Source organism: Ascaphus truei, unplaced genomic scaffold (genome assembly GCF_040206685.1).
Source record: "Ascaphus truei isolate aAscTru1 unplaced genomic scaffold, aAscTru1.hap1 HAP1_SCAFFOLD_1531, whole genome shotgun sequence".
NCBI classification, from domain to species: Eukaryota; Metazoa; Chordata; class Amphibia; order Anura; family Ascaphidae; genus Ascaphus; species Ascaphus truei.
In genome coordinates, this window is record NW_027454419.1 from 14929 (window position 1) to 80370 (window position 65442).

Here is a 65442-nt window from a genome sequence, read left to right on the forward strand (position 1 = left end):
AGTGTCCCACGTGACACGAAACGCGTAGGCGAGCCATTGCATGCTGGGCACTAACGCGAAGACGCTACAGGCCTAACACTGCTTACACGAGTGCAGGAACTACTACAAGTGGATGCCGGTCTGGAACTTCCCCTCAGCACATACCAACTGCGATCCGGAGAGGGGGATCCTGTCTGGATTACGGAACTTCTGTTTGAGTCCCTACCTGCCTTGTGTACTTGGATCCATATGATCTTTATTTTATTGTAAGTTTTGTACTTTTTATGCTACTATAAATTGTTATATATTTTGAACGCTTAGTGATTCTTTCCCTTTCTCTGCACCCCCATTCTTTTGTTTTTATGTATGTGAGTCTTCTCTAGCCCTGTTGATCACGGGAGATGGAGAGCAGCATTGTAGAGGGATTTTAAAGAAAACTTCTGACGGCCAGCGCGCATTTAATATTGTACTGTAATATAGACTAGAGACCCCTGTACTGTTCTGGGGATACCTTGCAACCCTGTGTCCCATTGTTACCTTTCTGCTTTGTGCTGAAGCAGGACATCCTGGCGTTGAGTTGCAAGAAAGTTTTCAGGGTAGGATTTTGACCTAGCATTGTGCTTCCATGTAACCGAGAATCTGACCTAGACCCCAATACATACTGTAGCCAACATCGGAAAGAAGTTTCTCCACAAAACCTACTCTGAAACTCATAGCCCAGCAATCTCTGCTTGCTAGCACTCCTGGAAAGGTAAAAACACAAACATTCTTTATTGGCGCACATTTTACATACATTGCATAGCAGTACATGTACAACAGGCAGGTCCAAGAGCTAACACTCTTGGACCCCCAAACTCAGCTCAGGGGCAACCAAGTGGGCTTAACCTTTATTAGTGAGCCTGGTTACCCCTCAGCGTCACACTGTTAAAGTTGCATAAATAATCTTCCATATAATCTTCAAACCAATGAAAGAAATATTCCTATTTTTCCTGTAATAATTAGAATGTAGGAATTTAAAATGTTAAATGACTAGTAATTTTACATGCAAATGTAATATACTGTATGTTGTTAATTGAGGTTTGATTAAAAGCAATGTCTTTATTAAAAGTATGATGTTAACAGAACCATATGGGTGTATAATGCAGTTGATATTGGATATATGTATATATATATACAACTCAACCCCGTTATAACGCGATCCTCGGGGGCCACCCAATCCGAATGCACTATAACCGGGGTCGCACTAATTTTTTTTAAAAATGCCCGCTGTGCGCCCGATCGGGAGAAGGAAGGGGGAGGGAGGAGGAGGAAGGGGGAGGGGGGAAGTGGGACGGGTGAGGAGGAAGGGGGAGGGGGGAAGTGGGACGGATGGGGAGGGAGGAGGAGGAAGAAGGGGGAGGGAGGAGGAGGCAGGAGTGAGGCACCGACAGCCCCGCACGATCCCCCAGCAGCCCCGCACGATCCCCCAGCAGCCCCGCACGATCCCCCAGCAGACACAGCACTACGAGTTGAACTAGAAAGTTACTGCAAAAATGATTCTTGATAATGATTTTGATCTCATGGAGCACACACAGTCAAATGTAAACTTCTGTGCGTTTTTCCAAGAATAAAAGCAAACCTGCGTGTTGTTACCTATGAAACATAATCATAACCGATAAACTAACAAAAAAAATTAGACAGCACACACAGTCTGTATAAAGAGAAACAGTAGGTGCAAACGGGAACAGGGAGGACCCTGTTTCCTCACAAATAATCAATGAACCACAAATGTTCCCAGCACTCCAACGGCAAAAACAAAGAAGTAAATGGATCAGTCAAAAACGCATTTAATGGTACACGAATGATGCACACAATGGTCAAACATAGACCGAAAAACACACTACAGGTATGTACTAGGATAGGGACAAGGACAGGGAAGGGGAGAAGGGAGAGGGAGGGGGGAGAGGGGAGAGGGGAGGGAGGGAAAAAGGGGAAACACGGGGGGTTAAAAGTTCAGAGCAGGGGGGGCAACGTAACGTTTCGGGGTATAATAACCCCTTCTACAGGCCCGTTCCCAGGATGACCATAGTCACCTGGTACTTCCCTCAACCCTGCGACAACGTCTCTGAGATACACAGTACCAGACTAATACTGAATGTCCAAACTGAATAAGAATAGGCTGTGAGGCACAAGGCTCAGATAAACAAACCCTGAGAGAGATGTGTATGTGACAGGAGAACTGGCTGGTAACACTCTCTGCAGTTCAAACTAATTAGTAAGACTGACTTCATATAAGTGGGGCTGTCTAATGGGGGAAGAGTCTCTGAGCGACTGCAACATAAGAGAGACTACACTGTGTAGGTTAGTCTGTCTATTGAGTGAGACTACCCCCACTCGAGTGACACATGCTATTGAGTGACACCCCAATAAGTGACACATGCCATTGAGACACCCCAATAAGTGACACATGCTATTGACTGAGACACCCAAATAAGTGACATGCTATTGAGTGAGACACCCCAATTAGTGACATGCTATTGAGTGAGACACCCCAATTAGTGAATGTGGCTCACTACGTTTGAGTTCCAGCCTTCAAATTAGACTGCCCCTATGTGAGTGAGACCCTGAAGGTGCGAGTCTGCTTACAAAATGTGATTCCAGGAGTAACATCACTCCAACGTGTGACTGTCACCACAGAAGTGCGAGTGTGCCTGTGTGAGTACGAATCACACCATGTGAGTGCACTCACTTGCAGAGGGACATCCTTTCAGTGAGTGAAACTGTGCGAGTGTCACTGCGCAGTGCGACTGTCACGGTGGAACAGAACTTATCTACACATTAATACCGGGATTCTTTTGGCCTTCAACAGTGGACTGCAGCCAGCACCCACAAGGATGGCCACTACTTAGACCTGGTTTTCACTAAAAATTTCTCTCTCTCTGATTTCTCCATTTCCCCTTTTCCTCTCTCTGACCATCACCTCATCTCATTCTCTCTATCTCGCTTCTCAACTTCTCCACCTCCATCTACACCCCGGTTCTGCAGAAACCTGCGCTCTATTCACTTACCTGACTTTGAGTCCACGTTACACTCCTCCCTCTCCTCTCTCAGATCTGCTACAGACCCTGACAAACTGGTCAGGAACTACAACTCTGCCTTGTCCTCCTCTCTTGATCTACATGCCCCGCTTTCTCTCTGCCGCACTCGCCCTTTTAACCCTAGACCCTGGTTAAATTCCCACACGCGCATGCTGCGTTCCTCCACTCGTTCCTCTGAACGCCTCTGGAGGAAATCTCATACTCTCGCAGACTTCCTTCACTACAAATTTATGCTATCCTGTTTCAACTCTGCCCTCTCGCAAGCTAAACAAGCCTACTTTTCTTCACTAATCAACATGCACAAGTCTAACCCACGCCGACTGTTCTCTGTCTTTGATACTCTACTCAAACCACCCTCCGCTGCCTCTCCTTCCTCCATCTCCGCTCAGGACTTTGCTGACTATTTTAAGGAAAAGGTGGAATCCATACGTCAGAACATCCCCTCTGTTTCTTCCTCCCATCCTACACCTCTTCCTAACTCTCCTCCTGCCTTCCTTGACTCTTTTTCCACTGTCTCAGAGGAGGATGTGTCGCTGTTGATCGCCTCTTCTCCCTCTACCACTTGCCCTCTTGACCCCATTCCCTCCCATCTCCTAAAACCTCTTGCTCCTACTATAATCCCTACGCTCACGCACATTTTTAACTCCTCCCTCTGCTCTGGAACCTTTCCATCCTCCTTCAAACATGCAACAGTCATACCATTACTCAAAAACAGCAAGCTTGACCCTACCTGTCTTTCTAACTATCGGCCTGTCTCCCTCCTGCCTTTTGCCTCTAAACTCCTTGAACGTCTTGTATTCGCTCGCTTGCTCCATTTTCTCAACACCTATTCTCTCCTAGACCCTCTACAATCTGGCTTCCGTACTGCTCACTCCACGGAAACAGCCCTCACTAAAATAACTGACGACCTCCATGCTGCCAAAGACAGAGGTCATTACACTCTGCTCATATTACTCGACCTCTCTGCAGCATTTGACACCGTGGACCACCCTCTTCTCCTTCACATTCTCCATACTCTTGGCATTCGGAACAAAGCTCTATCCTGGATCTCATCCTACCTCTCCCATCGTACTTTCAGTGTCTCTTCTGCTAATACCTCCTCCTCCTCTATTGATCTCTCTGTGGGGGTACCCCAGGGCTCTGTCCTGGGACCTCTTCTCTTTTCTCTGTATACACTCTCTCTAGGTGACCTAATAACATCTTTTGGGTTTAATTATCACCTCTATGCTGACGACACACAAATATATTTCTCAACACCCGACCTTACACCTACTGTACAAACCAAAGTTTCTGAATGTCTCTCTGCTATATCATCCTGGATGGCCCTCCGCCGCCTTAAACTCAACATGGCTAAAACAGAGCTCCTCATACTTCCTCCCAAACCTGGCCCTACTACCTCCTTCCACATTACTGTAGGAACTACGATCATTCACCCAGTAGCCCAAGCACGCTGCCTTGGGGTCACACTCGACTCCTCTCTCACATTTGCCCCTCACATTCAAAACATTTCTAAAACCTGTCGCTTTTTCCTCCGCAATATAACAAAGATACGCCCTTTCCTCTGTTGCTCGACTGCTAAAACTCTGACTCAGGCCCTCATTCTCTCCCGTCTTGATTACTGTAACCTCCTGCTGTCCGGCTTTCCTGCCTCTCACCTGTCTCCCCTACAATCTATCCTTAACGCTGCTGCCAGAATCACTCTACTCTTTCCTAGATCTGTCTCAGCATCTCCCCTCATGAAATCCCTCTCCTGGCTTCCGATCAAATCCCGCATCTCACACTCCATTCTTCTCCTCACTTTTAAAGCTTTACACTCTTCTGCCCCTCCTTACATCTCAGCCCTAATTTCTCGTTATGCACCATCCAGACTCTTGCGTTCTTCTCAAGGATGTCTTCTTTCTACCCCCTTTGTATCTAAAGCCCTCTCCCGCCTTAAACCTTTTTCATTGACTGCCCCTCACCTCTGGAATGCCCTTCCCCTCAGTACCCGACTAGCACCCTCTCTATCCAACTTTAAGACCCACCTTAAGACACACTTGCTTAAAGAAGCATATGAATAGGACTGTGGCTATTCTGAACACATGGCACATAAAGCTTGGCCCCCTGCAGATGCACTTACCAGAACTCCCTCCTACTGTCTCTGTACGTTCTCCCTACCTACCAATTAGACTGTAAGCTCCTCGGAGCAGGGACTCCTCTTCCTTAATGTCTAAAGCACTTATTCCCATGATCTGTTATTTATATTATCTGTTATTTATTGGATTACCACATGTATTACTGCTGTGAAGCGCTATGTACATTAATGGCGCTATATAAATAAAGACATACAATACAATACACACAATATGAGTAAAATAAATTGTAATTTATTTCCTTTTAAGACAAACACACAATACTTGCACAATTACACTTAATAAAACACTTACTGGGTACAGGGAACGAAATCAAATGTCCCTGGAATGAAACAAAGTCTCTGGACACCCCTGCATGCATGCCAATGGGTGCGCAAATGGATCCATGTAACAGTTCCTGGCTAGGGGCACAAGTTGCCACCCCTATATCTTTGCCAAATGGAAAAAGTTTGTTCAGTCCTTACAGAGTTCATTCAGGAACCCTTAGTACAAACGAATTCTGGAAGAGGGGGATGATCCTTTGTTACGGTGTAATTAACCCCTCACAATCCGGAACCGCGGCTGCTGTTACTTGGACGTCTAAAATCTTAGATGAAACTGCCAGGGATTGGGCAGCAGGCATCTTTATAGGGTTAAGTGTCCTGTACCTAACATGCACAACCAATCCCTCCCGTGGGAAAATTTAACCCACCAATCCCTGTTCTGCCATGCTAGGAACTACTGGCAAAAGTGGCTTCATGGTTTGCACAGAGCATGTGCAAGGTGACACCTGAGCCTTTTAGCATACCAGGCCAAACCTCCTACCTGGGGACAGTAAGTCTGGGATTTGGCCACAAGGTGTGAACAGTCCACATGTTGGACCGGTTCCTGGTACTTCACAATTTCCTGGCTGTCTGAACACCTAGGGTCTCTGAGGCTTCTCAACTTCGAATTTCTCATAGACATTCACTTCGCAGGGGGCCCTTTGAAGTGCGGAGATGAAAGACCCTCAGCTCATTTACTCTTAACATATATGCATGCTTAACACATTCATTGCTGGGCTGGCAGGAAAAGCTTCCTACCTGTACAGTTTAAAACATAACTCAAATACAGTTTATATATACACTTTCTGTATGTGTGGGGGACACCAAACAATATGTATGGGCTTAGTACATCCTTAGCTAGCTGCACTCCGAAAATTAGAGTGCTAGCTTGCTCCTTGTGTCTGAAATACAATTGGCCCAATCTGTATACATTACTGTTACTGCAGCTAGGGCTAATCACTGCAAAACAGGGACAATACGGTGTTGTAGGGGCAAATATGACATTTGTGGTGTACATAGAATTAACCCCTTCTGTCCCAACACAATTTAGGGTTAATACGCCGGGCATACTGCCTTTCTTATTGGCCTGATTAACCCCGATCGTCACAGTGACCTGCCTGCACCATGCACTGCGGGGTGAGACTGTCTCCCTCACACACATTATGTATATATTATATATCTGTATATACACCGAGCTCACACTCACCGAAGCACCATCCCGGGTACACTGTCAGCCCAGAGCTACCTGCCGGGAATGCCGGAAACCAGAAGTAATGAACACTTCCGGTGAGGAGGAGGAAGAGGTGTGTGTGTGTGTATAATTATAATTTTTTTTAAATATTCAGGGTCCACGCTCAAACCGCGTTGTAAGCAGATCCGTGTTATAGCGGATCACGCTATAATGTGGTTGAGGTGTGTGTGTGTGTCCCTTGTTCTCTTCATTGGCACTATTACAGTAAATAACCCCATTAAAGTACAACGCATGCCAACGTGTTGCTGTAAAAAACTGCATATCAAGGCGAGCATTTGGCACTTGTCATTTCCCTAATATATTTTATTCTATTTATTTTGTGTTTTTTAATCTTATTTTGTATATTTTCCATTAATAGTTAGAGGAAGCCTTCACTAAGTGAATTATCTTGTGTTTGAAAATATTTGATTTTGACTAAAGGTTATCTCATACTCAGAATAGTTACATGGTCACCCCTGTGTGGATGTTGTGGTGTGTAACAAGACTTGATTTATGACAGAAGCTTTTGCCAAATTTAGAGCAGTTATAGGGTGCAACCCGTGTGTGGATTATTTGATGTTTAACAAGATTACATTTGTGACTGAAGCTTTTCCCACATTCAGAACATTTATAGGGTCTCTCCCCTGTGTGGGTTCTTTGGTGTATAACAAGATCTGTTTTATGCCAGAAGCTTTTCTCACATTGAGAGCAGTTATAAGGCCTCACCCCTGTGTGGGTTATTTGGTGTCTAACAAGTGTAGATTTATTGCAGAAGCTTTTCTCACATTCAGAGCAATTATAGGGTCTCACCCTTGTGTGGATTCTTTGATGACTAATAAGATTAGATTTGTGACTGAAGCTTCTCTCACAACCAGAGCAGTTATAGGGTCTCTCCCCTGTGTGGATTCTTCGGTGTGTAACAAGATCTGATTTCTGTCTGAAGCTTTTCTCACATTCAGAGCAGTTATAGGGTGTAACCCGTGTGTGGGTTATTTGGTGTGTAACAAGTCGAGATTTATGAAAGAAGCTTTTCTCACATTCAGAGCAGTTATAGGGTCTCACCCCTGTGTGGATTATTTGATGACTAACAAGATTAGATTTGTGATTGAAGCTTTTCCCACATTCAGAACAGTTATAGGGTCTCTCCCCTGTGTGGATTCTTTGGTGTGTAACAAGACATGATTTCTGTCTGAAGCTTTTCTCACATTGAGAGCAGTTATAAGGCTTCACCCCTGTGTGGGTTAATTGGTGTCCATCAAGTGTAGATTTATTGCGGAAGCTTTTCTCACATTCAGAGCAGTTATAGGGTTTCACCCTTGTGTGGATTCTTTGATGACTAATAAGATTAGATTTGTGACTGAAGCTTCTCTCACAACCAGAGCAGTTATAGGGTCTCTCCCCTGTGTGGATTCTTTGGTGTGCAACAAGACATGATTTCTGTATGAAGCTTTTCTCACATTGAGAGCAGTTATAAGGCTTCACCCCTGTGTGGGTTATTTGGTGTCTAACAAGTGTAGCTTTACAACTGAAGCTTTTCTCACATTCAGAACAGCTATAGGGTCTCACCCCCGTGTGGATTCTTTGGTGTGTAACAAGATTTGATTTCTGAATGAAGCTTTTCCCACATTCAGAGCAGATATAGGATTTCTTCTCTGTATGGATTATTTGCTGTATACCATAACCTGCCGTGGAAAATATGGTCTTCATGTCCCTGCTCTTTAAACTCTCTCTTTGTCTTGTCTGGTATTGTGGTGTCTGTAAATTTAGTAAAATGCTGTTGATGTATGGGAATGCTCTGCCGAGTTTCTTGTACTCTTCTTCCAGTTCTCATACAGACTTATGCAATGTTGAAGTCCTCAAAACATATTTCATTTAACACCTGTAATTTATGATGTTTGGGACATTCCTTATATTGCTTCTTGTTCACAGATCAGTCATGTGCTGCAGATAATCTGTGGTGAGAAAATGTATTAATGTAACATTGCAATGCAACAAAGTACATTTGGATGAGAAAGACAAATATTCACTGAGTTTGACCCTTATAAAATTCTACTTGTGCCAGATACAGAATCATTTTATTAAAGTTACATTGTTATATTATAGTTATATTGACAATCACCCAGAGGAAGGCAAAGAAACACCCAAATGAATCATTTTACAATTATGTCTCATAAGTGGAAATAAATATTTCCTCCTCACTCCAGTAATGATAATCACATTTCGCCCTGTGTCAATGTTATTCATATATTGTTCTGTTCTGTAGATATGACTTATTACAAAATGTGCACATACAATAGTAGATCAGAACTTTCTCATCAAATAATTGTTGTTCTACTTTGTGATTAACCCTTTAGTGATTCAAAGGATCAGCTAGAAATTGGCATCTCATGACTATCTGACCACTAACGTCTACAAAGGGGTAAATATACAGCCTACACTAGAATACCTGGGCTGATTAACTAAAATAGGAACAGAAGTCCCTGCCGTAATGTCACATACATTTTCCCTGATTTGTGCAACAGTGCAATTAAAACTGATTACCAAAAAGTGCCCTAAATAAAACTGCAAAAAATCTTTAAAAGAAAATGTAATAAAAAATATACTTCCCAAGCTTATTGCTGCAGCAAAAGATTATTCTCACCTTTCTCCTAGGGGAAGAAATCCCTTTATGACTACTGCTATTACATGTGTGTGCTTAAACCTTTGCCACAGCCATAAGCATGGGAAATATTATCATCATTTATTTTAAAGCGCCAATAAATAAATAAAAGTCCTTCTGAAGGTGCCAGCATTTGTAGGGACCATCAACCGGAAGATCTGCCCACTGTGCTCACCCAAAAACCGCCCCCCCATGGTGCAAAACCAACAAGGGTAAGGGATGAGAGAGTGTGAGGTGACAGATCCCTCACACTCTCTAATGCTTTACCCTTGTTGCTTTTGCACCATGGGGGACCGTTTTTGGATGAGCACGGTGGGCGGTTCTTCCGGTTTATGGCGCCTATAAATGCCGGCACCTTGAGAAGAACTTTTCCTCTTTAACAAAGTGCATGCATGCACGAAACGCATCAGAGGTTCTTCTCAAGATCCCCGTTTGTCTATATGTTGCAGCAGTTTTTCCAATAAATTAATTTTTCAGCGATCCAGGATCCGTCAGTTGTTTTTCATTTCTAATACAGGTTGTAGAGGGAGAAAGGGGGTGGCCCGGGATTAAAGGGGTTACACCCCATTTGGCCATCCCCTGACCTCACCAGGGAGACAAGGGGTTAACTGGGCTGAGACCCAGAACTGTGATTCAACCCCTTTTATAACCTGTAAGTGTGTATTCCCCTGTTTCCCGTTTTATTGTAACATCTGGTCTGCAGCACACACACACTGGGATCCATCCGGGAGCACAAGGGTTAATAGTTGTATAGTGATTATAGCCCTTTGTGTAATTTTCCCGCCTTTTCAGGCACCATTTTGCAGGTTCCCATAGGCCGCCATTAGGGCTCAATGCTTTCTAATGGTGAATCTTGCTGTGGAGTCCTGTTCCTGAGAAGACCAGCAGATGGCGTCCGAGAGGGAGAGCGGCGGTTTCCCATTGAAAGTCAATGGGCTCATTGACTTCAAGGGAGAAATCCTCGAGAGAGCTTTCCAGGAACGAGTTGGCTGCCGTCCAAACCGCTTAACCGCAAAGCGGATACATTTTCAATAGGAGAGCTTTGATCACTTACAAGTCAAGTTCAACGACAAGTGGCATGGGAATAAACAGTTCTAGGGCCCCTAGGAATAAAATTCTTTCTGTCCCTAGTTCCTAGACCTCCCCCCACTCGACCACAACCGAGTCCCCGTATCCTGGACCCCCGATAAGTGTCGAACCGAGAAGAGCGGGCCGCGCCATAGGTTCGAATGGCGGCGGCAGAAACAGCTCAGGAAAACGGCTAAGTGTCAAATGCTGAATTTTGGTATTCCATAGCTCCGGTTCCGGAGGGCCCAGAGAGTCGGGGTTTGTGGTATCTGTAGCCACTGCTCCGGCATCGCTGCAGAACCATCCTTGACCCTCTTGGACGAACCCGACGGAGTATGGACCCCCTTGAAGGTTCGGGATTTTTCCCATAGACTCCAATGGCGGCCAAACCCCATTGACTGGCTACGGCAGAAAACTCCCATTGACTTCAACGGTGGCTTTGCCCCGTTGAAAGTCTATGGCGGGGATTCCCATAGCTGCCAACGGCGGCGGTTTGCCATTGAAAGTCTATGGCGGCGAAGCCCGTTGTTTTCAATGGGGATTTAGTGAAAAACCGTGATTTAATTTACAGCGGAGATTTACAGTGGCGACCAACTTTATTCTTACTTGGCTAGCTCCGCAAATTTCAGAAGATCCCGGTGATGTGCGGTTTGTGTCGTTTTCTCCCGGGGTGTATAGCGTTATTTTCGCGGCTGTGATTTAAGCATTTTATTCCCGCTGGCTGCAATACTGCAATGCCGTGTAAAAACGCATGGGGGCGTTTGCGAGCTGTTGTCTCTGAAGTCTAATACCTTCGCGGTTCAACCTACAGTACACAGTCTGTGCGTGCACGCGCAGTAATAGTAAAATTGCATATTTAATTTATTTTAAAGTACAGTACTGTACATGCTCGAACCCTGTTGGGGTGAAGTGAGGGGGTTCCTAACATCTGGGGGAAAATGAATTTTAATTCTATGGTGAGTACTGTCTTGTTGCCGTATTATTTTGGTGGGGCTGGCTGGGTACTTCTTTAGGGGGCTGACCATTACTGTACATTAAAACTTTTCTTTTTTTTTCCTCAGAAAAGAAAACGGCTAATGGGGGGATTTCGATGGATAATATTGTACTGTATATTATATTGTATGTTGATGTTTTCCGGCCGTACAGTATACTGTACTGTACTGTGTAATAAACCCGAATAAATAAAACTATGCATTTATTCTACATGTTCAGTATCGTTTCATTATGTGTCTTCCACAGTATACTGTACAGTGGTATACAGTGCCTAACATCTATGGGCAAAAATAATTTTATTCCTAGGTGCCCTAGAACAGAAGTTCCCACGCCAATTGCCCGTGAACTTGACCGCGGCCCTAAGTAGTTCCCACGCCAATTGCGTGAATATAATGTAAAATAACCCGTTCTGTGGGTCTGAGCGGGTTGAAATTTACCTGATCCTCATGCGGGAGGACCCTTGCCATAGTGGCAAAATATCAGCCTTGCACGACCCCCGGAACCGGTGGTACCAAAAGACAGTTTAAAAGCACATTACCAAAGTGGCTTTTTTTCTGCCATGAAAGTCAATGGCAGAAACCTGAACTTTAACATCACCCTGACTCCGTTCTGTTGCCACGAGAGGGTCGCAATTTGCCATGCAATCCTGCCGCAACTAGGACTACATGGTCACCGAATCTGAGCCCTCTAGGTCGAACAGAACCGGAGTTGTGGGTTCCAGGGTTCTGCTCATTCTGACTTAGCCGGTTCAAAGCTTTCTCCGCCATTGCGCTCAATGGTAGGACCCTCCTCGCCGGCGTGACCCTTTCTCGCCGCCATTACTGCTCGGACCCTGTTGGGGTCAAGTGAGGGGGTTCCTAACATCTAGGGGCAAAATGAATTTTATTTCTAGGTGCCCTAGAACAGAAGTTCCCACGCCAATTGACCTCGTTCCCACGCCAATTGCCGTAGTTCCCACGCCAATTGCACGACCAGGCAGTTAAAAAACAGTGCAGCAAGCCTCTACATTTGTTACACTGGCAAAGGAGCAAATGGAAACAATGTGAGGCAATTCAACATGTTCTTTTATTGGTGGAGTCAGCACAAAAATTTTTATTTACAATGTTGAAACATTTAAAGTGCACAGCAATTCTAACCATCAACACACAATAATACATTCTGCAGCCTTTATTAAATTCTTCTGCCACAAAACATTTTTGGTGCATGGGGCACAGGGAGTTACAGTGACTTGCTTTTTATGTACTGTATTTGGGGGTTGTCTTTGGGGGTTTATTCATCAAATTATTATGATGAACTGCCTTTTGAAATTACAGTGCTGTTAACTATTTCAGCCACACACCTCCAGAGTTTTAAATCCCTCCCTAGCCAAGCGTCAATCGGCTGAGTCACCATAGCCTACCATCCTCCTCTCTCCACTGGGTCGTTGATCTTCTGCATATTGCCATTGTGTTCTTAATCCGCCCATAGCCGAGCTACAAACACTCAGCACGCCTGCGTCTAATCACACCATCCCTTTCCCAACCCTTACAGGCCTGTTGTTTGAACGGTAATGCTTTCGAAAATCCCCTCTCGAATTTGAAATGTAAATCTGATGTGCACAGCACTGTGAGAATTGAGAGTACACTGATACAGTATTTCATCAGGGTGTGAAAATATTTGTCAGTCACTATGGTTTACAGTCACATGTTTTTAATACAATACAGTACATTCTTTAATATCTTTAAAATAAAAATATATAAATCCTGGTAAAATATTTCATAAATAAATAAAATAATTCATTGGTGCACTGTAGGGGTGGCTGTCAATGATTATGATTCGCAGGAAAGTGAATAAATATTTATTTTATTTTATCAGGAACCAAAAATTACAAATATAAAAATAATCAGGAATAATACATACAGTAATGCAGTCTTTATTAAGTTATTTTGGCAGCTTGAAATTGGATAACCATTTGGAAAACCTTTGTAAAACATGGGGAAACATGAGTAATGCACATTTATAAGAATATTATTTAATACTACAGTATACAGTATACAGTACTGTAATGTACTGTATAATATACTGTATATACTATACTGTATAGTAAAATTATTTTTTCTTTAGTCTTTATCTTTTCCTCATTCTGTCTGCAGTACAGTAGTTCATTGAGAGAGGAGAGGTTTTGTGTACATCATTGCTGCTGTTTATATACTGTACATTTGACTGTACAAGCAGATTTGACTGGACACAACGCCCCCATCCCCCTAGGCCACCGTTTTTCCTGGAACGACAAGAAAACCAAAAATTAGTGCAGTTACTGTACTGTATTAGGGCAGAACTACTGTAGGTGGCTGGTGCAGCTTTCTCTGGAAAGAAAAAAAATGGGGCAGTTAGTAGGCAGTTACTGTAGTACTGTCAAACTAGTGTACTGTATACTGTACTGGAACTACTGTATACTCTGACTACTGTTAAATTCTATGTACTGTAACCTGATGGCTGGTGCTGCTCTCTCTGTAAAGAAAAAACTAACTACTGTATACTCTTACTATCTGGAAAGAAAAAATCTGTGCCATACTTACCTGTAACATACTGTACTTACAATACTACAGCACAGTACTACTTTCCTGATGCTTGCCCATTACGCACGATGACAATGGGCAACACAGTGGCAATATGAAAATGAAAGGAGGATACCTGGCGCTTAAAGAGTCACTGTGTCCTTATGAAACAGTCTGATCTTTAAAGAGTGTCTCAAAGTCCAAAACTTGAAGTGGATGGCTGTAGTTTTTCTTCACTGCTGCTGCTCTTCAATACACCTGAAATTGATAGAAGGGTACACCATTGCGCAGTACTACTGATGTTAGATGTTAACCCCTTAATACCAACTTCCCCAGTGTGGACTGAATACACTTACAGGAGTGTTTCTTTCAGGGTACAGTGGAGACAATCTGTGCTTTATTCCCTTTCCGTTCTTCTACACCACGAATCACCTGGGTGCTTCCTTTGTCTCTTGGGATTTCGTGATTCCCAGAATCACCCGAACTCCACGAGCCCCCAGACAAGGAATTGAAATGTACTCACATGAATACATGCGTATCAAAACTTCATAAGGATGCCGTCCGCAGCTTGTGCCTCCTGTGTTTGCTCCGGTCCTATATGCAAATTGAAATATTTGCTTTGTGGGAAACCTATGGCAGCTTTGACCTCTTGTTAATCACATTTGGTATTTGTTTTTCACGTGTATGTCACACATATCTAGGTTTAGCGCTTGAGTTAGGGTTTCACACTTTTTAAATTCACAGTGGCAATATGGTCTATATATTTATTGCAGCGTTCCACGGTGAGTACATCGTTCCAAAAACTCAGTATGCCTTTCAACAACTCGTCCTTTTTGGAGGGTTTCACCACTTTCCGGATATGGTCATTCAGCTGATGCCAGACCATTTCGATCGGATTGAAGTCTGGCGACCTGTCATTGGAAAGAAAGGACAATTGGTTTAAGAGCTAAAAACAGTGGGGAACAAAAATGGGACACGGTCTACTGCACTTACTCCGCTGGCGTCTTCACCCAGTTGATGCCGCGCTCAAGTATATGCGCCGTTTACGCAGTGTGCTTGGGATCGTTGTCCTGGTATAAGCGGTGACCATTGGGGAAGTCGCGTGTGATGTATTGCACTATCTCGGGCACAATGTTGTCTTGGAAGAAAGCTTTATTCATGATTCCTATAGCAAGAAAATTGCTCCAAAAACTGCACAATAGTACAGTACAGTGCATACGGTAAGGCAACACTAGTCAAGTACAGTGCATTAGGCGACATTATATGTGATAAATTTTACCTTCAAAGATGACAATGCATCCCGGTCCATGCCTAGAGATGGCACCCCACACATGCAGCTTCACAGGGTGTTTTGTCCGCGGCTTCAAAGATAAGCGGCCTTTTTTGTGGAACGCAAATCGTGCAAATCTCTCCAGCGACACAGTAGACTCATCAGTGAAGATGCAATCCTGGAAAGTCTCCCCGCTGTCGATCCATGCCTGGGCCTGGAGCACTCTTTTGATTTTGTTTGCGTCCCGTATCATGGGGTACACTCTGTAATGACAAGGAATAAAAAAAATTTGCGGCACAGTGCAGTACAGTTTGCGAAACAACACTTTTACCTCCTGTACTGTCCAGTACTAACCTCACACGTCCATATTTCCATCCAATGCTGCGTCTCATCTTCTTTATGCTGCTCTCGGATACAGTCAGATTGTGCTTTTCCTGCAGAGTGTTTTTAACCCTTAATGCACTCCTCTCATCATTCTCCTCACTTATTTTGTCCACCAGAACAGTTGTCTCCCTACAATGTAAAGAAATTATATTGTTTTATTAATATGCAGCAATATAAAATGTATATAAATGTAATGTTGTAATATACATTAAATATAAATAGACAAAATATATATACTGTTGTACAATAAATATAAATAGACAAAATAAATATACTGTTGTAATATAAATATAAATATACAGTACATCCTATTCAGTATATCCCGTTGTAAGATTAATTGAAATATACAAAAAATGTATACTGCTGTACTATAAATATAAATAGACAAAATATATATACTGTTGTACAATAAATATAAATAGATAAAATAAATATACTGTTGTAATATAAATATAAATATACAGTACATCCTATTCAGTATATACCGTTGTAAGATTAATTGAAATATACAAAAAATGTATACTGCTGTACTATAAATATAAATAGACAAACTACTGTACAGTATGTTGTAATATAAATCAACAGAAATAACAACAGTATTACAGTAGATACAGAACTGTACTGTAGATGTACAGTACAGTTTTCTATATTTTTTTTTTGTTAAGTTTTATAAATATACTTACGCGTTAGTTACCCTTTGTGCCTTTTTCCGGTCTCTGTTTTTTCCTTGTGCATGATAGCTCACGGTGGTTAATGGCACAACGAGGTCAGAAGTAGCTAACCAGCGTTGGATAGCAGCAATTTGGTGTCCGCTACTGTACATCTCCTTAATTCGCATGCTGAGATCCTTTGAAATCTTTTTAACAGGCATAGCTGCGAGTAGAAAGAAATACAAACACAAGAATGTATATTCGATGTTTAGTCGATGTGTATTCTATGTGCAGTCAATACACAAAATGGATGGTGTATTTATACGGTAATGACTGACATTAGAGTACGCCCACTTTCAACACCTGTACCTGGCCGCCATGCATAAAAGGTCACACACTTTGCATAGGCCACCACTCCAGGATCTTTATCTGAACTTGCCCTTGTCCAGATACTGTACTGCATTGTGCCACCTGCTTCCATGGAGCATCCCCGGTTCTATGGACGCAAAAATCCACTCACCTCTGCCGTGCCTGTCATGCTGAAAAAGCGAAAGGCGGTTGCCGTTTCCATGCCAAGGCAAAAGCAACAGGCTAAGGCCAATAAAGAAAACCTTCTGCTGACCCCAAAGGTTAAGGGTTTTCTTAGACGTACAGTAAGCCTCATTATGTGAAGAAGATATACGGTGATGTACTCTCGACGCAGAACGAATGTCAGCCAACCCATCGAATCTGCAGACCACTTCCTCCCATATGCTTTGACGACTCTGCTTTAGCTGTCCCGGAAATCTTCATCCCGTCTTCTCCACCCCCATCTTCTCCGGTTCCATCTGACGACGCTGCCGCCTCTGAAATCCACGGGTCACTTTCTCCTTTGCTCTTAGACGATTCTGCTTCTCGCCCGGAAATCCAAAGGTCACCTTCTCCATCCCTCTTCGACGCTACCGCTTCTCCTCTACCGGGTATCCACAGGTCACCTCCTCCACTCTCCATCGATGCCGCTTCTCTCCATGGAACCCCCATCTCATCCTCCGTTGCACCCATCCCCCCAGATGTCCAGACGCCATGCACAAGAAGCAGCTCGTTGGACCGGATGCTGAATGGGATAAGTGTGGATCTCCCCGGGAATTCTATTGTGCTGGCAAAGATAGATCTGCTTCTGGAGACAATGCTAAATGTGGAGCAACGGACGCTACAAATGGAGCAACGGATGGATCAACGGATGGAGAAGATAGAGGCTGATATTGCGGGCATACATTATTTGCTCGGTGCTAATGCCCCTGTTTCCCCGACGCCGGAGCAGGAGGGTGACATGGATGTGATGAATGGGACCTTCGACCCCCTTCCATCACCAAGCGCCCCCCCTCCACCACAAGATGTAGTGTACATGTATGCCGTTGAGGAGGACATGACAACCCCGTCAAGACCACGCCAGGATACAACACGGCGACCACGACCGGAGGAAAGCTTCCTCCCAGACATCCTACCATCGCCCGTCGCCACAAGCATACCCGCTCCCAAAAGACCTACACCCGCTCGCATCGAAACAGTGCCCGACATCACCCTGCGCGATCTGACAGCGGCGCTTAGGGAGAAGTATAGGGTGATGAGTGCTGGTGTACCCCACAAGTATGCCTTGATCATTTTTAAGCACCATGTTCCCTACACGTTGTACTGCGAGTGGGTGTTCAAAGTGAACTACGATGGGTATCGCGTAAAAAAGGCCCTTCCTGCCAATTTAAGGAAAAACATTGTGGAAGAATTGCGGCGCTTTTATACAGTTACAGATCCTGTAATGAAAGGCGTAAGAGACTGCATTAATGGCGTTTTGCGCCATGCAAGGAATCGGCCATGGATGGACAATGTGGAGGACTGTCAGTGAGACCATACTGTTGTGCTGAACTGTATTGTACTGTACATGTTTTGCCCTACAGTACCTGCTGTACTTAAACAAAGGAGATGTTGTTGTGTTTTTTTTCACAGGACATGCACAACTCCAGTCCCTGAGGGCCGCAAACAGGCACGGTTTTCAATGTTGCCCTGAAAACCTGCCCTGTTTGCTGCCCTCTAGGACTGAACTGGTGCAGGTCTGACTGACAGTGTTGTGCACCATCCCACTGTACTGTACTGTATACAGTACTGGGTTTCCTTAATAAAGGAGATGTTACTTAAAATGCTTCAACATTGTACAGTATTTGTAAATAAATGTTTTGTACTGACTCCACCAATAAAACATGTTGAATTGCCTCACATTGTTTCCATTTGCTCCTTTGCCAGTGTAACAAATGTAGAGGCTTGCTGCACTGTTTTTTAACTGCCTGGTCGCGCAATTGGCGTAGGAACTACGGCAATTGGCGTGGGAACTAGGTCAATTGGCGTGGGAACTTCTGTTCTAGGGCACCTAGAAATAAAATTCATTTTGCCCCTAGATGTTAGGAACCCCCTCACTTGACCCCAACAGGGTCCGAGCAGTAATGGCGGCAAGAAAGGGTCACGCCGGCGAGGAGGGTCCTACCATTGAGCGCAATGGCGGAGAAAGCTTTGAACCAGCTAAGTCAGAATGTTCGACCTAGAGGGCTCAGATTCGGTGACCATGTAGGTCTAGTTGCGGCAGGATTGCATGGCAAATTGCGACCCTCTCGTGGCAACAGAACGGAGTCAGGGTAATGTTAAAGTTCAGGTTTCTGCCATTGACTTGCATGGCAGAAAAAAAGCCACTTTGGTAATGTGCTTTTATACTGTACGGCCAGAAAACATCAGCATACAGTACAATATTATCCATCGAAATCCCCCCATTAGCCGTTTTCTTTTCTGAGGAAAAAAAAAGAAAAGTTTTAATGTACAGTAATGGTCAGCCCCCTAAAGAAGTACCCAGCCAGCCCCACCAAAATAATACGGCAACAAGACAGTACTCACCATTGAATTTCCCATTCAGCTTGCGCCGGCGCCGGTCCACTGCCAGTCCAGCTTTCTTCATCATCCACGTCGATAGTTGGCAGCGGGACTAGTCCACCTGTAGTCAGCAGGTGAGGCTGGAAATCACTTAGGTACATGCAAGCTTCATCAAAACTGCACGCCAAATCCAGCTCAGCCTCAGGCTCAGGTTCAGGCTTGTCACTGACAGTGGGACCGTCATTGGAAGCCGGTGCTGGTGCTGGTGCTGGTGCATTGCTTGGCAGCGACTGTCGCTTCTTAGTTGGTTTTAACACGACCCTTTGCCTTTTGCCGCCTCCATGATCATAGATACGGGAAAAACCCAGTGATACACACCAATACCCTCCAACAAATTGGGGCTCAATACGGTGAAAACAGGGGTCACTACATAACCTTTTCCTTACTGCATGCTTCCACGTATAAGGAGTTGGCGAAAATTTGTAAAAGTCATAGTTTTCGATAAAATACTGATAAATTTGAGTAACTGTTGCCATCTTATCCTCTGTTGCATTAATCGCGGCCCATATCAAATACGCATAACTTCTGTCAGGTTTTTGGAAAGCAGGCTGCACTTGAACACTCATGGCGGGTGGGTCTCTGGAGAATAGTGTAACACAAACTGAAACTGGTCTTTGTCTTTCTTTAATATGAAAAGCCTAAATTGATACATTTTGGCAACTCTTCCTTCAGTCTCAAGGCCAAGTTACAATGACACACTGTGGTACAGTATCTTTTTTAAACGAAACACCTGCAAGCCGACACATTACTGATTCGGCGCATTACAATTCATGAATTTCTGCCATCTGGCGGATACGCGAAGCATTGCAGCCTATTTAAATCCGAACCATTATCAATAAACCCATCAACCGCGCGTCAGCCGGGCATGACCCTGGCTGGGACGGCAAAAGGAGCACGGCATGCTCCAGGTGAACAGCGTGGCATTCCAGGAACAAGCCAGGTAAAAGCCGGTGATTTGTAAGAATAAAAGCTGCCGCAACAGTATGTATTAAAATGTGAAACGGTTTTAAGTGTATTTGTGTATCTCCGGTTTCCTAGGTCATAGCAGGTCGCAAATTGGACCATAGGGTGTCCCAGTTCCGGCATTGAGAACTGGGAAGTTTGGACCTGCTGGACCCAAAGGAACCGGATATTTTAATATGTTCATGTTTTATCCGACATACTGTATTCCGAGATATGGGTAAAACTCAGAGGAAATGCCTTTGCATACCAGGGTAGCATATGGCCAGAAAGGCGACCCAATGTCTAGGACCTGAGTATGTTTCAAAGGATTTTGTCACCTCCACTGTTTGCATGAGGGTGGAGATTACTCAAACCAGAGCAGTCTTCAAGTGTTCCATTTCACACCTCACAACAAAGGATTTCCTGCCAGGTACTCCATTTGGTAGACTAACTGGCATTCCTGATATAGAGGAGGGTTTATAGAAATGGGACCCCAGAGCTCTACTGCGCATACACCAACTAGCCGGGGGCATGGGTCAAAAAGTGTTCCCACGTTAACCACTAGCTAGAGTTAATTGAAAACCAATCCACGGTACTCAATGTTAAGGATAGGGCACAAAAGGTTTATAAACTGATGTCCACCCTGTATCCTTTGTCTTCAATTTATCATCTGAATGCTACCTGATTGCGAGAGAATTGCTATGCTATATACTTCTCATTCCCCAACCCCAAAGTAAGTGTACTTCTTGTCTGTTACTGTATTATTCGTGTGTTCACCTATCCAAAGGAATAAATATACTTTATTATATCTAAGACTCGTCCCAGTTCAGACCCAGTGATAAATATATATAATCTGTTATATATATATATTTATGTGTGACCTTATACAGCCTGCCATAATCTCACCGTGACACAGGGCACCGCCTTACTCCTCCCCCTTAGCACACCATTTCCTGCATCTACCTTGGGCTGAAGGCTCACTACATTTGGGTATTCTGATCCAGGAGGTTGTGAGTACTTTAGATTTTCTGCTACCTTAAATGGACTTTTCAGTTGTATTATATACTACTAGCTGATATACCCAGCGTTGCCCGTGATGTACCCCCTTTCACAGTTGGCTGGCCCTCACGTTCACAAGTCCATTCCCCTTCCCAGCTCCGTCCCCCCCCTCTTCACAGCTCCGCCCCCCCCCTCCTTCACAGCTGCGGTCTCCCCTCCCTGCCCCCACATCACTCTCTCCCCCCCTTGGCCCCCAGATCACTATCCCCCGCCTTTCACATCACCTAACTCTCCCCCCCTTGCACCTAACATCACTCCCCTCCCTTTCACCTCACATCACTCTCCCCCCCTTGCATGTCACATAAGTCTCCCCCCCTTGCACGTCACCTGACCCCCCGTTGCACGTCACATCACTCACCCCCCCTCGCACGTCACATAACTCTCCCCCCTTGCACCTCATATCACTCACCCTCCCTTGCATGTCACATCACTCTCCCCCCCTTGCACGTCACATCACTCTCCCCCCTTGCACGTCACCTGACTCCCCCCCTTGCACGTCACATCACTCACCCCCTCGCACGTCACATCACTCACCCTCCTTGCACGTCACATCACTCACCCTCCTTGCACGTCACATCACTCACCCCCCCTTGCACGTCACATCACTCTCCCCCCCTTGCACGTCACATAACTCTCCCCCCTTGCACGTCACCTGACTCCCCCCCATTGCACGTCACCTGACTCCCCCCCCTTGCACGTCACCTGACTCCCCCCCCTTGCACGTCACATCACTCACCCCCCCTCGCACGTCACATAACTCTCCCCCCTTGCACCTCATATCACTCACCCTCCCTTGCACGTCACATAACTCTACCTGCCCTTGCATGTCACCTGACTCTCCCCCCCTTGCACCTCATATCACTCACCCTCCCTTGCACGTCACATAACTCTACCCGCCCTTGCATGTCACCTGGCTCTCCCCCCCTTGCACCTCACTGCACCGACACACTTTATTCGAGCAAATACCCGGTATGTACCTGGCAGATACCTGGAATACGCCGCTCCTCACCTCTGACAAGCCCCGTTGCATTTGCCTTCCCAGCCTGGGTTCATGCCTGGCTGATGGGCGGCTGATCTGTTAAATGATAATGATTAGGATTTAATAGGCTGCAATGCTTCGCGTGTCTACCAGATGGCATAAATTCATGAATTGTAATGCAGTATATATATATGTACTGTTCAGTATTGCAGCCAGCGGGAATAAAATGCTTCAATCCCTGCTGGAAAATAACTCAATGCACTCGGGCAGAAAACAGTCACAAACCTCAATACACCCGGGTATACCCAAATTCGTGGGACTAGCCGAGCTCGAAAAAAGTGTGTCGCCAGTGTCACGTGTGTCCCCCTTGCACATGACATCAATATACCGTCCCTTGCACCTCACATTAGTGCCCCCCCCCCTGCATGTCTAGTAGTAGTAGTAGTATAGTAGTATAGATTTATACGGTGTTTAAAACTGTCGAGGGAGAAGGGATTTGGCCCGGGATTAAAGGGGTTACACCCCATTTGGCCACCCCCTACTCTCACCTGGGAAGCAAGGGGTTAACTGGACTGGGGTCCAGTGATGTGTTTTTTTTTACCTTGCTTCAGTATCCAACTGTTTATTCCCCTGTATAAATGTATGGTCTCATCCTGGTGTTTGCACTCACACATACACTGGGGTTGATGCGGGAGGGAAGGGGTTAATGTTAATTTAGTGATTATAGCCCTTTGTTCCCTTTTCCCGCCCTTTCAGGCTCCATTTTGCAGCCTTCCATAGGTCGCCATTGAGACTCCATGCATTCTAATGGCAGAAATAGCGGTCTTAGACCTGTTTTCCAGCGACGACCAGCAGGTGGCGTCCGAGAGGAGGAGCGGCGGTTTCCCATTGTAAGTCAATGGGCTCATTGACTTCAATGGAGATTCCTCGACGCTGGCCTCGAGGAACAGGTTGGAAGCCATCCAAACCGCAGACCGCAAAAGCAGATACAATGTCTTTGAAAAGAGTTTAATCACTTCGGTCAAGTTCAATGACAATTGGCGTGGGAATCTTAGGTTCTAGGGCCCCTGGTAATAAAATTATTTTTGCCCCTAGCCCCTAGGAACCCCCCCACACGACCCACACCGGGTCCAGGAATGAGAGACCCCCATAAGGGGTCGAGCGGAGGAGGAGGGTCGCGCCATTGACTTCAATGACGGAGCGGAGGTCCCATTGAATCCAATGGCGGCGTGCGCCATGCATTGTCTATGGTGGCGCCGGCCATTGATTCCAATGGGGAAAAGCCGCGTGGCGTAAAAACGGCTAAGTGTGAAATGATGAAAAATGTAAGTCCATATCTCCAGTTCTGAAATGACCAGAGGGATGGGATTTGGGTGGCATGTAGCCAAGGTTCCGGCTTTAATGGATGACCATTCCCAGCCCTCTCCGACCAACCAGACGGAGTGTGGACGAATGTAAAGATTTGTGGTTTCTCCCATTGACTGCAATGGCGGCGGTTTCCCCATTGAAAGTCTATGGCGGGAAACCCCATTGACGGCAACGGCGGAGCCTGCCATTCAACGCTATGGCGGCGGACCCCGTTGATTTCAATGGGGAAAGAGTGAAAAGCAGAGATTCATTTTTAAAGGGACAAATCCTGTATTTAAAAAATGTTATAAAGTGCATTTATGTATCTCCGGTTCTGGAGGTCGCAGAGAGTTGAAATTTGGCCACTATGTAGAGTCACTGTAGGCATGGATAACTGGCAATTTTCGACCCAGTGAGCCCACCAGAACGGAACTTATTAATATGTGAAGATATTAAACTGTATATGGTATTTTGGATCTGCTCTGAAAATGCAGACCCCATCTGCTATGCTAATAGGTCAGGAAGGGCAGCCGGATGATTTAGCATAAGCCCTCTGATCAAAAGTTAACTGCCCTGATTGTTTACACTAGGGCCAGGAACAAAGAAATTGAGTGTTTTGCAAGTGTCAAAGTTCACACCTGCAGGGGAAGAAGAATCTACTTCAAATAGATTTTGCTAGCCAGCTCGGCGCCTAGGTTTAAAGAGATGGGTTTGAGATGGTATAAAAATGAGGCTCAGCCTATACTCTATGTTGTTCTTTGTGTCTTCTGTGATTTTCAAGATTGTTGTATGAACTGCCAGTCCAGATTTCTGACTGTTTCATCATTCCATTTTAAGTAAGTGTCTATATTTTGTCTGTTATTTGTATAATCTCGTGTGTTCACCTTTTTCAAGGAATAAATTATATTTTATCATATCTCAGCCGTGTTCAGTTCAACCCAGGTATATTTTTGGTGTATTATTATAGCCTGTCAAAGTTACCGTCACAAAAACTCTTACCTGTTCTGTAGGGGAAAGTGTTGACAGCTGTTACCTGTTTTGTAGATAGCCCCCTGTAGACGGACATTCACAGAGGTACACGATTGGAGACTTTATAAGGTGAAATTATAACGAGGCTTTATTGTGCCTTTTCCTTAACATTAAGAAACCATCCAAACAAGGGGGAAACAAAGCTTCTACTGTATTCACTTGGGAGTGGTTCTAGTGAAATTCTATGCAAGTCACAACTCCCTTAGTTAAGCATGTCTCGCAGCCCCAAAACATATAGCATGAAATAAGCAGATATAAGAAGTCTCTTAAGAATGAAAGTCTTATCTGTTTCTTGGAGGGAAAATCTTCTCAGTTCCTGGTTCAGCTCCCTTCCCTCAGGGTGTGTCAGCATTCAGGTTAAGAAGTTTTCCCTGTGTCTTGAAATCAGCTATGTTGTGTCTTCTGGCAGAGCTCAAGACAGGTCAGCTCCAGAGATCTGTGTTCTCTTGGTCAGTCTCTCCTGGGAGACTCAAGAACCTCTGCTCTGTCTCCAAAGTTCAGCTCACACGTGAGCTAAGGAGTCACTTCCTGTCTCAACAGACAGGCTTTTGTAAGCAATCTAAATCAGGCAGGTGGTGTTTATTAATTGACTACCAGCAGTTAACCACCACACTGCTAGATTAAAGGCACATTACTTGAACAGGGATTACTCCCTTGTTACATACCTCCCCTGTTTGTGGGAAGCTCGGGCTTGCCACGGCCAAAGCCCATCTTCCACTCTCATTCTAGATATCTCTGTGACTTGAATGAGAGTGTATGGAGGAAGAGAACCCTCAGTCCTGCTGGGATTGGAGCCCTTTCTCCAGTTTATTCGTGTCTCCTCCTGAAGGTGCTTGAGATCAGCACCCCTCAGTCGTTCGAGGAGGACTTTTTCCAAGTATAGTCTTTTTTCTATGTGTGCGGTCATGAGATTTCCCTCGCGTCGGGTGCTCGTCTTATTGTAGGCATACTGTATGGCAGCAGTTGCAGAGCGTTTAAAAACAGCCCTTTGAGTTTTCCGCTCTTGAAGCTGTCTCTCTGCCCTTTTCCCACTCAATGGGGTTGCTAGTTCAGCCTCTTTGAGGTTAAGTTGCAATTCCACATCCACTTCCATGTCCCATCTTTTCAGCTTCATCAGCTAAGGATTCTTCTGGTTTTAATTCAGCACGTGTACCTTCTTTTGTTGCCTGCTGAGTGGCTGAAGGTTTTGCTAGTGCTTGTTTAGGTGGTTCAAATTTTGCAACCTTGTCTTTCAGATGAGCGGTATTCCCAGCTCTCACTGTACCCTTGTCTTCATGGGTTTTTTAGGCTGTGGGATACTGACGCTTAGTCAGGGTCAATACTTGTCCTTGTAGGACTGTAATCTCATCCGCGAGAGAACCCTGTTTTTTGAGTGCGTCTTGCAAGTCTCTTCTCAGGGAATTTATCTGCATGCTTTGCTTTCTCTGAGCTTGCTTCCACATTTTTATTGCATTGTGAAGCACTATGAACTTCTTTGCTTGGGCCACAGTTACTTGTTTCAGTTTCTGGACCTTCTTGTGCTCCCTTTTGTGCCGCGTCACCTGGGTTCTAAGCTTGGCTTTTAGCGTTGCTTTGGTGATGCTCAGGGTAGCCTTCAGTTTCTCATGCTGCTTTGCGGGGACATACTGGGTCATCAGACGTTCCTGCAGCACTTGAATTTCTTTAACAGCCTGCAGATTGTCATCCTGCAGAGTTCGCTGCTTCTCCTCGGCCTTCTTGAGGTGCGTACACAGACCTTGCAGTTGGTTCTGCAGTCGGTGCTCTGCTTCAAACTTCTCACCTTCCAAAAGTCTATTTATTTCTTTAAGCTCGCGCCGCTTTTCATTTTTTTCCTTGACGTCGTTTGTCAAATTAAAATTTTCTTCTTGAGTTTTACGTTTTTTCTTTGTAATCTTAAATGTTCTCCTTTTCAGTCTCTGTATTATTCAGGGCCTCTCTGCAGTCCTCCTTCTATTTACGCACATCTGCTTTGAGACTGACAGTCTCCTGGCGTGAGACGTCCTTCTCTAGGTTGAGGGTCTGAAGCTCCTTCTGGGAGACTTGGAGATTTGTATTAAGATTGGCAATAGTTTCTTTAGCAATGTCCAGCTCCTCAGTGAGACTGTGTAGTTCCTTTCTGGAAACTTCCAGGTCTGTGCGGCAGCTGTTGGTCTCATGATGTGAGGCATCCAGTGCTCTGCGGAGTGTCTGAACCTCTTTCTGAGATACGTCCATGTCACGGTAGCTTATGACAAGATATAATGAACACCAAATATCTGGGTTGAACTGAACGAGGCTTAGATATAATAAAATATAATTTATTCCTTAAATAAGGTGAACACAGCAATATAGTACAATTAACAGGCAAGCAGATAACACTTACTTAGGGTTGGGGAATGGAGAAGTATCCAATAGCAATTCTCCAGCAGTCCAGTGACATTCAAGATGGAATCAGAAGCACAACTCCAGCACAACTAAAAACTGTAGGGTTGACACAGTTTATATGCCTGTGCAACCCTATTCTTAACATTGAACACAGCCTATTGGTGAACAATTATCTGTATCCACTCTCTAATGTGGAGACACAGACTAACAGACTAACCCATGCCCTCAGGCAACAATTAGACTGGCAGAGTTTGTTGATTGACTAATACTTAATCCCTAGACATTGGGTAACAATCAAGGCAGTTACTTTTTGATCACAGTGCTTAGGCTACTCAGCCGTCTGCCCTTCATGACTTATTAGCCTAGCAAATGGCGTCTGCATTTTCAGAACAGATCCAAAATAAAATACATATAAACTTTAATATCTACACATATTAATAAGTTCCATTCTGGTGGGCTCAGTGGGTCGACCTTTGCCAGTTTTTAATGCCTACAGTGACTCCACATATTGGCCAAATATGAACTCTCTGCGACCTCCAGAACTGGAGATACAGAAATGCACTTTAAAACATTAATATACATGCTTATAATGAAACATGGGAACAGGGGAACATACATTTTCAAGGTACAACAAGGTGCAAACCTCATCCCTGGACTGCAGTCCAGTTAACCCCTTGTCTCTGGTGAGGTCAGGGGATGGCCATATGGGGTGCAACCCCTTTAATACCGGGCCACCCCCTTTCTCCCTCTACAGTCCACCTCTATCCGGACACTGTTGACCTCCTGTCATGAGGCATTCAGCTCTATGCGAAGAGTGTGAACCTCTTGCTGAAAGACTGTCATCTGCTTCAGTGCCTCCTCATACTTCCGCTTCAGCGTAGCCACCATTTTATCCGATTGGCTCTGCTTTTCATTCATGGCGGAAATAGTAGCATTTGTAGTATCTAGCTCAGTCTTGAGATCGTCCAATCAAGTCCTGGCTAAAGAGTACATTGCAAGCACATATTCCTGTAGCTTCACGTTATTTTTCTGTAGCTCTGTGTAACCCTCTTCCTTTTGTTTCAATTGTTCACGGAGCATATCACAGTCATGCCTGGCATTTTTCAGGGCATCTTCAGGGTTGGTCAAGGGATCGTCACTCACTGGTTCCGGCTCCACTTCCCTGGGAAGTTGGTTGAGGGTTCCTCACTGTTGGCACCGGACAGATACTTCTTTGGGGTACACGACTTCTGCCTTGGGCCCTCTGGATATTCGGTAAACCGCGGGACGAATTCTCCATTTTCTCTAGGCTGCAGGGCAACTTGGTCTCCCTTTTCCTCCACAGGATCTGCAGACGTGTCTGTTCCTTCCACGGTAAGTGAAGAACCGCTTTTCTTTTTCTTTTTCCGCTTTTTTGTTTTGGATGACTCCGTCCCATTAGGAATACTGGGGTCTCCTTTATTTGAAATTTTAGCAGCGTCACTGGATCCACCCGGCTTTTCTTGCAACTGTAATAGCTGACGGAAATATTCGGTGATCCACTGCTCCCGCTCTGTCTCCTGCTGATCATATTCGTCAAAGGGAGCGGTCTTTTCTGTTCGTGCCGAGTTCAGGCACCCCCACCATTCTTGGGGTGTTTTGTGGGTGTGACTCGGTTCGGGTTCCCCGTAAGAGATGTCTTCCTCTTTATTGGACTGGAAGGGCCACTCTTCCGTGGGGTAGGGTTCATTACAGGAACGCTGCATCTTGTCCTCCATTTTTAGGCTATCAGGTGTAATTTTCTTCCTGACCTCAAGAGGCGCTATTGCAGCTGTTGCCACTGTATTTGCTAGAACCCCCAATTGTGGTAGTCCTACAGATGGGCATATTTTGCTTGTAGAGGTCGTAGCTCTCACAGGCATCTCTGTAGACTTTTCTTTCTTGGGTAATTTTTTTTTTTTTTTCAATATCAGCAGTGCTGTACATGCATTTTCTCTTATCAGGTATACAAGATGTGCAGTTGATAGTTAAAAACGTCTATTTGCTTTACACCATTTACTTGCTAGGTGCAATCCCTCCGCTTCAGCAACAGAATTTGGTTTTCTGCCTGAGTTCAGTAATTTTCAGTCTCATCTTTGGGTATTATGGCATTCACACTCCACACTTTGGGTGTCTGTTTTTCTCCCAAGATATATATAGGCAGACTTTTTTACTTGCAGAAAAAAAAACATTCTTTGCAGTGGACTATTTCTTTAATTCCCGGCAGGGTGACTCAACACTCAGCAATTGGCTTTGAAATACATTTTACACAGTTCAGCAATCCCTTTTTCCCCATTTAGGGCAATTTTACACTCAGCATTTGTTTGCTAAAAATTCCCCTGCTTCAGTACAGTCTTGTATCAATTTTCACACTTTTCTGCATATACTCCATTCACAGCTGGTAGCCCTATGCGGTGTGGCAACCTTTATTTTGCAAAATCAGTACCACTCGTGGGTCACCATCTGTATTCACTGCTTCAGCGAAACTTTTGAAAACAACAAACACCTATCAATTTTTAAGGGCTGACTCACTTCTTGAACCCCGACTATGGCTGGAAAGCAAAACTACTATTTCAATGACCATATTACACTTTGTGATAGGCAAATAAGGATTAGCTGCTTCAGCAGTCTCTCTCCTCTTGGGATTGGGGAAAAGAGTCCATCTGTGGTTTTGTAAGTTTCAGTGGTGTGTATCCCTTTAACTCTGGTCTCTGCTGCATGAGAGTTTTTTTTTTTTTTATTAAGTTGCTCAGACTGTTTGCAGGCAAAAAGCATTAAAAAAAATTCACAGAAAAAATCTCCGGTCCTTTCTAACTTCAAAGACGACCTCTCGTCCCACTTCGGACACCATATGTAGACGGACGTTCACAGAGGTACACAATTGGAGACTTTATAAGGTGAAATTATAACGAGGCTTTATTGTGCCTTTTCCTTAACATTAAGAAACCATCCAAACAAGGGTGAAACAAAGCTTCTATTCACTTGGGAGTGGTTCTAGTGAAATTCTATGCAAGTCACAACTTCCTTAGTTAAGCATGTCTCGCAGCCCCAAAACATATAGCACGAAATAAGCAGATATAAGAAGTCTCTTAAGAATGAAAGTCTTATCTGTTTCTTGGAGGGGAAATCTTCTCAGTTCCTGGTTCAGCTCCCTTCCCTCAGGGTGTGTCAGCATTCAGGTTAAGAAGTTTTCCCTGTGTCTTGAAATCAGCTATGTTGTGTCTTCTGGCAGAGCTCAAGACAGGTCAGCTCCAGAGATCTGTGTTCTCTTGGTCAGTCTCTCCTGGGAGACTCAAGAACCTCTGCTTTGTCTCCAAAGTTCAGCTCACACGTGAGCTAAGGAGTCACTTCCTGTCTCAACAGACAGGCTTTTGTAAGCAATCTAAATCAGGCAGGTGGTGTTTATTAATTGACTGCCAGCAGTTAACCACCACACTGCTAGATTAAAGGCACATTACTTGAACAGGGATTACTCCCCTGTTACACCCCCCCTGCATGTCCCCCCGTCCCCACCATGCAGACTGTCACACACACGCACGAGTGAGAGACGCAAGTTTGGAGGTGAGTGCCGGTGAGAGGGGTTGGGGGGAGGAAAGGTAGCGCCAGTGTCCCCCCACTGGCCACCCCAGGGGACCGTCAGCCGCGCTGCGACCGCCACTGCCCTGCTCCCCCTCCTCCCTGCATGTCCCGCAGCACGCGGCCAGGCAGGATTAAGGGCGCGGCGAGGGGGAAGTGCGCGCCGAGGGGTAACGGATCGCCCGCCCCAGGGGACAGTCAGCCGCGATGCGGCCGCCACTGGCCTGTCCACCCCCCATCCCGTGGTGCCAGTGGAGCAGCGCGGCACCACAACGCGCGGGGAGTGTGTGAGGCGGCGGGTTGAGGTGGAGGGCGGCGGTGGTGGGGGTGGATGCTACCTGGAGGCTCAGTCACAGAGGTGCACGCGGTGTGAGGGTGGTGTGACTGTCACGCCCTGCGTAGGTGGGGCCATGACATCACGCCACCCTGCAGGCCAATGAGGTAAGGGTGCCCCGCAGGCCAATGAGGGGAGGGTGCAGACAGACAAACATTTTTTCACATACATACATACATATATAGATGGGGCCATGATAGATAGCTTTATCCCCTGAGGAAGTCGAATGTTGCGATGAAACGCGTAGGGAAGCCTAAGTATTGGACATTTATCATATACTATCCATTTTTGAGTAGTTTTGTCACTGCTCGTATTGGAGCCGATCCGTTATTTACTACGTTTGGTGCCTGGAGCAGGAAATCTGACTGCCGTGTCAGCTCCTTGAACTCCGGTGGACACATACTCTCGCGGGATTCAACACCAGGGGGTGGGTGCGCGCGCACCCCCCTGACGCCCACAACAGGAGTGTGTTGGACTCTGCACACAGCTATTATCCACGGAGGCTCCATCGAGTGAATACAAGAATTTACTCATTGCCTTATTTTATCTTGCTTATTGTAAGTGTTCGTAATTCACATGCGTGTTTACTTTTAATAGTAAAATACAGTATTAAGCTATGGGAGCCGCGCTGTCTTCTTTTCGTTCTACACATATATATATATATCTACTCCAGGAGTTAAATACTGTTAGCGGTTTAAGGGGGTCTTTGTCTCCATCAACATGTGTATTCCTGATATCCCCAGCGCATCAATTCTATAGCATACCCTGTATATGGGAGCAACAATGACCCTGCTTTAAATTGAACTTATATAAATGAACCCGGATTCCCCTTCAATAATTTTTTTAATTCGTTTTAATTTAATTTTTTTACATCCTCATATATTATTAAACTTTCATGGATGTTTTTGCACACCCTAGAGCCCTGAATTAGGCAGCCACTGTTGCAGTTTTTTCTTGGAATGAGGGACAATGTTCAAACAAGAGGTCTCTGGCTGAAACTGAAACCTGAGGTCTGGGTCTAAGCCACAACTGACTCAGGTCTCTGTGACATCCATGCTGTGATTGGTTGGTAGCCCTCCTCCATAGTTTCATGTGGAGGCTGAGATCTGTGAAAAGAGTTACCGATCTCACTTCCAGAGCTCAGTCTGATCCTGACGTGGAGGTGAACTAAGCTGTGTGCTCCGAGGCTGTGCCGGAGACACCTGAAAATGAGGCTGGGAGCCTAACCAAGCTGGAGATTTCAAAGTGCTCTCGCGGATTGTACCATAGAGGTGTCGGCAGTCTCAATCCCTACAGGAGTGGAAACAAAACCTGGGTAAGCCTTGGAAGTGGCACCTGGCACCAAGGATTCCCCCATATTCCCTGTTTTGGTGAGTAAAAGATCTGTTTGTGATTTTATGCAGTGCTTGCTGGCTAAGGCTGGAATAAATACTCATTATTGAACTGCTTTGATCAGAGCTAGGGTTTTACATTTAATTCTATATATTGAAAGCAAGGAGGAAAGGGAGGAGGGGGACGACGACTTCCATTTTAGTAGTTTCTCCAGTTGTATATATCCCCTCAAATCTTCCTACAAATAAATTAGGGAGAAATCCCTGTGCTGAAAAAGGAGCACACCTGAGGTAGCCTGGGAGACATGCCAATAGATATGTAAAGTATATTTAAATAAGTCCCATCCCACAATACCTAAAATTATTTCCATACCAACTATATAGAGTTGATAAGCCTAAGACACCCAAGAACTAGAACCTACAACCACTACTTTTCTAGGCAGCAGCTCTAGCAGTGTGAGCTAAACCAGCTGATGGGTAGCACCACTGTCACAGCATAATTAGAAGTAGAGCTCAAAACTAAGTGAGTGCTCACTCATATCTGTATAAAGCACCTTTCTCCTCTATCCCAGAGGGATACAAATGTGTGTGCATATATATGTGTTTGTGTGTATAAGAAAAGAAAAGAAAGGGCATGGCCCCATAGCGTAAAATAGTACAACCCTTTAATAAAAAGAAGGGGGAGGGAAACAAGTGCACTCACAAGGGAAGGAATTTAAAAGGAGTTTGTGATATAATAACCAGCCAGCAATCCCATCGGTATAGAACCTCAGTCCTGGCAGTCCTCTCATGAGGGATAGTAGAGCAGGTCCGCTGAGGACTCAATCCAGCAAAGTCTCAAATTAAAGGAAAGTCCTTGATTAGAGGGGATTCAAAATCTCGCAGCCAAAAACACACGGAGCACCTTCATAGAAAATGGTTAAATAATGTCCCTCTCGGCCAATTTCACAGCATCAGGAGAAATTGTTCTCGTGAGAGGAACTTTCTTTCACAATCTAAAGCTTTTAAGTAAGAAGTTTACAGATAAGGGTTATGATGGACAATTGGTCCTGGACTCCCTGAGTAAGGGCCAAGCTATGGACCGATCTGCCTTATTGGACGATTCCAGGGCCAAAATAATTAGGAAGCAAAATTCTGATTATAACCAGAGTCAAGGGAGTAAAAGATTCAGGGATCCAGAGTTAATTACTACATTTAATCAATCATACAGGATAAGTCCTGTGACGGGCAAGGGTAACCGACTATACAATAAAGGTTAAGCTCTCTGGTTGCCCTTGGGTCCCTAGCAGCTACCTAGCACTATAAGTCAGGGACCAGGTATCTTTGTATGAAAAGTTAAAGTGACCCCGGCTTCTCCACTTTCCTTGTTCCCTTTATCCCAGACTCATGAAACTTGCTGTGTGTAAGTTTTAGGTGGGATATTTGGGTAAGAATGCAATTATTTTGTTTGCAGGAGTTTGGGGACCAGATCTATCGGTAGTACTTAAATTCTACCCAGCGAGCAGGCATGATTTGCCGGTTCATGAGTGGAATTACACCGGGGCTGCCCCGTGTCCCCTAGACTCCTGGTTTTCGAGCCCCGATATCTCAGTACTATATCCCTTACAGTCATGAGTCTCCCCAAGGTCCCCCTTATATTAAAATATGTTTTGTGTACTTCATACATTTATTATAAGGCTCTATGCAGTCAGCCAGGGCATCTGCTTAAGGTGCCAGCAAGTCTGCATAGAGTCCGTAGTTCAAACAGGAGACGGGATGTTGAGAAGTGTTGGGGTGCTAAGTGGACGGGGCAGGGCATCGTACTGAGTCCGGAGAACAGAGACCCCCTGCGGGGAGCACCCTCTGGTCTGCCAGACTTCGTGGAACCTGCCCAGTAGGTGGCAATGGGTTGACCATGGGAAGCAGCAGAATGTCGGCGCATTTCCCATTGGTCGATTCATATGTCCTGCCCATTGGGCATCCCGAGCTGGCTTGATACGCCCCTCCTCTGATGTCAGCCAAGAGATGGGCCCCTGTTTCTATTGGCTAGTGCAGGGGTCTCCAAACTCAGTCCTCAAGAGCCGCACACAGGCCAGCTTTTATGGATATCCCTGTTTCAGCGTAGGTGGCTCAATCAGTGGCTCAATCAGTGGCTCAATGCTTGACTGGGCCACTGATTGAGCCACCTGTGCTGAAACAGGGATATTCATAAAAGCTGGCCTGTGTGCGGCTCTGGAGGACCGAGTTTGGAGACCCCTGGACTAGTGGTATAGGGTTCCCACGCTGATTGGTCACTCATCCTACCTCCATGCAAAGGATAGCTTAGCGGAGTGTATGTAAGGAGATGGTCGAGGCAGAGAACCAGACCATCTAGTGACTTGTGTCGATGAAGCTACTGTAAGGCGGGCTTCTCAAAGTTGCTTTGTTGCGAATGACAGAGCAACGGCCTTCGTTTTGAAGCTAGGAAAGTGCCTCGCAATGACTAAAGCCTCGGACATAGTGCACTGAGCGTCGCTGAGCAGTGCTCTCGCTTGCTGACGCTCGCGCTACCAGGAGCTTTTTGCTGTCCTGACAGAGGAGACAGCAAGCGCGCTTGGGAGGCGGGTAGCACTGTGTGTGTGTGTGTGACTTGGTAGCTGTCAGTGTGTGTGTGTGTGTGTCACTTTGAAGTGTTCTGTGTGTTTGTGTGTCACTGGGGAATGTGTGTGTGTGTGTGTGTGTGTGTATATTATATAATATTTAAAAAATTTAATGTCCAAATCAGGTTGGGATAGTTTGCATTATAGATGCTTTTTGCATCTTTGGTGATGTGGATCCCTAGGTATTTTATAGATTTCTTTTGCCAATTAAATTTAAAATTCAGTTTCAGTAGTTTCTCCGTATGTCTAGGGAGATTGATATTCAAAGCTTCGGATTTGGATTGGTTTATTTTGAACCCAGAGACCTTAGAAAATTTGTCTAGTAGGTCAAATAGGTTAGGTAGTGAAGTGAGGGGTTTTGAAATGATTAGTAGGATATCGTCTGCGTACAGGGCCGCTTTATGTGATAGGGAATAAGCGTTTAACCCTGAGATGTCCGAATTATCTCTAATACGTGCCGCCAGGGGTTCTATACATAGGGCAAACAGGAGGGGAGATAATGGGCATCCCTGTCTTGTGCCACTTTGAATTTGGAATGAGAGTGAGGGGAAGCCCTGATGTATAACCCTGGCGGTTGGGCCCGAGTACAGCGACATAATCGCTCCACTCAACCGATCCCCAAAGCCAAATGCTGCTAGCGTCTCTTGAAGATATGGCCAGTCTATCCTATCAAAAGCTTTTTCTGCGTCCAGACTTACAAAACAAGACCTTATCAGATGGTCTTCCAAGAAGATTTCTTGGATAGGTAGGATACATAGCGTTAAAATGAATCTACTTCCCCGTATCCTATACCTCTTCCAGACATTGCCTGTGCCACTCAAACTGAAGGATATACTCTCACTTCAGTCTGCAATATCTAACTTTATCTAGGGAGGAAAAAAACCGAGAGTTAATAAACTAAATATGAAAAGACCTACCTTAGCAGGTGGCTTAGCGGTACCCTGCCTGTTATCATATTACAAAGCGGCTCAATTAAGTCAAATTATACAATGGCATTCTGACCCTAAATTGAAAAGATGGGTGGAATTGGAAAGTTCTGCTTGCTCTCCATTAGAGCTTAGCAACCTGATTTGGCTACCTAAAAAAGCGAGGAAAACCGCTGCCCTACCGCTCACCTCAATGACCAACTCCCTATCGGTTTGGGAAGTAACGAACATAAAAAACTCACTCACATCAGGATGTTCTCTGATGTCCCCCATTTGGAACAACCCAAGTTTTGCACCTGGCCTAATTGGTACAAATAGTTCAATCTGGAAACTAAAAGGATATAATAGAATCAAGGATATGGAAGGATATAATCTGAAAATTAAAACATTCGACCATATCAGATTAGAAAAAGACTTGCCGCACTCAGAATTCTATAAATACCTCCAGATTAGAGCATTCTATAACAAATTCGCCCCGTACCCTCCCCTGACGAAATTCGAAAAGCTCTGCCGGGCAGAAACCGACACTAAGGGACTTATATCTACAATCTATGGAGAGGTAGTCGAATCTGCTACATCTAAACAGCAAACACCTTCATTCCAGAACCAATGGGAGATAGATTTAGGGGAATCCCTAGAAGATGAGGATTGGGACTCCATATTTTTAGCCACTGCCAAAAGTTCCATATGCACCACACTGAAGGAGAACGCATATAAAGTTCTTATGAGATGGTACCTCACCCCACTAAAATTATCGAAATTCGTACCAGGGTCCTCCCCATTGTGCCCCAAACAATGTGGAGGAACAGCTGATCTGTTACATATGTTGTGGTCTTGCCCGTTGATAACCCAAATTTGGGAAAAAATCAGAAATTGGATCCAGAGGATTTTTGACCTCTCTATTCCCCCTGACACTTGGCTGTTTCTCTTAAACAGACCTTTAAAGGATTTATCAAAGTCACATAACAAATTAATTGCTCATTTTGCAATAGCCACACGGTGTGAGATTGCAGCACTATGGAAACGCCCCGATATTCCAATTATCCCAAAGATTCGGAATCGTATTTGGTTTATTTGCCAGATGGAAAAATTAACAAGTTTAGTTAATGATACTGGCGATAACTTTCTAAAAGTCTGGACCCCTTGGTTAGCACAGACAGACATCCCCGGGGTAGAGCGTGACACAATTTGGCTTTGATAGTAAGAGGTTCGTTCTCCTACGGGAAAGTAAAATAATTACCCCCACACACACAATGGGATCAAATACTTAAAGCTGAATAGAGCCCTAGTTATAGCTTTGCAACCCATATGCCATATATGCTTCAAGAAAAGTTAGCTTCGTTATATCCTTCCCTACCAACCACCCTTACCTCCTCCCCTTTCCCTTCTACCCCCCCAACCCTCTTTTTTTTATTATTATTTGTTCACCTGCACTCACACGACCGAGTAGGGCTCGAAAAGTTGTGCGAACCTAATATACGTGATTCAAGGCCCACATTACATGTGCTATTTTATATTTTGTATGCATATAATGTTCATTCTGTATACCACATGTGGTGAGAATAAATTATTTATTAACATTGTGCAACTTTGATAAATATATTCAAGCACGCAAACACACACACACACACTATATATATATATATATATATATATATATATATATATATATATATATATATATATATATATATATATATATATATATATACATACATACACACACACACACACACACACACACACACACGCACAAATAAACACACACACATTATATATACACACACATTATATATACACACAAATACACATTATATATACACACACACAAATACACATTATATATACACACACATATACACACACACACATGCACACATACACACACATGCATACACATGCATACACACACACACACACACACGCACACATACACACATGCATACACATGCATACACACACAATGCAAACACACACACATATGCACACAGACACACACACATGCACACACACACACATGCACACAAATGCATACACATACACACACACAATGCAAACACACATACACACGCACACACAGACACACACACAACACACACACAGGAGACAGGGACCGGAGCAGAAGGGGGGCAGGGACCGGAGCAGAAGGGGGGCAGGGACCGGAGCAGAAGGAGGGCAGGGACCGGAGCAGAAGGGGGGCAAGGACCGGAGCAGAAGGGGGGCAGGGACCGGAGCAGAAGGGAAACAGCGATCGGGGCAGGAGGGGGTCAGGGACCGGAGCAGAAGGGAAACAGCGATCGGGGCAGGAGGGGGGCAGGGACCGGAGCAGAAGGGAGACAGCGATCGGGGCAGGAGGGGGGCAGGGACCGGAGCAGAAGGGGGGCAGGGACCGGAGCAGAAGGAGGGCAGGGACCGGAGCAGAAGGGGGGCAGGGACCGGAGCAGAAGGGAAACAGCGATCGGGGCAGGAGGGGGGCAGGGACCGGAGCAGAAAGGAGACAGTGATCGGGGCAGGAGGGGGGCAGGGACCGGAGCAGAAGGGAGACAGCGATCGGGGCATCACCCTCTCCCCTCCTACACACACACACACACACAACACACAACACACACAACACAATGCCTTCTGTCTGGTAATGGCGGCTCTGCAGGGAACCGGCTGCAGCCCCATTGGATGGGAGCGATCACATGACCGCTCCTCCGCTTCCCCGAGCACCAAATATATCAGTTTGGCGCTCGTGGAAGAGTTTCTCCTCCTCAGCGCGCATCAGCAGTGAGAAACTATAGCCGCGCTGATAACAGATGCAGGGGCGTTCTGCATCTGTTCAGCGCGGCTCAGCACGCCTCAGCACGCCTGAGTGCTCTATGGCCCGGGCCTAAATCAGATGCGATGACCAAGTTCTGAGAATTGAACGTAGTGGTTCCGGTTGGGACCTGAAGCTGAAAATAGGACCAGGAGAACAGGGTGTATATCCCGGTCAGGGTAAGCTCATCCAAGCGGGCGCCCTGCACCTGGCAAAACCTAGATTTTTCCCCTAGACCCCCAGGCAGTGTATTTTTAACTGTTTATTGTGTAGTTCTTCTTGTATGTGGGTTTACCAAAATAAACAATTTGTTTTTACTACCTTATTTTGCCTAATATATGATCATGGTAATTCATAAATGGTGTAAAAAGTACCTGGTCCCCGTGACAAGTCCATTCAGAAGATTCTGAACAAGCACTGGAATATTCTTGTGTGATCCTTATCTTGGGTCCACACTGCCAAAGAGGGCTTCTATTATTTACAAGAAAGCCGAAGTATCAAAGGAGTATTGGCTCCTAGTAAAATTAGGAAATGTGGTGCCCCTGCCTCTGCGGCCTGTGTCTTCCTTTGGGAACCATAGTTGTGGTAGAGGTCGCTGCATCACGCGCAGAAATCTGGTTATTGATTCCGGATTCTCATCTTTCAAAAAAGGAACTACATTTAAAGTAAGGGGCAATATTAATTGTCTGGGTACCTTTGTTGTGTATATGCTTTTGTGTAGTTGTGGCCCCCACCACATGTACTTTAAGCGCACGATTTCTTGAACATCGACGGAATGTCATTAATGGCAATAACAGTGTTTCCAGACACTTTTCTGCCATATACAATAAGGATCCTCTGTCATTAAAAGTTATGGGATTAGAACTTATTTCTCCTTTAACATTGGGATGTGACAGATTTAAGTCCCTATGCAGAAGGGAATCTTTTTGGATCTACCAGATCAGCACTTTGGCCCCTAGTGGCTACAGTGAGTATGACACGAGTACCCTAGTCTAGTGCTTTTCATATCCTTCCTCCTCTGCCTTTTCTGACATACGAGTCATCCACTGTTTGCCAGCTGTGATCTTTGTACCCTTTTGCATTTATTGTGGGATATTATGTGCATATTTGTTTTCAGTATGCATGTTTTGTATTATGAAATTTATATATATATACAGTGTTCGACAATCCTATACATTTACACGCCCGGGGCGGGTGGATTTAACCTCCGGGCGAGTAAATATTGGCCCAAGCAGCACACGTGTTTGTTTTTTAAATTTCCCTGCTCGCGTTGAAATTTCCCTGCTCGCGCTGAAAAAAAACAAAAAACTCCCCCTACCTGACAGCTGATTGGCGCGCGCTCCCAGGCTTTGTGGGTGCGCGGCCAAGCTCTATATGAGCCCGCCCCCAACGAGCGGCCATTCTTTTTTTTCCCATGGAGGACACAGTAAGTATCATCTGTGCCTTACCCCCTGTCCCCGGCGCTCCCCCCGTCACAGTCCCTCTGGTTCCCGCTTCCCCCTGTCACCGCCCGCGGGGCAGGAGATGGGAGCGGGGATGTCCCTCCGGTTCCCGCTGTCACCGCGTGACATTCCGCGGGGCAGGAGATGGGAGCGGGGATGTCCCTCCGGTTCCCGCTTCCCCCTGTCACCGCGTGTCAGCCCGCGGGGCAGGAGATGGGAGCGGGGATGTCCCTCCGGTTCCCGCTTCCCCCTGTCACCGCGTGTCAGCCCGCGGGGCAGGAGATGGGAGCGGGGATGTCCCTCCGGTTCCCGCTTCCCCCTGTCACCGCGTGACAGCCCACAGGGCAGGAGATGGGAGCGGGGATGTCCCTCCGGTTCCCGCTTCCCCCTGTCACCGCGTGACAGCCCGCGGGGCAGGAGATGGGAGCGGGGATGTCCCTCCGGTTCTCGCTTCCCCCTGTCACCGCGTGACAGCCCGCGGGGCAGGAGATGGGAGCGGGGATGTCCCTCAGGTCCCCGCTTCCCTCTGATCCCACCCCCCCCATGTGCCCGATGCTCCCGCTGCCTGCATGGAGGTGGTAGCGGGGGGTTTCTTCCCCCCACCGCTGTCCCCGGCGCTCCCGCTGTCTGCGCGGGAGGGGGGGGGAGCGGATGGTGGTGCTGGTCGCGGCCTTTCCTCTGTTCCAACCCCCCCCTCGTCTGTGTAGAGTGAGAGTGAGAGTGTGTGTGTATTGGAGAGTGTGTGTGTGTGTGTGTGTGTATATGGGAGTGTGTGTGTGTGTATATGGGAGTGTGTGTGTGTGTGTGTGTATGGGAGTGTGTGTGTGTATATATGGGAGTGTGTGTGTACATGGGAGTGTGTGTGTGAGTGTATATGGGAGTGTGTGTGTGTGTGTATATGTGTGTGTGTATATGGGTGTGTATATGGGTGTGTGTGTATATGGGTGAGTGTGTATATGGGTGTGTGTGTGTGTGTTTATGTGTGTGTGTGTATATGTGTGTGTGTGTGTGTGTGTATATGTGTGTGGGTGTGTGGGTGTGTGTGTCGGTGTGTGTGTGTGTGTATATGGGTGTGTGTGTGTGTGTGTGTATATGGGTGTGTGTGTGTGTGTGTGTGTGTATATGGGTGTGTGTGTATATGGGTGTGTGTGTGTGTGTGTGTGTATGTGTGTGTATGTGTGTGTGTATATGGGTGTGTGTGTGTATGGGTGTGTGTTTGTCTATATGGGTGTGTGTGTGTCTATATGGGTGTGTGTGTGTCTATATGGGAGTGTGTGTGTGTGACACCAGAGGTACCCCCCAATCAGTCACCCCCCCCCCACCTAGTCAGTCAAAGTCACCCAGTCAGTCACCATCTCCTCACCCAGTTCCCCCTCATCAGTCAGTCCCCCCCATCTCCTCTCTCTCCTCCCTGTCTCTCTCCCCTACACCCTCCCTGTCTCTCTCCTCTACACCCTCCCTGTCTCTCCCCTCTACACTCTCTCTGTCTCTCTCCCCTACACTCTCTGTCTCTCTCCCCCACACTCTCTCTGTCAATCTCCCCCACACTCTCTCTGTCAATCTCCCCCACACTCTCTCTGTCTCTCTCCCCCACACTCTCTCTGTCTCTCTCCCCCACACTCTCTCTGTCTCTCTCCCCCACACTCTCTCTGTCTCTCTCCCCCACACTCTCTCTGTCTCTCTCCCCCACATTCTCTGTCTCTCTCCCCCACACTCTCTCTGTCTCTCTCCCCCACACTCTGTCTGTCTCTCATTCTTGATCTGGATATCTAATTTACCCTGTATATCTTAACTGCCCTATACTACACCGAAATAACTTATACTGCTTTCTTCCAGATCTGACTCAAGCTTCACACAGCAAACATCGGAACCCCCCCTAACCCAGAAGACAGGTAGGGAACACCTCCCCTCCAATGTATAAGATTGCTGGAATGAAGGTACCTGGACATTGAAGGGACTGCGGATCAGGTAAGATCCCAGGCGGGATTGCTGCTTTAGATATTGTGAAGCGGGGACGTCAAGACACTGGTTAAGGGGTTCAGGAAACTAGTCATTCACACCTGGCTTTTATTTCTAGATCACACACACACACACACACACACACACACACACACACACACACACACACACACACACACACACACACACACACACACACACACAATGTAATACAATAAATACATTTATGTCAAAAACGAATGTTCTGACTAGGAATTTATTAAATGTATTTTATTTATATATTTTATTTTAAAGTGGGGTTGGGGGCGGGACTAGGGGCGAGGTTGGGGGCGGGACTAGACTGGCGAGTAGATTTTTTGGTTGGGCGAGTAGATTTTTGGGTGATTTGTCGAACACTATATATATATATATATATATATATATTCTCTTCTCCAGCTAATTGTCTGTTTATCTGATTCAATGATTATTTTTAATTATTTTATTTCAAAATTATATTTTATAGGTCCTTGTTTACAAGGTTTTAATTTTTTCTTTTAATCTCGGTTTATTTATTTATTTCAATTAAATTGGCATAGTATTGTGAAGGTAATAAAGTATTATAAGAAACTATTCGTCCATTTTGTATGCATTCCGCCATATTGAATCTGCTTTAACTGCAAGGCTTGGAAATAACGCAGTATGTTTTTATATAAGCTAATAAGTCTCTCTCTCTCTCTCTCTCTGAGGTGAATCGAAACTCAACCAGGAGCCTTTTTTGCTAACTCTCGGTTTCCTGTGAATTCAGCTGGTCTACAGAGAATCGAAACTGAAACTTATGGTTTACAGAGAATCGAAACTGAAACTTATGGTTTACAGAGAATCGAAACTGAAACTTATTGTCTGCTATATATATTCTGTAATACATATACTCGGCACGGCAGTCTGAACTACGGAGCCTGAGGGAACTGATACATGACTCTGTGTCATTTATTGGGATCCGGGGTGCACCCAGGCTTGTGTTATACTAATTTGGCAATCCACATCTGAGCAGAGACCCTGACATGGGAAGGGAACCTCAACATTTGGCGTAGCCGGCAGGATCCTTGTGAAGGGACACCGGAACAATCCTGGACCCGTCTCTATCCACGGACGACCGTCCCCTGGCCGGACTGATTGAGGCCTGATCAACCTCTAAGGACAAGGTAAGATATATTCAGAATATGTTTTCACCGAACTCCTGTCAGTCTGTTCAGGTTGGCGATCTCTTGGTTGACGGTAACAGTATTTTTAATCTATACAAGACCATAGAGTCCGGTGGTTCCCGCCAAGGATTTATATAGTTGGTAAGGTCTTGTGCCTGCCAGATGTGTGGTTTATGTTCATATGTCATAAGGGTTACGGAATAACGACATTATAAGTAGTTAGGGGACGAGTGTGTAAGGATATCTATTGTTAGATAATAGGAGGATCGTCCATACAGGTGACGGTCCGGGGACGGTCTGCGCGCCTCCCCGTCTAGGTCAATTTATCGCTGAAGCTCAAGAGTCCAGGTACCGCCGGTAATTGGCGCACGTGTCCGAGGTTGTTTTTAAAATAGACAATGTTCTCGCAGTTTTTAAAGAAGGATTTGCATTCTGGTGCACGGGATTCCGTAACTCTTGTGACAGAACGGGAGGGAAAGAAGTATACCAAGAAATGTAAATTGTTGTTCAAACTGTTAGATTTACCCCTTACGGGAAGATTGCAACCGAAGTTGTTAAGAACAAATATGCAAATGTGTAAGGGGAAACTGAAAGATGAAGGCCTGTGGGAAAATGCAGAGAAATTTCTGAGTGTTGCTATAGATCTTCAGAAAGAAGGTTATGAAGAAGTAGAGTGTGGAGAGAGAAATAAGAAATCTTATTGTTATGTGAAACCAGAAAATGTGACCCCTGGTTCGGTAGTGGCAGAAAAAGACCAAATGTTACAGGGAGATCCACCCCCATACCCGCAGACGACCGGTAGACCCTCTCCCTCAGCCCCTGTACCGGCCCCTTATTGGGTATGTTCTGTTTGCCAGTGTCAAAATCCCAAAACACGGGAAAATTGTTATTATTGTGGGGCCGCCCGACCGTCCATGTCCCCCGATATTAAAACTGGTGAGGCTCTTGTGTGCCCCTTAGTCACGCCCACTGGCCAGTATTTTAATCCCAAAGCCAAACCAGCCGACCCTGTTAAAATGTATCCCAGTATACCGCAAGATTGTCTGGTTCAGATGGATAGTGGGGCCCCTGCTGAGGAAGATGCAACCTCCGCCGGGACCCCAGCTTATCAGGCACTACCATATTCTGACTCTTTTGTTACCTATGATGAACCCGAATCACTGTTTGAACGTATATTTAGCGGCCCAACCCGTCAAATTATTGTAAAAGTGATGCAGGCAGACATTACTAGCTTGTCGGTTGGCGCGATAGTTAATCCAGCAAATGGGAGGCTCCAACATAATGGGGGCCTTGCTAAATTAATTTGTGAGAAAGGGGGTGAGGCCATACAGCGTGACTCTAATATTTATATTCAGAAACATGGAGAGGTATCAGTCGGGGGTATAGCTGCCACCGGGCCCGGAGATTTACCCTGTAATTTAATCATCCATGCAGCAGGGCCAGTGTATAGGGACTATGCTCCAGAAAGAGCCAAACAACTCCTCCAAGCCGTTGTCCATACATCCCTAATCTATGCTTCCAGCCTCAATAGTGCGGCCATGCCCAGACGCACTATAGCGTTCCCTCCCATTTCTGGTGGTCTTTTCGGGTATCCCATAAAAGAATGTATCCAACATATAGTCCAAGCAGTACTCAGTACGATCAGAGAATCACCCCTCAATCTTGAAAGTATTCTGCTTGTTGCCAATGACTCTGTCAGGCCACTGCTTTTTCAAGCCGCCTGTGCTACCTCAGACACGGTCCGCTCTTTTCCTATTGTAAAAGCAGAACACGGAAATGCTCCTCCCGTCTCCCAACCGTGGAGTGAAGACGTTCCGGAAGGAGCAGTTAGGTACATCAAATTCACGCCCCAACAAAGCTCCACCCTCTTACAGCAACTCCCCGATCCGGAAGACAAGCCCATGCCCTTTTATAGAATGTTACGTCAGATTCAGCAGAACTACTCCGCAACATGGGCTGATTTAAAATCTCTCACCATGTTAAAAGCGGGAGACTCATTTTGGCCCCTTGTTGAGAAATCCCTCAATGATGCTAGGATAGTTGACACCACAGACTATAAATCTGGAGAAGACTTCCTAGAACAAATACAACTATGGGCCCAGGATAGACTCACAGAGCAGACTGAATCACTAAAGGATGTCACCCAAGAAGCTACTGAATCAGTCGAGAAATATCATACTAGACTACTCCAAATGTTTAGAGATATGGGGTTCTCCACCAGCAATAAATTACAAGCCAATCTGCTAGCAGCAGCATTTATGGATGGACTTACTCCCAAGCTACGGGCTGCGGTCCAAGAAGGGTGTCCCTGGATGACCTCATTAGGGTACACAGACGCCCTCACAATAGCCAAAGCTTTCTAGAAGAAACAGTCCTCCGTGAAGAAGACGATGGTAGCTATCCCAGAAGAGAAGGAGGATGACCGAATTGGTGTTTTGTATAACGCCTCACCTCAAGTACCAACGCAGCCCACGGAACAGAATTACAAGAGTCCTTTCAAACGCTAAAAGACCTAGTTACGCGCGCCCCTGCATTGGGCATTCCAGACTATGACCAGTCTTTCACTCTTTTCGTGGATGAACATGATGGATTCGCCGCCGGTGTCCTCACACAACCACACGGTAACCGAATGAGACCTCTGGCTTACTACTCTGCTAAATTGGACTCTGTATCACAAGGGTACTCATCCTGCTTCAGAGCAGTACAAGCAACATTCGAAATTTTCAACAGGGCAGCGGACATTGTTCTGGGTCACCCTCTTGTTATCCAAGCACCGCATGACATCCATGCTATCCTGAACCTGTCTAGGCCGAAATACCTAACCATGCAACGTTTACTGAGGCTACAGTCTGCACTGCTAATACCGGACAATGTCACCCTGAAGAAATGTACAGTACTCAACCCTGCAACTCTGATTCCGGTGGAAGGGGGTATCCATGAGTCTGAAGACCATGACTGTATAACAGAACTACAGCGGCAAGGTACCCCATCCCGGGCACAACAGACGCCTTTCAAAGATCCTGATCTATCCTTTTTTACTGATGGTTCTAGATTTGCTGATGAACACGGACGTTTCCATACCTGATACGCCGTCACTACAGTCGACCAAGTGATCCAAGCAGAAGCTCTCCCCAGCCATATATCGGCACAAGAAGCGGAGATAATTGCTGTCGAAAGAGCCTGTAACCTCGCAGAAGGTCAGAAGGTCAACATTTACACAGACAGTGCCTATGCTTTTGGAGTCACTCATGATTTTGAAACCATCTGGGCTAATCGTGGATTCATCACAGCAAATGGAACGCCGGTCAAGCACGCAGATGCCATAAAAAGACTATTGGACTCTCTACAGCTACCCAAGGAAGTGGCGGTAGTAAAAATCAAAGCACATGGAAAGGTGAATACACCTGAGACACAGGGAAATTTCCTTGCGGACCAAGCAGCCAAGCAAGCTGCCCTTCAAGAAGACAAGACTCGAAAAGATCCACCGTCATCAGCGTTGCAGGAAGCCACAGTTGTTGCACCAGTAATTACAAGAAGTGCCAAGAAAATCCTCCCATGGATGATATAGATCCTTACCAAGAACAGATGAAGAAGGAACAAGGAACAGTACCCAAAGAAGAAAAAGAGAGCTGGGAAAAGGCAGGGGCAGCACAAGAAAAACAAACTGGACTATGGAAAATCAAAGACCAGATTTGTGTGCCCCGACACATGTACCATGCAATCGCCACCTGGGCACATGGACCTACTCACAGAGGACATAACCAAGCATTAGCAGTAATAAACAAGTTGTACTTCGCACCTGGTATAAGAAAGATTTTGGTGGAACTGAATAAAGCTTGTGTCATCTGTCAAACCTGCAATCCAGGAAAAACTGAACCTACACCTCCAAAACATCTTGTGAAACCAGACTTTCCTTTCCAAAGAATACAAATTGATCATATCCAGATGCCGAAGTCAGGACGATATGAGTATGCACTTGTGGTGGTGGATATGTTCTCAGGATGGCCCGAAGTCTACCCAGTACCCAATATGACAGCGAAAACCACTGCTAAGAAGCTAATCACTGAACTCTGTTGCAGATTTGGATTCCCTGAAGTAATAGAGAGCGACCAAGGACCAGCCTTCACCGCCAATATTTTCAAGGAAATGTTGGAGGCCCTGGGCATGAAACAAGCCCTCCATACCCCATATCACCCCCAAAGTAGCGGGAAGGTTGAACGGATTAATCAGACCCTTAAAACAGCTCTACTAAAAATGACCCAAGAGAGTCAACTCCCCTGGCCCGACCTCCTACCTATAGTTTTGTTCCATGTTAGGACCACCCCACAGGTTAGATCTGGGTTGTCTCCCTTCGAAGTATTATTTGGAAGTGCAGTCAGAATTAGGGATAATAAAGGGAATATAAATCTCACTGAAATGCATGATAGGCAGGTATATTATGTTATCAAATTAAGTGAAGAGTTATCTAATCTCCATTCTGCAGTGTCACTTTCTCTTCCAGATTCCAGCACGGATGACACAACCCATGAAATAAAGCCAGGTGATTGGGTGTATGTAAAGAAGCACGTGAGAAAACACGCACTGGATCCCAGATACACAGGCCCTCATCTGGTAACTCTAGTCACACCCACCTCAGTCAAGATCCAAGGGAAAACTACCTGGATCCACGCATCTCATTGCAAGAGAACAGCGACACCTCTTTCGGAAGAAAAATGATTCTGTATATCCTTTGTTTGTTAGTTTTGGGGGAGGCACAAGAGATTGCTATCACCCAACATGAAGGGGCAGTCACGTTTTGGTATAATTCATCCAATACTCATGTAGCTACCTTCTCCTTCGATTACTGTAATATTGTCAGCTGTCCCTCAACCGATTGGCAGTGTAATATGTACCGAGACACTTCGAACTCTAGAGCCATATATATATGTGTTACAGACAGTTATTGGGGACAGGAATGTGATTACTGGGGAGCAGAAGGATGGAACACGGGAACAGATTGGGGATACCAACCACAGAATGGCCTAGCACGAAAAGACAGAAATGGCAAGTCTCTAATCAGTCGAATGATCTTGCGAAAAACTGGTACATGTCTAGTCAGTGGTAAGACGGGTAAAATAATGAAACTCATATTAACTATAGAAACCCCGAGCCCCGGGGACGCTGGTGTATATGTTCTAGGAAATTGGATGAAAGGGGGTACAAGGGGAGCCTACGGGAAGTTCAGAATTCAGGATATGTATAACTCTAAAGATTGGCAGATGTCCCAAAAAAAACCCAAGATAGAGAAAAATCCCGTGGCCCCCCGGATTCAGACATTTCAAGGTATGGTAGCCACAGCAGATCCCTCTTTCCAAGACACACTGGCCATAGAAACAGGTTTTCCAGACACCAACCTTTGGTTGGAATGGATAAGATACACCACTCAAAAAAATAACAAAAGTAACTGCTATGTTTGTGCTGCAGCTAGGCCCCATCTCGGCACAGTGCCTTTAAACATACCCATCAATGCAGAAGAATGTTTCATTAGTCTATATACCAATACAAGTACCAATCACTCCCAGTGTGAAGATTGGAAACAAAAATATCCACTCACAACAAAAACCCCAAAACCAGGGGAAGGGATCACTGTATACAAGGGGAACTATACCTGCTATGAGTCTCTACAGGGCAACAGGTTTTTAGGTAATTTCTCCCAAGGATATTGTGACACTTTCTCTAATATTTCCAGTATTAAGTTACAAAATCAGGTCCAATCGTTAGGAGATATATACTGGATATGTGGGGATCTAAAATTAAGAACCAGACTTGAAGGTAACTGGACAGGTCAGTGTGCACTGACCAAAATTCTAATGCCAATGCATATAATCCCTGTTGGTACAGAAAAATCTAAGGTATTATCATCACCAATTAAAGTCAGTAAGCGAGAAGCCCCTGCAGGAAGTTTAGACCCACATGTATATATAGATGCCATCGGGGTACCGAGAGGAGTTCCTGATGAGTTTAAGGCCAGAGATCAGGTAAAAGCTGGGTTTGAGTCATTTTTTATGACCCTAGTCACGGTTAATAAAAATGTAGATTGGATTAACTATATCTATTATAATCAACAAAGGTTTGTGAATTACACCCGTGATGCGCTACAAGGCCTGGCTGACCAACTTGGACCCACTTCCACTATGACGTTCCAAAATAGAATGGCTTTAGATATGATATTAGCAGAAAAAGGGGGAGTTTGCCATATGATTGGAGATGCGTGCTGTACATATATTCCCGGGAACACAGGCCCGGACGGTAAGGTTACCACAGCTATTAATAAATTGAAAGATTTGTCTGATGAACTTAAAAGAAATTCTGGTATAACAGACCCATGGGACAAGTATTTCTCGTGGCTGTCTGGCTGGCGACAATGGTTGACACAACTGGCAATATTTCTCCTGATTATACTTTTGGTTCTGGCAGTAGTGGTCCTCTGTGTTATCCCGTGCTGTAAGGGTCTCTGTAAGAAGGCTGGGTCTGAGGTTATACCCACAATGGTAATGTACAACAAAGACAATATTGATCTGGAAGATATACCACTGCAGAAATCACCCAAGATGTTCAATTACAGTACAACCAAACTCGAATAAGGGGTGACCACTCTAGAATCCCAGACCCTAGTGTGTTTGTTTGAGGTCAGGGAACCCTTTTGTGTATACTGTAGGTCTTCGAGTTTAGCGAGCCAGAAGTTGTCGGGGATGGGACAAGCCCATGAACAGCCGACCAACACCCTCAGGTAGGGACTCTAGCACAAGAAACAGAAATTAGGGACAGACCCCTTCCTATACAAAATGTCCTTTTAGTGTCTAGGGGGGAATGTGAAGGTAATAAAGTATTATAAGAAACTATTCGTCCATTTTGTATGCATTCCGCCATATTGAATCTGCTTTAACTGCAAGGCTTGGAAATAACGCAGTATGTTTTTATATAAGCTAATAAGTCTCTCTCTCTCTCTCTCTCTGAGGTGAATCGAAACTCAACCAGGAGCCTTTTTTGCTAACTCTCGGTTTCCTGTGAATTCAGCTGGTCTACAGAGAATCGAAACTGAAACTTATGGTTTACAGAGAATCGAAACTGAAACTTATTGTCTGCTATATATATTCTGTAATACATATACTCGGCACGGCAGTCTGAACTACGGAGCCTGAGGGAACTGATACATGACTCTGTGTCATTTATTGGGATCCGGGGTGCACCCAGGCTTGTGTTATACTAATTTGGCAATCCACATCTGAGCAGAGACCCTGACATGGGAAGGGAACCTCAACAGTATGTTAATGGTAAACTGGTATGGTCATTGTTCCCTCTGTGGTTTTATTATTCACAATATGTTTTATGTATTTAGCAGTTATTGTATATTTTTGCACAGATGTCCGAGGTTTCCTGGACTTACTAGGCAATTGTTGCTAGACCAGCACACTAAGTGTCTATCACCCTATTATTGCTTGGTATGCTGTTGCTAGGCACCGACTGGCTATTTAAAGCTGCTCAAGAACATTTTTTCATCATCCACTGAAGTCGCCATCTTGTGTGATGAAACGCGTTAGGGCTATGGCATTACGTCATCACGCAACGAGCTCGACGAGGCCGGGTCCTGCTCCGTGTGTTTTTGGCCGCGAGATGTTGAATCTCCTCCAATCAAGGACTTTCCTTTCACTCAGGACTTTGCCAGATTCAGTCCTTATCGGACCTGCTCTACTATCCCTCATGAGAGGATTGCCAGGACTGAGGCTCTATACCGATGGGATTGCTGGCTGGTGATTATATCACAAACTCCTTTTATATTCCATCCCTTGTGAGTGCACTTGTTTCCCTCCCCCTTCTTTTTATTAAAGAGTTGTATTATTTTACGCTATGGGGTGTGCACTTTCTTTTCGGTTCCCTTTCGGATGTGGTTCCTCCCATTGGAAGCAGCCGTGACCCCTTTCAGTTGCTGGAATTTCATTCAGGAAGAAAACCTCTCTTTAATTTTACGGGACTGTTTTTTTGTTTATTTTTTACTTATATATAGTTTTTATTTTTAGTTTGGTGTTTATATTCACTTGCACATTTTTAGAATTATTTAATTCACCTAATAGGCACTATTTGTGCCCATATTTAATAGTGCACTTTATCACAATGCTTCACAAATTGATTGTGCAACATTATTATATTTGGTTACAGATACACACGCTGCTCTGCGTATAATACAGATACACACGCTGCTCTGCGTATAATACAGATACACACGTGCTCTGCGTATAATACAGATACACACTGCTCTGCGTATAATACAGATACACGCGCTGCTCTGCATATAGTACAGACACAGAAGCTGCTGCTATGAGGGAAAGAGTAATGAGATCTACCAGAGACTTCTGTAATTATTCCCGTTTCCAAGCTCACAGGATCAGTTCCTTAACTTTACTTCCCTGAGATTAAAGCTTTTATTGCCGTATTATTGTATTATTTACCTGTAATTGTAACCAGTTATTGTCTCTACAGCAAAACCAGGCAACTGTAAGGAATCCACTCCTGGCTTTTACTATAGCCTTGCAGACATTTGCAGTTGCAAGCTTCCTCTGGCAATCAATGGCACATGTGCTGTCTCTCATTGCAGCTTCTGCTCTGTGCAATATCATTGGAGGAATGCTCACACACCCTCCTCCTGTGATTGGATCTCCGCCCTTTATACCCTGGGCGTTGGCACTGAAACAGTGCCGAGCATAATTCCAACCCTGGACGTTAGAGTCTCTGCCACAAGCCGCTCTGGCTTGTATCCTGGTGTACTAACTTGTCTAGTTCTTATCCCTAGTTCCTAGTTCCATGCAGGGGCCCGTTCCTGACTTCTCTGCTGAAGCGTTGGTTTCCCGACGCTGCCCTGCGGTGTACTTCGGCCAGCCTGCTGTCTCCTCCTGCTGAGACCGGCGTCATGGGCCGAGGCCGCTCCTCACGAAGAGGCCACTCCCGCGCTCACGCTCCTAAGCTGAAGCGGGGAACTCCTGACTACCTGTTGCCGAACGCCTGCTTGAATAATGACGATGCTGCCTTCTCCAATCCTGACCCTGCTACGTACGACTACGAACTGCGCACTCCGGATCAGTCTGCGCGGACTAAGGTCGGTGATTATATAACCCCACCTCAGCCTCGCGGTCCGGTCCCGGTTTGTGGCGAGCACAATCGTAACAGCAACGCCCTAAGTGTATCTGACTCCGTGTGTAGTTGGGCTACATGTATTACTCGGGTATTGCAGTTGTGGTTGTGTTTTTAGCACATGGATTAATGCAACTTCTTTCCCGAGAAGGCGAGGGAGGGAAACAGCAGGGATTGCATACACAAGCTTTGTGTAATCTCATTACAATATGCTCAGGTAAAGGTCCCATGCTTTATGGTGTGCAGTATGCGTTGTAGCTGGTAGGATTGCAGCACAATGCTGCCATAACATGATGTGTACAGATGTAATGGGGGTTAAAATGTATGTGTGATCCGTGGTACCTGTTGAGCTTCAATTTGAGGTTCTGTATATTCCTCCCTCAATGTGCAGCTATTTCACTTGTATTCCTTTGTGCTGACATGATGGCAGGTATCCTGCAACATGCCACAGCCCTGAATTTACCGTTAAGGAATGCCCCCCCGGCTCCGCCACACGCGCCATAGCAGCCGCCACCAGAGGGGGGCTCTCACACACTCAACACTTACCCCGTATGGGTGAGGAGGGCGTAATGACCGCCTGCGCGCGCCCTTTCCCACCACCACTGAATAATGACCGCCTGCGCGCGACCTTTTAATTCCAGCCTGGGCGCACCACACCCTCTCACCACTCCCCAATAATGCCCGCCTGCGCGCCCTTTCCACACACGCCACACCCCCTCCCACCCCTCCAAACTACTAAAAGTGTTGTTTATAAACAAGCATTACAATAAACGTAGACTTTGCTCACATTTGCTCAGCTACAAGTTCATTTTACTGTTGTTTGTTTAGAAACAAACTTTTTTCAATAACAAGCACATCATTTTTCTTTACATCCCAGGCAACACCGGGTATATCAGCTAGTATATATATATATATACACACGTAAAACACACAAAATCCACGGGGAGGAAACAATGACAATGTGAAAAAAGCCTTCAATTGACTTGGCTCTAATGAATTGACTACTTACAAGATGTAAGAGTCAAAAAGGCAGGGTTGACTCAAATGGTCAGAGGTAAGTGGATGATGCAGTTGTCATCAAAGTGGATCAGGTCCCCAGGATCACGTACCCCAATGTAGAGAGAAAAACTGGCATAGCGCAGATCACACAAGATAAAAATAGCTTTATAACAATAAAATATTATACTCCCATTCTAACAATAAAAAACGGGCATATCACACTGCATTAGTGTAGGAAGATTTTAGCCAGCTGGCTCACCGTCCCACAACGTTCCCCCACTCCTCCGCCTCAGCCTCCGGTCAGCTGTTTAGACTGCTCCGACTGGCGTGTGACGTCACTTCCGGTTTCGCCGCTCGGTGAGGGCTGGATCCTCCTGCAACTCCTCTGCTGTATGCTCCTCTCTGAATAAGACTCCCACTCTACGCGTTTCGAAAGCGACTGCTTTCTTCCTCATGAGTGTGGAGTCTCATGACACATTGCATGCTTTTATATCTTGGTGAACTAATTAATCAACAGGTGTTTCTCATTACATGATTTTAAAGGAGCGGGTCTTGCCGTGACGCACACGTGATGTCACAATCCGGAAGCACCGGGAATCAAGCCAACACGCGAGGTCCTCCCGGCTATTGTGAGACCTCCACACGCCTGGAACGGGGTCGGCTTAATGGCGCCAAGTGGGTGGGGGCGAATGTCATTGTTACTTACATGTTTTATGCTTGTGCACACTGAGGGGGATCTGACGAAAGGGCGGCTGCCCTGAAACGTTATTTGTTCCTTTAAATACACAAAGTGATGAGTAAGATACTTTCCCAGCAGTACCTGCGCTGGCTCATGTGCTACATACAATTGCTTCCTTGCTGGATAGCTCAGTTGTGGTGTTAATGCCAAGGTCGTGGGTTTGATCCCCACATTGACCATTCTGCAGGTTTCTTTGCATATGTTCTGTGTTTTATAAAAGGTTTATGAGGATGTAAAAGTTTAAATTAATAAACATACCATGAATCGCTCCCTACGGTCTTCTCAATCACGCTGCTCCCTTCCTCCGTTAACATGAGAACACTGAAAAATTAAGGGATTTATCTTAGTATATTGCAATATTAGGAACATTTTGTATGGAGCAGAATAATTAGCACAGGGAAATAAAAGAAAAATAAAGTCGATCATAAGTGCAATTTTTTAAATATTTATTCTTCATAATAATTTTTCTCTACTTCACTGTGCCCCTCACTCTCCCACTCACTGTGCCCCTCTCTCCCCCTCACTGTGCCCCTCTCTCTCTCCCCCTCACTGTGCCCCTCTCTCCCCCTCACTGTGCCCCTCTCTCTCCCCCTCACTGTGCCCCTCTCTCTCCCCCTCACTGTGCCCCTCTCTCTCCCCCTCACTGTGCCCCTCTCTCTCCCCCTCACTGTGCCCCTCTCTCTCCCCCTCACTGTGCCCCTCTCTCTCCCCCTCACTGTGCCCCTCTCTCCCCCCCTCACTGTGCCCCTCTCTCTCCCCCTCACTGTACCCCTCTATCCCCCTCACTGTGCCCCTCTCTCCCCCTCACTGTGCCCCTCTCTCCCCCTCACTGTACCCCTCTCCCCCTCACTGTGCCCCTCTGTGCCCCTCTCTCTCCCCCTCACTGTGCCCCTCTCTATCCCCCTCATTGTGCCCCCTGTCTCTGCGCCTCACTGTGCCCCTCTCTCCCTGTGCCTCACTGTGCCCCTCTCTCTCTGCGCCTCACTGTGCCCCTCTCTCTGCGACTCACTGTGCCCCTCTCTCCCCCTCACTGTGCCCCTCTCTCCCCCTCACTGTGCCCCTCTCTCCCCCTCACTGTGCCCCTCTCTCTCTGCGCCACTGTGCCCCTCTCTCTCTCTGCCACTGTGCTCCGCTCACTGCGCTACACTGTGCCCCTCTACCAGCGCCCCTCTCTCTCTGCACCACACTGTGCCCCTCTCCCTGCGCCTCACTGTGCCCCTCTCCCTGCGCCTCACTGTGCCCCTCTCCCTGCGCCTCACTGTGCCCCTCTCCCTGCGCCTCACTGTGCCCCTCTCTCTGCACCTCACTGTGCCCCTCTCCCTGCACCTCACTGTGCCCCCTCTCCCTGCACCTCACTGTGCCCCTCTCTCTCTGCACCTCACTGTGCCCCTCTCCCTGCGCCTCACTGTGCCCCTCTCCCTGTGCCTCACTGTGCCCCTCTCCCTGCACCTCAGTGCCCCTCTCTCTGCGTTTCACTGTGCCTCTCTCTAACCCCCGCCCACTGTGCCTCTCTACTCCTCCACACTATGCCTCTCTCTACCCCCCTACTGTGCCTCTCTACACCCCCCACTTTGCCCCTCTCTAAACCCCCTCACTGTGCCTCTCTACCCCTCCACACTATGCCTCTCTCTACCCCCCTACTGTGATACTCTACCCACCCTCACTTTGCCCCTCTCTAAACCCCCTCACTGTGCCCCTCTCTAAACCCCCTCACTGTGCCTCTCTACCCCTCCTACTGTGCCTCTCTACCCCTCCTACTGTGCCTCTCTACCCCACCCCCTCACTGTGCCTCTCTACCCCCCCCACATTGTGCCTCTCTCTACCCCCCCACATTGTGCCTCTACCCCCCCCCACAATGTGCCTCTACCCCCCACACTGTGCTTCTACCCCCCACACTGTGCCTCTACCCCCCACACTGTGCCTCTACCCCCCACACTGTGCCTCTACCCCCCACACTGTGCCTCTACCCCCCACACTGTGCCTCTACCCCCACACTGTGCCTCTACCCCCACACTGTGCCTCTACCTCTCCACACTGTGCCTCTACCTCCCCACACTGTGCCTCTTCCCCCCCACACTGTGCCTCTTCCCACCCACACTGTGCCTCTATCTACCCCCCACACTGTGCCTCTATCTACCCCCCACACTGTGCCTCTCTCTACCCCCACCCCCTGTGCCTCTCTACCCCCACCCACTGTGCCTCTCTCTACCCCCCCTCGCTGTGCCTCTCAACCCCCTCTCGCTGTGCCTCTTTCTATCCCCCCTCACTGTGCCTCTCTCTACCCCCCTCACTGTGCCTCTCTCTACCCCCCCTCACTGTGCCTCTCTCTACCCCCCTCACTGTGCCGCTCTCTACCCCCCCCCCCCACTTTCCCTGTCTCTCTCCCCCCCTCACTGTGCCTCTCTCTTCCCCCTCACCTCACTGTGCCTCTCTTCCCCCCCCACCTCACTGTGCCTCTCTCTTCCCCCCCACCTCACTGTGCCTCTCTCTTCCCCCCCACCTCACTGTGCCTCTCTTCCCCCCCGCCACCACCTCACTGTGTCTCTCTCTTCCCTCCCGCCACCACCTCATTGTGCCTCTCTCTTCCCCCCCGCCACCACCTCACTGTGCCTCTCTCTTCACCCCCCCAACCTCACTGTGCCTCTCTCTTCCCCCCCCCCCACCTCACTGTGCCTCTCTCTCCCCCCCACCTCACTGTGCCTCTCTCCCCCCCACCTCACTGTGCCTCTCTCCCCCCCACCTCACTGTGCCTCTCTCTTCCCCCCTCCCACCTCACTGTGCCTCTCTCTTCCCCCCCCCACCTCACTGTGTGTCTCTCCCCCCCCACCTCACTGTGCCTCTCTCTTCCCCCCCACCTCACTGTGCCTCTCTTCCCTCCCCCAACCTCACTGTGCCACTCTCTACCCCCCTTAACTGTGCCTCTCTCTAAACCCCCTCACTGTGCCTCTCTACCCCTCACCCTCACTGTGCCTCTCTACCCCCCCACATTGTGCCTCTCTCTACCCCCCCCCACACTGTGCCTCTACCCCCCCCCCCACAATGTGCCTCTACCCCCCACACTGTGCCTCTACCCCCCACACTGTGCCTCTACCCCCCACACTGTGCCTCTACCCCCCACACTGTGCCTCTACCCCCCACACTGTGCCTCTACCCCCCACACTGTGCCTCTACCCCCCACACTGTGCCTCTACCCCCCACACTGTGCCTCTACCCCCCACACTGTGCCTCTACCCCCCACACTGTGCCTCTACCTCCCCACACTGTGCCTCTACCTCCCCACACTGTGCCTCTTCCCCCCCACACTGTGCCTCTTCCCACCCACACTGTGCCTCTATCTACCCCCCACACTGTGCCTCTATCTACCCCCCACACTGTGCCTCTCTCTACCCCCACCCCCTGTGCCTCTCTACCCCCACCCGCTGTGCCTCTCTCTACCCCCCCTCGCTGTGCCTCTCTCTACCCCCTCTCGCTGTGCCTCTCTCTATCCCCCCTCACTGTGCCTCTCTCTACCCCCCTCACTGTGCCTCTCACTACCCCCCCTCACTGTGCCTCTCAATACCCCCCTCACTGTGCCTCTCTCTACCCCCCCCCCACTTTCCCTGTCTCTCTCCCCCCCCTCACTGTGCCTCTCTCTTCCCCCCCACCTCACTGTGCCTCTCTTCCCCCCCGCCACCACCTCATTGTGCCTCTCTCTTCCCCCCCGCCACCACCTCACTGTGCCTCTCTCTTCACCCCCCCAACCTCACTGTGCCTCTCTCTTCCCCCCCCCCCCCACCTCACTGTGCCTCTCTCTCTCCCCACCTCACTGTGCCTCTCTCTCCCCCCCCCCCACCTCACTGTGCCTCTCTCCCCCCCCACCTCACTGTGCCTCTCTCTTCCCCCCTCCCACCTCACTGTGCCTCTCTCTTCCCCCCCCCACCTCACTGTGTCTCTCCCCCCCCACCTCACTGTGCCCCTCTCTTCCCCCCACCTCACTGTGCCTCTCTTCCCTCCCCCAACCTCACTGTGCCTCTCTTCCCCCCACCTCACTGTGCCTCTCTCTCACCCCCACCTCACTGTGCCTCTCTCTCCCCCACCTCACTGTGCCTCTCTCCCCCCCCCCCCACCTCACTGTGCCTCTCTCTTCCCCCCCCCCCCCACCTCACTGTGCCTCTCTCTTCCCCCCCACCTCACTTGTGCCTCTCTCTTCCCCCCCACCTCACTGTGCCTCTCTAACCCCCCACCCCCCCACTGTACCTCTCTCTACCCCCCCTCACTGTGCCTCTCTCAACCCCCCTCACTGTGCCACTCTCTACCCCCCTTAACTGTGCCTCTCTCTCTACCCCCCTCACTGTGCCTCTCTCCCCCCACCTCACTGTGCCTCTCTTCCCCCCCCCACCTCACTGTGCCTCTCTCCCCCCCACCTCACTGTGCCTCTATCCCCCCCCCCCACCTCACTGTGCCTCTCTCTTCGCCCCCCCCACCTCACTGGTGCCTCTCTTCCCCCCCCACCCCACCTCACTGTGCCTCTCTTCCCCCCCCCCACCTCACTGTGCCTCTCTCTTCCCCCCCACCTCACTGTGCCTCTCTCTCCCCCCCACCTTTTTGTGCCTCTCTCTTCCCCCCCACCTCACTGTGCCTCTCTCTTCCCCCCCACCTCACTGTGCCTCTCTCCCCCCCACACCTCACTGTGCCTCTCTCTTCCCCCCCCCCCACCTCACTGTGCCTCTCTCTTCCCCCCCCCCACCTCACTGTGCCTCTCTCTTCCCCCCCACCTCACTGTGCCCCTCTCTCCCCCCCCCATCTCACTGTGCCTCTCTCTTCGCCCACCCCCACCTCACTGGTGCCTCTCTCTTCCCCCCCCCACCTCACTGTGCCTCTCTCTTCCCCCCCCCCCACCTCACTGTGCCTCTCTCTTGCCCCCCCCACCTCACTGTGCCTCTCTTCCCCCGCCCACCTCACTGTGCCCCTCTCCCCCCCATCTCACTGTGCCCCTCTCTCCCCCCCCATCTCACTGTGCCCCTCTCCCCCCCATCTCACTGTGCCTCTCTTCCCCCCCACCTCACTGTGCTTCTCTCTTCCTCCCCGCCTCACTGTGCCTCTCTCTTCCCCCCCCCCACCACCTCACTGTGCCTCTCTCCCCCCCCACCTCACTGTGCCTCTCTTCCCCCCCACATCACTGTGCCTCTCTCTTCCCCCCAACCACCTCACTGTGCCTCTTTCTTCCCCACCCCACCTCAGCTCACCGTGCCTCTCTTCCCCCCCACCTCACCGTGCCTCTCTCTTCCTCCCCACCTCACTGTGCCTCTCTTCCCCCCACCCCACCTCACCGTGCCTTTCCCCCCCCACCTCACTGTGCCTCTCTTCCCACCCCACCTCACTGTGCCTGTCTCTCCCCCCCCCTCACCTCACTGTGCCTCTTTCTTCCCCCCCCCCACCTCACCTCTCTTCCCCCCCCACCTCACTGTGCCTCTTTCTTCCCCCCCCCACCTCACCTCTCTTCCCCCCCCACCTCACTGTGCCTCTCTCCCCCCCACCTCACTGTGCCTCTCTCTTCCCCCCCCCCCCCACCACCACCTCACTGTGCCTCTCTCTTCCCCCCCCCACCTCACTGTGCCTCTTCCCCCCCCCCACCTCACTGTGCCTCTCTCCCCCCCACCTCACTGTGCCTCTCTCTCCCCCCCCCACCTCACTGTGCCTCTCTCTCCCCCCCACCTCACTGTGCCTCTCTCTTCCCCACCCACCTCACTGTGCCTCTCTCATCCCCCCTACCTAACTGTGCCTCTCTCTTTCCCCCACCTCACTGTGCCTCTCTTCCCCCCCCCCACCTCATTGTGCCTCTTCCCCTCTCCCCCCCATCTCACTGTGCCCCTCTCTCCCCCCCCATCTCACTGTGCCCCTCTCCCCCCCATCTCACTGTGCCTCTCTTCCCCCCCACCTCACTGTGCTTCTCTCTTCCTCCCCGCCTCACTGTGCCTCTCTCTTCCCCCCCCCCACCACCTCACTGTGCCTCTCTCCCCCCCCCACCTCACTGTGCCTCTCTTCCCCCCCACATCACTGTGCCTCTCTCTTCCCCCCAACCACCTCACTGTGCCTCTTTCTTCCCCACCCCACCTCAGCTCACCGTGCCTCTCTTCCCCCCCACCTCACCGTGCCTCTCTCTTCCTCCCCACCTCACTGTGCCTCTCTTCCCCCCACCCCACCTCACCGTGCCTTTCCCCCCCCACCTCACTGTGCCTCTCTTCCCACCCCACCTCACTGTGCCTGTCTCTCCCCCCCCCTCACCTCACTGTGCCTCTTTCTTCCCCCCCCCCACCTCACCTCTCTTCCCCCCCCACCTCACTGTGCCTCTTTCTTCCCCCCCCCACCTCACCTCTCTTCCCCCCCAACCTCACTGTGCCTCTCTCCCCCCCACCTCACTGTGCCTCTCTCTTCCCCCCCCCCCCACCACCACCTCACTGTGCCTCTCTCTTCCCCCCCCCCACCTCACTGTGCCTCTTCCCCCCCCCCACCTCACTGTGCCTCTCTCCCCCCCCACCTCACTGTGCCTCTCTCTCCCCCCCCCACCTCACTGTGCCTCTCTCTCCCCCCCACCTCACTGTGCCTCTCTCTTCCCCACCCACCTCACTGTGCCTCTCTCATCCCCCCTACCTAACTGTGCCTCTCTCTTCCCCCCCACCTCACTGTGCCTCTCTTCCCCCCCCCCCACCTCATTGTGCCTCTTCCCCCCCCCCCCACCTCACTGTGCCTCTCCCTTCCCCCCCCACCTCACTGTGCCTCTCTCTCCCCCCCCCCCACCTCACGGTGCCTCTCTCTCCCCTCCCCCACCTCACGGTGCCTCTCTCTCCCCTCCCCCACCTCACTGTGCCTCTCTCCCCCCCTCACTGTGCCTCTCTCTTCCCCCCCACCTCACTGTGCCTCTCTTCCCCCCATCTCACTGTGCCTCTCTCCCCCCATCTCCCTGTGCCTCTCTCCCCCCCCACCTTACTGTGCCTCTCTCATCCCCCCCCCTCACTGTGCCTCTGTTCCCCACTCCCCACCTCACTGTGCCTCTCTCTCCCCTCCCCCAACCTCATTGTGCCTCTTTCCCCCCCCAACTCACTGTGCCTCTCTCTCCCCCCCATCTCACTGTGCCTCTCTCTCCCCCCCCCACCTCACTGTGCCTCTCTCTCCCCCCCACCTCACTGTGCCTCTCTCTTCCCCCCCCACCTCACTGTGCACTCCTCTCTTCCCCCCCCCCACCTCACTGTGCCCCTCTCTCCCCCCCCCCCCCCATCTCACTGTGCCTCTCTCTTCGCCCACCCCCACCTCACTGGTGCCTCTCTCTTCCCCCCCCCCACCTCACTGTGCCTCTCTCTTCCCCCCCCACCTCACTGTGCCTCTCTATTCCCCCCCCCCACCTCACTGTGCCTCTCTTCCCCCGCCCACCTCACTGTGCCCCTCTCCCCCCCATCTCACTGTGCCCCTCTCTCCCCCCCCCATCTCACTGTGCCCCTCTCCCCCCCATCTCACTGTGCCTCTCTTCCCCCCCACCTCACTGTGCTTCTCTCTTCCCCCCCGCCTCACTGTGCCTCTCTCTTCCCCCCCCCACCACCTCACTGTGCCTCTCTCCCCCCCACCTCACTGTGCCTCTCTTCCCCCCACCCCACCTCACCGTGCCTTTCCCCCCCCACCTCACTGTGCCTCTCTTCCCACCCCACCTCACTGTGCCTGTCTCTTTCCCCCCCCACTCACTGTGCCTCTTTCTTCCCCCCCCCACCTCACCTCTCTTCCCCCCCACCTCACTGTGCCTCTCTCCCCCCCCCCACCTCACCTCTCTTCCCCCCCCCCACCTCACTGTGCCTCTCTCTTCCCCCCCCAGCTCACTGTGTCTCTCTCTTCCCCCCACCTCACTGTGCTTCTCTCTTCCCCCCCACCTCACTGTGCCTCTCTTCCTCCCCACCTCACTGTGCCTCCCTCTTCCCCCCCCCCACCTCACTGTGCTTCTCTCTTTCCCCCCCCTCACTGTGCCTTTCTCCCCCCCACCTCACTGTGCCTCTCTCTCCCCCCCCCACCTCACTGTGCCTCTCTCCTCCCCCCCCCACCTCATTGTGCCTCTTTCCCCCCCCCAACTCACTGTGCCTCTCTCTCCCCCCCCATCTCACTGTGCTCTCTCTCCCCCCCCACCTCACTGTGCCTCTCTCTCCCCCCCCACCTCACTGTGCCTCTCTCTTCCCCCCCCACCTCACTGTGCCTCTCTCTTCCCCCCCCCCCCACCTCACTGTGCCCCTCTCTCCCCCCCCCCCATCTCACTGTGCCTCTCTCTTCGCCCACCCCCACCTCACTGGTGCCTCTCTCTTCCCCCCCCCCACCTCACTGTGCCTCTCTCTTCCCCCCCCCACCTCACTGTGCCTCTCTATTCCCCCCCCACCTCACTGTGCCTCTCTTCCCCCGCCCACCTCACTGTGCCCCTCTCCCCCCCATCTCACTGTGCCCCTCTCTCCCCCCCCATCTCACTGTGCCCCTCTCCCCCCCATCTCACTGTGCCTCTCTTCCCCCCCACCTCACTGTGCTTCTCTCTTCCCCCCCGCCTCACTGTGCCTCTCTCTTCCCCCCCCCACCACCTCACTGTGCCTCTCTCCCCCCCCCCACCTCACTGTGCCTCTCTTCCCCCCCACATCACTGTGCCTCTCTCTTCCCCCCAACCACCTCACTGTGCCTCTTTCTTCCCCACCCCACCTCAGCTTACCGTGCCTCTCTTCCCCCCCACCTCACCGTGCCTCTCTCTTCCTCCCCACCTCACTGTGCCTCTCTTCCCCCCACCCCACCTCACCGTGCCTTTCCCCCCCCACCTCACTGTGCCTCTCTTCCCACCCCACCTCACTGTGCCTGTCTCTTTCCCCCCCCACCTCACTGTGCCTCTTTCTTCCCCCCCCCCCACCTCACCTCTCTTCCCCCCCCACCTCACTGTGCCTCTCTCCCCCCCACCTCACTGTGCCTCTCTCTTCCCCCCCCACCACCACCTCACTGTGCCTCTCTCTTCCCCCCCCACCTCACTGTGCCTCTTCCCCCCCACCTCACTGTGCCTCTCTCTCCCCCCCACCTCACTGTGCCTCTCTCCCCCCCCCCCACCTCACTGTGCCTCTCTCCCCCCCACCTCACTGTGCCTCTCTCTTCCCCACCCACCTCACTGTGCCTCTCTCATCCCCCTACCTAACTGTGCCTCTCTCTTCCCCCCCACCTCACTGTGCCTCTCTCCCCCCCTCACTGTGCCTCTCTCTTCCCCCCCACCTCACTGTGCCTCTCTTCCCCCCATCTCCCTGTGCCTCTCTCCCCCCCCCACCACACTGTGCCTCTCTCATCCCCCCCCCTCACTGTGCCTCTGTTCCCCCACCTCCCCACCTCACTGTGCCTCTCTCTTCCCCCCCCCCCCAGCTCACTGTGCCTCTCTCTTCCCCCCACCTCACTGTGCCTCTCTCTTCCCCCCCACCTCACTGTGCCTCTCTTCCTCCCCACCTCACTGTGCCCCCCTCTTCCCCCCCCCACCTCACTGTGCCTCCCTCTTCCCCCCCCCCCACCTCACTGTGCTTCTCTCTTCCCCCCCCCTCACTGTGCCTTTCTCCCCCCACCTCACTGTGCCTCTCTCTCCCCCCCCCACCTCACTGTGCCTCTCTCCTCCCCCCCCCACCTCATTGTGCCTCTTTCCCCCCCCCCAACTCACTGTGCCTCTCTCTCCCCCCCATCTCACTGTGCCTCTCTCTCCCCCCCCACCTCACTGTGCCTCTCTCTCCCCCCCCCACCTCACTGTGCCTCTCTCTCCCCCCCCCACCTCACTGTGCCTCTCTCTCCCCCCCCACCTCACTGTGCGTCTCTCTCCCCCCCACCACCTCACTGTGCCTCTCTCTCCCCCCCCCACCTCACTGTGCCTCTCTCCCCCCCACACCTCACTGTGCCTCTCTCTCCCCGCCCCCCCCCCCCCCCCACCTCACTGTGCCTCTCTCTTCCCCCCCACCTCATTGTGCCTCTCTTTCCCCCCCACCCACCTCACTGTGCCTCTCTCTCCCCCCCCACCTCACTGTGCCTCTCTCTTCCCCCCCCCACCTCACTGTGCCTCTCTCTCCCCCCCCCCCCCCCCACCTCACTGTGCCTCTCTCTCCCCCCCCACCTCACTGTGCCTCTCTCTTCCCCCCCACCTCATTGTGCCTCTCTTTCCCCCCCACCCACCTCACTGTGCCTCTCTCTCCCCCCCCACCTCACTGTGCCTCTCTCTTCCCCCCCCCACCTCACTGTGCCTCTCTCTCCCCCCCCCCCCCACCTCACTGTGCCTCTCTCTCCCCCCCCCACCTCACTGTGCCTCTCTCCCCCCCCCCCCACCCCACCTCACTGTGCCTCTCTCTTCCCCCCCCACCTCACTTTGCCTCTCTCTTCCCCCCCACCTCACTGTGCCTCTCTCCCCCCCCCACCCCACCTCACTGTGCCTCTCTCCCCCCCCCCACCCCACCTCACTGTGCCTCTCTCTTCCCCCCCCACCTCACTTTGCCTCTCCCTTCCCCCCCACCTCACTGTGCCTCTCTCTTCCCCCCCCACCTCACTGTGCCTCTCTCTTCCCCCCCACCTCACTGTGCCTCTCTCTCCCCCCCCCACCTCACTGTGCCTCTCTCTTCCCCCCCCCCACCTCACTGTGCCTCTCTCTTCCCCCCCCCCCACCTCACTGTGCCTCTCTCTTCCCCCCCCCACCTCACTGTGCCTCTCTCTTCCCCCCCCACCTCACTGTGCCTCTCTCTTCCCCCCCCCCCACCTCACTGTGCCTCTCTCTTCCCCCCCACCTCACTGTGCCTCTCTCTTCCCCCCCCCCCACCTCACTGTGCCTCTCTCTTCCCCCCCCCCACTGTGCCTCTCTCCCCCCCCCACCTCACTGTGCCTCTCTCCCCCCCCCACCTCACTGTGCCTCTCTCCCCCCCCACCCCACCTCATTGTGCCTCTCTCTTCCCCCCCCACCTCACTTTGCCTCTCTCTTCCCCCCCACCTCACTGTGCCTCTCTCTTCCCCCCCCACCTCACTGTGCCTCTCTCTTCCCCCCCACCTCACTGTGCCTCTCTCTCCCCCCCCACCTCACTGTGCCTCTCTCTTCCCCCCCCCCACCTCACTGTGCCTCTCTCTTCCCCCCCCCCACCTCACTGTGCCTCTCTCTTCCCCCCCCCCACCTCACTGTGCCTCTCTCTTCCCCCCCCCCCCCCACCTCACTTTGCCTCTCTTCCCCCCCACCTCACTGTGCCTCTCTCTTCCCCCCCACCTCACTGTGCCTCTCTCTTCCCCCCCACCTCACTGTGCCTCTCTCTCCCCCCCCACCTCACTGTGCCTCTCTCTTCCCCCCCCCACCTCACTGTGCCTCTCTCTTCCCCCCCCCACCTCACTGTGCCTCTCTCTTCCCCCCCCCCCCCCCCCACCTCACTGTGCCTCTCTCTC

The 65442-nt window shown here is 48.8% G+C and overlaps 1 protein-coding gene across 2 annotated transcripts; it reads right to left on the reverse strand.

Moving 5' to 3' along the window:
- Window positions 1-5431: 5431 nt before the first annotated feature.
- Window positions 5432-54379, reverse strand: LOC142476236 (uncharacterized). 2 transcript variants are annotated; one of them, XM_075581720.1, is made up of 2 exons: window positions 54277-54362; window positions 5432-8673 (listed from the first exon to the last, which is right to left on the reverse strand). In XM_075581720.1, the coding sequence occupies exon 2, from the start codon at window positions 8426-8428 to the stop codon at window positions 7184-7186; it is 1245 nt and encodes a 414-aa protein (XP_075437835.1). In that variant the 5' UTR covers window positions 8429-8673; window positions 54277-54362; the 3' UTR covers window positions 5432-7183. The 2 variants fall into 2 exon arrangements, 1 of the variants encoding a protein (XP_075437835.1); XR_012791462.1 differs by lacking the exon at window positions 5432-8673 and adding an exon at window positions 53429-54054 and having other exon boundaries at window positions 54277-54379.
- Between the last annotated feature and the right edge of the window lie 11063 nt (window positions 54380-65442).

What these genes read in the sequence shown, in the direction of transcription:
- LOC142476236 (XM_075581720.1), bottom strand. Translation starts at nt 8,428, where the DNA reads ATGAAGACCATATTTTCCACGGCAGGTTATGGTATACAGCAAATAATC.